General features: G+C 40.7%; 3 protein-coding genes across 4 annotated transcripts; all 3 read right to left on the bottom strand.

Annotated features, from left to right (window-relative positions):
• Positions 1 to 1,905: 1,905 nt before the first annotated feature.
• On the bottom strand, positions 1,906 to 7,284 carry LOC128745608 (uncharacterized). The gene has a single exon (XM_053842686.1). The coding sequence runs from the start codon at positions 7,282 to 7,284 to the stop codon at positions 1,906 to 1,908; it is 5,379 nt and encodes a 1,792-aa protein (XP_053698661.1).
• A 4,459-nt stretch (positions 7,285 to 11,743) lies between these two features.
• On the bottom strand, positions 11,744 to 34,997 carry LOC128733942 (facilitated trehalose transporter Tret1). The gene is made up of 5 exons (XM_053827831.1): positions 34,916 to 34,997; positions 15,344 to 15,475; positions 13,255 to 13,416; positions 12,939 to 13,190; positions 11,744 to 12,873 (listed from the first exon to the last, which is right to left on the bottom strand). The coding sequence occupies exons 2-5, from the start codon at positions 15,456 to 15,458 to the stop codon at positions 11,960 to 11,962; spliced, it is 1,443 nt and encodes a 480-aa protein (XP_053683806.1). The 5' UTR covers positions 15,459 to 15,475; positions 34,916 to 34,997; the 3' UTR covers positions 11,744 to 11,959.
• An 8,225-nt stretch (positions 34,998 to 43,222) lies between these two features.
• LOC128734556 (facilitated trehalose transporter Tret1) lies at positions 43,223 to 65,529 on the bottom strand. Of its 2 annotated transcripts, none has more exons than XM_053828852.1 (6): positions 65,280 to 65,529; positions 55,702 to 55,817; positions 55,494 to 55,637; positions 45,864 to 46,049; positions 45,555 to 45,799; positions 43,223 to 45,489 (listed from the first exon to the last, which is right to left on the bottom strand). In XM_053828852.1, exons 2-6 carry the CDS (start codon positions 55,802 to 55,804, stop codon positions 44,716 to 44,718), a joined length of 1,452 nt encoding a protein of 483 aa, XP_053684827.1. In that variant the 5' UTR covers positions 55,805 to 55,817; positions 65,280 to 65,529; the 3' UTR covers positions 43,223 to 44,715. The 2 variants fall into 2 exon arrangements, with proteins under 2 accessions (XP_053684827.1, XP_053684907.1); XM_053828932.1 differs by lacking the exon at positions 65,280 to 65,529 and adding an exon at positions 55,886 to 55,998.
• Between the last annotated feature and the right edge of the window lie 6,560 nt (positions 65,530 to 72,089).

Raw genomic sequence — 72,089 nt, 5'->3', positions numbered from 1 at the left:
GAAAGCGTCGGAATTCCAGAAGCAGTTTTTGGGCCCAAAAGCGAGATTCTGTTTACAAAAATGTAAATCCTGCGTTCTTTTTGCCAATCTGCACACCGAATATATTGAACAGAACAGAACAAAACACATGAACAGATTTTTTGTTTCAAACAAAAATACTGCTTTTGAAATTGGCAGAATCGATGACGACTAATTCCGCCTTAAACAAAACTACGCAAGCGCAACACTTCAGTCCAGAGATGTAGAAATACTCTTTTTATAACGACTGTTTTTCATAACGGTAGTTTTTTTTTACAATAGATGGAGGGGACGGTAGAAGAAAGTAATAAAACAAACGTGTTTATAGTGTCTCCAGAACGAAAAAACAGGTAAGGGATGGCCCTTGCAGCAACGTTTACGGGTCCATGGAACAAAACAAGTTATAATGGGAGTCAATTATAACAGAATTCGAACCCAACTTTTCCCCAGGCCCTGCGGATCGTAGATATTGGTGAACCGTTGGACCACCGCGGGCTGAATATGGAAAAATACTCACTTTTCAAATGCGTTTTTCTCAGAACAGGAGAAGTGTGGAAAAATGTCTGTTGCGGGGATCACGTTTCGGACCTTGGGAATCAGTGCTTTTGATATGGAGATTGAAACGATAAAACTTTATTCTCCATCGAGTATATAAATAACGATATTCGGTGTGACGAGTAATGTGGTTTATTCGAAGTTCTGATCGATACTAAGCTTGATTTGACCTACTCCTATCGGCTTTTATCGTAAAGCGGGAAGATGAGTGGATAAGAGAAATCAATTGATTCGATGTGCACTGATAACGTTCGGCAGAACGTTATCGGGTGCTGCGATAGCTTGATAATTACTATAAGATGGAAAGAGTACACTATTCTAAATTATTCGAGCAGTTCGGTCCGTCCACAACCGACGTGGTGCGTGAACATGCCGGCCACCGTTAAAAAGGCGTCTTTTTAACTGAAAATACTAGACTATCCTCGGCGGCAACTGCCGATCTATCAATGAACTATTAATAGTATCCTACGACTAATTTAACTAATTCTATTGGAATTTTGAAATTGTTAATTAAATTCACTTGAGATATAAATTTTCACGTCACTTCTGGAATGCTCTGTAACTCCTCCGATGTACGGCATGATGATGCTGCGTTCAACTATCTTTTCCAGGCGGCTTTGTTTTTGTTGGGTTGTTTACTACTACTTCGTGTCTGATCGTCCTCTCAGACCATGTGCGTTTTCGAAAGCACGTGTTTGCCTTGGATGATAGCTCGCGTTGGATTGGATACACATCGAGATCGTCGTCATCACTTCGTCTTCCCTTCGTCACGTCGCTGTCCTCGGCCGCATCCTCAATGGGTGGTCATTCACTGGAATAGAACATAGGCGGCTTTTTCAAAAGTAATTGAAAAAAAAACAACACTTAACTGGGTTGGAGGCTACCGGCCTCCGCGGGTCCGAATATCGGACGATGATCGTTGGCACTAAGATACTGAGCGTACTTATGCTTCGTTGAATAACAATTCCATTGGGTGCAAGCTTAACGGGGACTGATTCTAGTGATGAGACATCCTTCTACGTAGCGTTGATTCCGGGGTCAGTTTGAGTTGCTTCTTTTAGATTTTGCTTCTCCCGTTGCAGAGCCACAAGTCTATCCGACATGCAGTGGTTGCGGTAGGATTGGCATTCATCTGTTAGAAAGCGTTTACTCAATAACGGCTCGGATCTGAGGCTCACAGCAGCGTCGACGTCATCGAAGGCGATTATGGAGAACGAAAAATTCCATTAGTTTTTTTTGAATTTCAATAAAAATTAAAGACTTACATGGATGGGAGGTCGGTTGACCTCCCAATGTTGCGCAGTGAAATACACTGCGATCGTTGGAAGGATCCTAGATTCCTTCTTGCTCATCAGCGGACGATGCCGGATCTCCGCTTGGTTGTTGGATGGGTAATACGCAGATTTTCGTGATGGCACGCCGGAATTCGCCTTCTTTCGTCCGGACTGTGACTACACGAATGTTGTTGTCATCGCCCCTGAATACTTGCGTCACGCGTCCCAGTCTCCACTTGAGCGGTGGAAGATTTTCGTCCTTCAGCAGAACCATCGTGTCCAGGTTGACATTGTCCCGTTGCTGGGTCCAGCGTGTCCGAGGTTGCAGCCCAGAGAGGTAATCAGTCTGCCATTGTTTCCAAATACGACGGACGTACTCATGTGTCTGCTGCCATCTGTCGAGGCGATTCATTGGTGTGCCTTCCAAACTAGGCTCGGGAACAGCGATAAGCGCACGGTGAACCAGAAAATGCCCAGGAGTGAGCACCTCCAGGTCGTTGGGGTCAGCTGTAAGCTGTGTGAGTGGGCGAGAATTGAGACAGGCTTCAATTTGCGTGATTAGAGTTAAGAAATTGTCCAGATATAGGATAACGTTGCCAAGAGTGCTCCGGAGATGCTTCTTGAGAGACTTTACGGCGGCCTCCCAGAGCCCGCCAAAGTTTGGAGACCTCGGTGGTATGAACTTGAACGTGATGCCATCGTCGGCACAGCTGCTAGCTATGAGGTGTTGATGATGCTGAGATCCGAACAACCGAACGAGCTCATCTAGCTCGCGCTTGGCACCTCTGAAGTTTAGAGCATTGTCGCACTCGATCAGGTCTGGTTTGCCCCGTCGGGCTACGAAGCGTTTTAAAGCGGCAATGAATGCCTGGCTCGATAGATCTGCAACACATTCAACGTGCGCAGCCTTGGTTACCAGACATACGAAGATAGCAATATAGCATTTCACTGGAGGTCCTCGTTGTAATGCGCGGTAGAAAAAAGGTCCACAGTAGTCGACTCCCGTTCGAAGGAATGGAAAGGCTGGCGTTACACGTTCTGGTGGTAGTTCTCCCATGAGCTGTTCCATAACTTCTGGTTTGCAACGGAAACATTTTACACAGGAATGCACTACCTGCCGAGCGAGATCGCGAACACGAAGTGGCCAGAATCGTTCCCGAACTACTGCTGTCATTAGCTGAGGTCCAGCATGGAAATTGTTGAGATGATAAAACTTCAGGATCAGGTCAGTAAGCGGATGTCTATTTGGCAGGATCATCGGATGACGTTGGTTGTATGTTACTGGAGCGTTTCTCAGCCGGCCACCGACGCGCAATATGCCATTGGATAACAGCGGAGATAAAGCCTTCAGCCTTGAATTCTTTTTGACCTGTCCATCGCGAGCTATGTCTGCGAAGTCTTGAGTAAACCGCTCTACCTGTGCGATTCTAACGAGATTTTCCGTTGCTTCACGGAGTTCAGCCGTGGTGACGAGTCCATTACGACGTACTTCTCGATTCTGTGGGTTTGAGTTGTGAATAAATCTGCGAATCAGCGTAGTGATACGTAGGAGCCTTGTAAACGATGAATATAACGAAAATAATTCATTGGGAGGTAAAACTTGAACCGGTAGCGCTATAGATTTTTCTTCTAACTGGTCCGGTGGACACTCTGGTTGTACTGGGGCACTAAGTGAAGGCCAAAATCTAGGTGGTTGACGAAGCCAGTCAGGACCATTCCACCATGCAGCGAAATCCTTCAACTCGTTGGGAGACATTCCACGGGATATGACGTCAGCGGGATTTTCCAAGCCAGGTACGTGTCCCCAGATTCCTTTGGCCGTTAATTGCTGGATCTCCGAAACCCGGTTCGCTACAAAGGTTTTCCAACGCGAGGGGCTCGATGACAGCCAGTGGTATACTATTGTCGAGTCTGTCCAAAAGAAACCTTTTGCTTGAAGATTCACACTGGATTCAACCTTTTCGAAAAGGTGGCTAAGAAGCAGAGCCGCAGAAAGCTCGAGTCGAGGCAGGCAGACCGTGGGATTTCGTTTAGAGTTTCCAAGTGGGGCCACTTTAGACTTGGCAGTGAGCAGGTTGGCAAAGATGTCTCCGTTCGACAAGACTGCTCGGACGTAGATGCATGCACCATAGGCACGCGTAGAGGCATCGCAGAAGCCGTGCAACTGCAATGATACGGCAGACGGGGTGGCTATTACCCATCGTGGAACACTAAGCTGCCCAAGACCTTCGAGGTTGTCACGTAGTTCTATCCATTGACGTTGAGCGGAGTCGCTGAGTTCTTCATCCCAGGCTTTTCCCTCTCTCCAGAGTTCTTGCATGAACAATTTCGCTTGTACTACCACTGGGCCGACGAGTCCCAGCGGGTCAAAAAGCCGCGCAATGTCCGATAGGACGATTCGCTTGGTGATCGGAAGACTTTTACTGTGCTGCGGTACCTCGAAACGAAATTCATCAGCACGAGTGTCCCATTGTAGTCCGAGGGTTTTTACTGGCGAAGATGGCTCAATATCTAATAATGTACGCTCATCCCTTAGGGTTTCTGGAACGACTTGGAGAATGCTTGGGCTATTGGAAGCCCATTTACGAAGCGGAAGTCCAGCCGATTGCATCAGTTGGAGAAGTTGTTGAATTAACTCTTGACCTTCTTCGACAGTGTGGTTGCCTGTGAGTAAGTCGTCCATATAAAAATCCTTGCCCACTACAGCAGCAGCAACAGAATGGCTCTTGGATCCGATTTCCGCAAGTTTTTGTAAGCATTTGGTCGCAAGGTAAGGAGCCGATGAAGTACCGTATGTTACGGTAGTTAGCTGGTAAGTCCTGATGGGTTCCGACGGCGAATCTCTCCAAAGAATGAGTAAGAGTTGTTGATCGGGAGGAGACATGAGAATTTGTCTGTACATCTTCTCGATGTCGGAGATGATCGCGTACTGAGGAAACCGAAATCGAAGGAGTATGACTACCAGGTCGTCCTGTACTTGCGGGCCAACCATGAGGACATCGTTAAGAGATACTCCAGTATCCGTTGGACAGGATGCATCGAACACTACTCTTAACTTCGTGGTGATGCTGTCTGGTCGCACGACACAATGGTGGGGTAAATAGTAGGTTTGTAGTGCAGGATCAGGGTTGGTTATCAGCTTCATGTGTCCGAGCTCGGCATACTCGTGAATGAATGCTGCGTAGGATTCTTTTAGAGTCTGGTTAGCGAGAAGTCGACGTTCTAAAGCTAAGAAGCGACGAGTAGCAATTTCTTTCGAACTGCCGAGTTTAGCAAATGCTGCTTCCCGTTTCGGAAGTGTGACGACGAAGCGACCGGTGGGATCTCGCGTGGTGGTTTTGGCAAAATGCTCCTCGCATGCAGCTTCCTCCAAGGAAAGGGTACTGGTAGTGTGGCAAGATTCGATTTCCCAAAATCGAGCCAACTGTTCCTCGATTGTACCAGTCGAAAAAGCGAAATTAGCGACTGATGACTGTATTTTTCCAGATCTGACTTTCCCAGATACCACCCATCCCAGTGCAGTGTTTTGGAGAATAGGTGTTTCGGGACCATTCTTCAGTTGGCCATCTTTCAGCAGGTCGTAAAAGTTTTCTACTCCGAAGATCAGATCTATAGGACCAGGTTGACTAAACGAGGGATCCGCTAGCAGGATGTCTGATGGAATCTTTAGGCTGGAGACGTCGATCACTTGATTTGGTAACTCCATCGTAATCTTGGAAAGAACGTGAAATTTCCAACTGGTATCAAAATCAGCGCGATGGGACTGGATTCGAACGGTAGTAGAATATTTAGACAACGTAGACGAAAGTCCAACACCACTGATTGGGATGAATTCCTTGTTACGCCTCAGCCTCAATTTTTGAACAAGCTGCTCCGATATAAAATTAAGCTGCGACCCCGAATCCAGAAGAGCACGGGCCCAAAGGGACTGTCCGGTAGGATTGAAGACCTTCACGAGAGCTGTTGATAGTAACACCGTGGTAGGGACGACATGCTGCTGCTCGTTGGGTGCTGACGAAAAGTGGCTTGCCGAAAGGGCAGTGACTGTGGGGGCTGGGTTCTCTGGAGACGTAGATGGTTTGTTTGCTTGAGCAGACTGTGAGTGATTTGCTGGAGTGAAGGACGAAGAGGATGACTGCGAACCAGATGACGAAGGCTTCGATGCTTGAGGCTGGTTTGTTTGACTATTAGACGAATTGGTTCGTTGATGCAGCATCGTATGATGTTTATGGTTACACACGCGGCAGGCTCCACTCGCACAGTTCTTGACGAGATGTGAAGGCGAAAGGCAATTAATGCAGAGTGCATTTTTCTTAGTGGCTTCGAACCGCTCTGTAGCGGTCATTTTGCGAAAGATTTCACACTGGAACGGTGAATGCGATGACTGTTTGCAGAAGGGGCAAGTTTTCTGCGGTGTCGACATGGCTGAATGCGCTGAGGTTAGCTTGGTAGTGTTAGAACGAGATGAGAGAGACGTGCGAGGAGTATCTGACGGTCGAGGCTTAGCTGCAGCAACAGATTGAAGGATTAAACTATGACTCCGCAAAAACTCGATGAGTTCCTTGTACGTAGGGACGTTAGTTGATCTCCGATGCGTCTCCCAATTACGCATGGTGGCGGAATCAAGCCGCGAACTGAGCATGAATACGAGGATGGTACTCCAGTCGTCCGGATGCTCACCCACCTTCTCGAGCATCTTTAGATTACGTTCGTATTCATCAATCAATTTATTAAGAGACTCGTGGCACTCTTTTCTCATGGATTCTACGGCAAAAAGGGCTTCCACGTACGATTTTACTAAGAGATATTTGTTCTCGTATCTCTTTTCTAATAAGTCCCACGCGACAGAGTAGTTGGCCGCTGTGACCTCGATCACTTCGATTACCCGCTTAGCATCTTTCGATAAGGATGATACTAAATATGAAAATTTATCAACATTGCTTAGCTGAGGTGTGGAACCTATCAGCGACTGGAAGGTATCTCTAAACGTGGGCCATTCCCTAATGGATCCATCGAAATGCAGAAGTTTTATTTCCGGAAGTTTCACTCGAGACTGTACGGTATGGGTAATTGGCTGCACGGCTATGGCAGTGGATGTTGATGGTTTTTGCATTTTCGAACCGAGAAATCCTTTAATTTTTAGGTACAGAAGCTCAAATTCAGCACGCGTGGATTGATTAATATCCTCGATGGATTCACTACGACCTTCCTCGCCCTTGATTGATTGTTCTAGTGCCTCTTGAAATTCATCTAATAATTCTAACTCTAACCTAACGCTCCTGAATTCACAATTAATTTCTTCTAAATATTCCTTCCAAGTTTCGAGCATATTTTTATCCGTCTCCTCATTATACCTTCCGATCGACCTTTCCAGATTTTTTAGGGAATCCATGCAAAAACGCTCCTGCTTAGAAAGCTTCTTGAGTTCAGTAGCCATCTTGATCGACAAACAGCACTAGAACAATCAATATGAACCGCGTGTCACACACGTGCTTGCCAATTTTCCAACTAGCTAACAAAATGTATTAAAAACTGCTCACGTTCGAACCACTCAAGTCATGCAATATTGATCACAATTTAGTAAGCCAGCGAACTGAAACTTACTGCTAGTATTTCGATCCTCGTGGATCGCATGCACATGCACATCTACTTACAGTCTCCGTAGGAGTACAAAGAGAATCCCAAGCCACGCCACGTTGCAATATAAAAGCCACCGTCTTCTATTCAATCCCGCGCAAAATAGATGATAATGGGATCAATCGATGAATAGCACACACTTCACAATGCTCCGACGCTAATGGCTACTCAGCAAGCGTCGGTTTGATATCAGTCTGCTGGCACTTTTGTTCGGTGGTTAATTAGCACTAATCTTCAGTAGGATTAACTATCACTTGCCCAGAGTACAGTTTCGTGACATTTGAGTCACGGTTTTGTGAATAGTTTCACTTATGCCCACGAGTCAAAGTGTTAGTCACTTGGGCTTGGGCCGAATTTTCACCGTCACCGATACGGCACGGTTTATAGCACGACAGTTTTATTTTTCACTTGGGCCACTTGGTATGCGAAATTCACTCCGAACCGACGCGAATCGCAAGCACTGATCCCAAGGGTCCGAGATCCGGTTCCGAAGGACCAATTTTTATGTTGCGGGGATCACGTTTCGGACCTTGGGAATCAGTGCTTTTGATATGGAGATTGAAATGATAAAACTTTATTCTCCATCGAGTATATAAATAACGATATTCGGTGTGACGAGTAATGTGGTTTATTCGAAGTTCTGATCGATACTAAGCTTGATTTGACCTACTCCTATCGGCTTTTATCGTAAAGCGGGAAGATGAGTGGATAAGAGAAATCAATTGATTCGATGTGCACTGATAACGTTCGGCAGAACGTTATCGGGTGCTGCGATAGCTTGATAATTACTATAAGATGGAAAGAGTACACTATTCTAAATTATTCGAGCAGTTCGGTCCGTCCACAACCGACGTGGTGCGTGAACAATGTCATTACATGAATTTTGTAGATCCAGGTACGTACTTTTAGACCATTCATTCCGTTTCGAAAATATGTGCCAACGGAAGTGTGAGACGCCGTGGAAAACTATAATATTTTGAATCGAAAACTTCTATATCTTCCTTCAGACAATAGATAGCAACTATCTAGAAGTTTTAGAAAATGCATCATTTTACGTTCTAAAAGTTATCCGAACAAAGTTTTCAAATTGGTTTTCAAATAAAAAAGTTAGAGCAAAAAAACTGCTTTTTCAAGATCCACCCTGACTTAATCTAGAAAATTCGTTGTATAGTGATACACAGATGAGATAAAAATTTGGTTTCTTCAGCAAAGTTTCTGCAAAATAAATTATTTACGACTTTGTAGAAGAAAGCATTGCTCTATACCGCAAGACAAAAAAGTTAAAAATTTTATAACGAGTAAAAGTGAACCACCCTAATGACTAATTATACCAAAAGATGGGTCTTTTTTTAAACAAAATCTTCTGAATACATGAAATATGTAGAGCCAATGGTTTTCGAGATATTGATTTTTGTCTGGAATTTTGAATTCTCGAGTTATGAGGAAATTTGTAATTCATTTGTATGGGAGCCCCCCTCCTAAAAACGTAAGGGGTCCTAGTTCATCATAGAAAAAATTCAGGCCTCCAAAAACACCCACATGCCAAATATGGTTCCATTTCATTAATTAATTCTCGAGTTATGAGGAAATTTGTATTTAATTTGTATAGGAGCCCCCGCTCCTAAAGTAGGGAGAGGTTTCAATTCACCATAGAAAAAATTCTTGTCTCCAAAAACACCCACATGTCAAATTTGGTTCCATTTGCTTGATTAGTTCACGAGTTATGAGGAAATTTGTATTTCATTTGTATGGAAGCCCCCCCTCTTAAAAAGGAGAGGGGTCATTATTCCCCTCCTAAAGAGGGGAGGGGTCTCAAACCATCATAGAAAAAAAAAATTACTTACAAAAACACCCACATGCTAAATTTGGTTCCATTTGCGTGATTAGTTCTGGAGTTATGAGGAAATTTGTATTTCATTTGTATGAGAGCCCCCCTCCTAAACAGGTAAGGGGTCCTAATTCATCTTAGAAAAAATTTATGCCTCCAAAAACACCCACATGCCAAATATGGTTCCATTTGATTAATTAGTTCTCGAGTTATGCAGAAATTTGCGTTTCATTTGTATGGGAGCCCCCCCCCCCTCTTAGTGGGGGGAGGGGGTTCTAACCATCATAAGAACTTTCCCTGGCCCCAAAAACCCCTATATGTAAATTTTCATGCCGATTGGTTTAGTAGTTTTCGATTGCATGGGGTACATTCGGGCAGACAGTCAGAAATCCATTTTTATAGGTATAGATTTGTATGGGAGCCCCCCCTCTTAGTGGGGGGAGGGATCTCTAACTATCATAAGAACCTTTCCTGGCACCAAAAACCGCTACATGCAAATTTTCACTCCGATCGGTTCAGTAGTTTTCGATTCTATAAGGAATATAGGGACAGACAGACGGACAGACAGACAGAAATCCTTTTTTATAGGTATAGATTGTTCAGCTAATACCCGTGGAACAAATGCCTGATAAGCTATTATACAACAAAAATGTTACTTGGGTCCTTCTAATTTTATAGCATACCTGTATTTCTTGCCCTATAGGGTTATAACCCTTGTTTTTCTGCATCGCGCATTAGACAGTTCAGTTCTCTGCGGTGATACTTTTTGTTTATCAACGCAAGCGGTGGGAATTTTCCGTTCAAATTTTCTCGTTTTTCACCGTTTATTGCGAGGTCTCCAGGTCCATAATGGATGCTAAGGTAATACAAAAGTATTTCTTTTTTCTAACGACGTATAACAGTCGACTTAACTTTTTTGTTGGGGAAGAATAAATGCTTAATGCGAAAAATGCTAAGTCTGTATTTTTGGCCTAATATCAAGAATTTTTCAGATTGCCTGAAACTGCAGTTTTCACAATAAGCACTTATTCTTCCCCAACATATAAAAGTATGTAAATATGTATATGTAAGTGGCTTTGTCAACAAGTAAAATAACTTGGCAATAATGCTAATGTAATAATGAGGAAAAATCAAAACAAAAGCTGTGCAACGATTGGACATGAGGAGTGCAATAATAAGGTGCAGAGTTGCTATGCAAAAAACGTATTTTACACGGAATTTTACACAGATGGCTATAGGAACCTACTCTATATTAGTTTATCTGAGTAAGCGGTTTTGCCAAAAAAATCTGCAATCATTTGTTCAAAATCATCAAATTGTTGTAGACGAGTGCTTAGCTGTGCAAGAATTGGCAATTTACCCTAATAACTATCATAGAGGCAATGACAGAAGGCGCACACATTTGGGGCCCAGAACCTCCAGCCGTAGAAAATATGCCGACTGTACTTGCATTTTTTGTAATCGAAAGGGCCACATCCAAAAAAATTGCAGCTGTTTCAAAAACCAACGGGAGAGTTCCGTAAGGAAAATGTTCACGATTATTTTAAAAACTGAGGGTCGACTATAACAGCGGTGATTCTTTAGGATTATCCATGTCTTATGATTAGATCCGTAAATAGGATTGCTGAACCTTGTTTCCTAGAAGCCAATATTGAGGTATATTTAAGTATTAATGAAAATGAAAATGGACGGAATAAGGCTTTAGAAATTATTGATGGTTGCTTAGAATTCCAGAATCGAGTAGTAAGTTGATTCAAATGTTTGTCGTTCCGGATGGCGAGCTGCAAACGACATAGGACATAGGTTGTTGTCACAGACGGCATAACCAGCCAGTATCGAATGGTGCTATGGTATGGTATGCCATTCGCGTTTTCTAAGGCATTATTAAACAGTAGGTTAGATAGCGTTTCCGCTTGCTTCAGTTATTTAGTATTCAGCAACGCCTGTGCGGATGTGCGCTTTCTCGCAGCTCTGGCGCATGATTTTGGTTCTTCTAGGTCGAATCAGTTGAATCAGTTGAACCAGTTTCGTCAGTTCATGACGAATCATGGTCATGAATCAGTTTAACCAGTTTCGTCGGAAAATCATGTTCTAGCATTGTTTGCCACAGCTCAGTTCGTTTGACTGAGAGCGAAAAATTAGGTAGTGAGGGTCATTGAAACAACGCTTAGAAAGTTGTATACCGTTCCTCTTTATCCAGGCTGGGGGATCCGCGGATCGAAACAAGCTATAATCGAAGTTGATTATAACCGGATTCAAACCATACATAACCGGATGTTATGACACACATGTTTTGACATTTTATTGCACGAGAAAGCCCAACTTTAATTTATAATTTTACCGAAGACAGGGCATTCAAATTCGTCTAGTAACACGTAACATCTTCGTAACTTCTTTCAACAAAGAATTAACTAAAATATTTTTTCTGTATTTTATTGGCACTTACGGCGATTTTGGGACAAGTCATTTGTATCACTTGACATTGGTGTGAGCTGTGTGTAAAATTAGTACTTTAAACAAGAAACATACATACAATACCTACACATTAATAACACACTTGATATTAACAAACATTACGAACAGTGACTAAGTGTCTTGTTCATACAATTCGCAAATTTTAAATACTTAACATCTAGATAACGAGGACCTACGAATTGAGTTTGTCCTGAATTTGCTGCAAACTCATGCCCTTGGTCTCCATCACGGTCGTTAGCGTGAACGCAAACGCCACTCCGCACATAATTCCGAATATCCAGAACGACCAGTGAGAACCGACGGCCTGGTCCAGCGTCGAGAAAAACTGCAGCACTAAGAAACCCAGCACCCAACAGGTGGACGCTACAATCGAGGATGCGATAGACTTAACATTAGCAGGAAACATCTCGCCAAGAACGGCCCACGGCAGGGGTCCGAAACCGACACAATAAACCGTAACGAAAAAGATCAGCGAGAAAATCGGCAGCCAGCTAATGCTCTCCACTGCATCCGATTTAATATAGTCCATATAGAAATACAGTCCCATGGTTCCATGGGCTATGCACATGCCACCAGCAGAGGCTAGTAGGATTGGTTTACGTCCTAACCGATCCACAATTAGTGGTGTTGCACCGCTGGCAAGCACTTGAACAACACCAACCAAAATCGTTGAAACAGCGGGTTCCAAGCTGCTACCCGTTTTAGCGAAGATCATCTGACTGTAAAACAAGATCACGTTGATCCCGGATAGCTGCTGAAAGCTGATTAATCCAGCACAAATAATCAACGCCTTAACATTGCCTTTACTTTTAAATAGGTCCATTACGCTGGCTTTACTATTCATTGCTTCCTCTACCGACTGTGTCGTTTCCTTTAACTCATCCTGAACCCCATCCGAAGACTTGCCTCGTAGAAAACGAAGCGAAGCTACTGCATCCTCTGATCGACCCTTGGTAATATAAAACGTCGGAGTCTCCGGCATAAAGAAAAAGGCTACAGCAAAAATGATTGGCAAAGCCATGCAAGCCCACTGCAGTGCTTGATAGCTTACGTATGGTCCGACTGAGTAAACGTAGAGAATACCGGCTAGAATGATGAAAACAATTCAGTTATTGAATCTCCCTACAATCCTATCAACCAGTGATACTCACTAACGATGCACAGCTGCATCAGTGAACCCAACGCTCCTCGGTACTCGTTGCTGGCAATCTCTCCGATGTACATCGTCTGCACGGTCATCACGAAGCCTACACCGAAACCTTGAATTAGTCGAGCTGCCAGGATTTGACCGACCGTGCTTGCTGTGAGCAATAGGATCCAGCTGACGATAAAAAAGGCAGAACTACCGAGCAGGGTTAGCTTGCGGCCGAACTTCTCAGCCAGCGGTCCCGCAATAAAAGGAGCTGTATTGAACAAATTAATCAATTAAGCGTCTGTGATTCGAAAAAGAAAGTGGTTTACGGTTACCTATTAGTGCCCCAAGCGCAACCAGAGATCCGATCCAGGATTCTTCCGCCTCCGTCGGAGGAGTATCCAGCGGGTTTATGTTGGTGTCGTTAGATTTGTACACCGGGCCCATCGGGGAGGTCCATCCGAGGCAGGTCCCGAGTGCCACCGAAGCGAGGTTAACTGGTTAACAGAAAAATTGAAATAAAATGAAGTTGTACATCTTTTATTTAAAATTGCAATTGAATAAAACTATCAACTTTTAACTTTTGTTTTATAAGAGCCCAGCCTAGGTTCTACATTTCGATTTCATAACTTTACTTTCTGTTTTTATACGACATAGGGTGTATTGCTGCTTCGTCGTAATTGCCTATTTCCGTCCTATCCGATACAAATTATTAAAAATATTAGCGTTTTTTATGACGCACAATGTAAAATAAGTTATTCCCTAAAATTGTTTGTTTGTTGACCATCCTGTGCGATCAATAAAAGTGAGCTGAGATCTATTCAAATGATTTCTTCCATTAAAGAATTCCTAGCAGCCAAATTTCCTAACTTTTTTCGTGCAATAAAGAAAAAACTGTCGACTAATCGTTTTAATTATCGTCATTGAAGAAATGAAAATAAATCATGCAATATATCCTTGCTATTCTGCAACCGAGTAAACTGGCAGGATTAGCAAAAAATTTTGCAGAGTGACATTTGTCATGCCGTCCTATATAAATACATGCGCGCTAATTTCGTAAACATTGTTGTGATTTTGGGTTCCGACGATGGAAAAATTTGATAGACGAATTTTAAAACGGTAGGACGAATAGAAATAAAGTCAGTTACGTAATCTCAATCGCTTTTTAAGGAAATTAAAGTGCACGGATCAGATGGTAAGCGTGTTTGAGTCAAATCAGCACAAGAATTTTGGGACTATTAACTCTTTCAGAGTCTCCCAGTCGAGGTGAGGAGCGCCGACTGGCTTGTTACACCAGTGTCGTACCTCGAGACCATTTGGGGAGAGATTATATTAAAATTAAATTTATATTATATTATTAAATATATTATTAAATTTTTAAATATATATATTATTAAATATATATTATTAAATAAAATAGACTGAATGGAAATATATAGCACAGCAGGCTGTGAAAAATAATGCGGGCAAAATTATACTTTAAAAACAGAAGTTTAACTCTCTCTCTTTATAAGTTGAATACAAACTGAATCATGCGTATTCCCAAAACAACTAACAATAGAAGCAGACTATAAATGTTTTCCCAATTTGAAATCGTCTATTGATACTTGCTATTCGCAACTTAATTATTCGAGAAGGAAGGCCATTGGAGATAATAGGCATCCGTAGCTCAAAATTTATGGGCGTTAGCTGCGAACTTAAAGATGGACTGCAAAAAATGAACTGGAGTAAGTAGAATAAGTAATTGAGCACTTATTTATAGGAGACTAGACCACTGCGACCAGCATTTAGATCTATTGTGGTATTGAGCACTTTATAAGTAACCAAATTAAATGATGTTTCAATCTACCAGCTGCGCCACATTTTGGAGGATGTTGGGAAAGACTCATCCGGTTAATTAAAAAAACCTGAATTACGTTAAATTCTCACAAAATGCTTCGTAACATGCTTCAGCTAGTAGAAACAATCATCAACCATTAAACGAAATACCGGTAAAACCGGAGCAACGACTATGTCGATGAACAAAATTTTAAAATTCTTCTAAAATTAGTGGTGTGCCAAAATATAAAGGTCAAGACCTTGCCTGGTCGTTGCAGTCGGAGTCGATTTACTAATTTTTCTTTGATTTTGCGTATTTGGCAACACCGCATCAAAATTTCAATATCGCATTGATAATTTATGTGATCATAGAATTTCACTCAACACTTTTTCCAAAATTACTTCATAAGTAGTTGGATTACAATTAGGAACACTATGAAGAAATTTGAGTTTTGTTTGACACAACTTCGATTTTTATCACCTGCATTCCATCAAAAACTAAAAGATTTCCATATCGATGGACAATGTACCGAAGTCCCCCAAATAAGAGGGCGGATGGTGCTGCGTGCCCACAGTAATTTCAGTTTATCCTATCAAGCTACTTACCGGTCACACCCGCCAAAAACTGCCACATAGGATTTCCTTTTTCCATTTTATGGTTTTCCTTCTCGTATTTCTCGAACGTCGCCACTGGTTGGTAGTTGAGCTCAGCTGGATTCATTTAATATCACCAATTCCCTGCGAAAGAAAACACACTGCGTTCAGAACACTTGCACGGTTTTTTCAAAGTAAATTTTTGCACTTTTCCATACTTTCTAATGCTCCTGAAACAAAATATGGTGTCCACTAGCGTTTTGTAGGTTTAAAATAAAGCAACTATTAACTCTCAACGGTAATAAGTGTCAGAAACCGCATCTCATCAATTCGATCGATCAATAACTACTATCGATAACACACACGGCGGGATCTTTTAAATAGCCTCTGCTGGTACAGCCTACCTTTCGCTTATCTGTCCTTCCATTAGTCCATCCTCCTTTTACCTTTAAGTCTCCATTCGAAGAGTCCTTATCTACTTCGGGTAGACTACAACCCTGCCCCGATATCGAAACTAAACATTCACATTGTTGAAACAAATAAAGAGAAATAAATTGCAACGATACCCGACAACAACTGCAGTAGCTATCCTATCAAATCTTTCGCTGGGAAGTCAATGAAAACCACTTGAGCGAAATCAGCTGCGAATATCTGCTAGTATACAAATCCAACATTCGCGTGGAAATGCTATACACACCATAGTTCATATTCGCGCATCTGTTTCGATCTCAAATGTGAGTCTCCACGTAGTTTACAATTCGAGAACGAGCAGTTTCAGAATACCTATTCACGTTAAATCGACAGGGGAAGATTATTCCAAACATTTATCTATAAAATCCTCGAGGGATAATTTAGCTGAGGTAGAACCCAACCATTTAACTAGATAGTTCAAAGGTTTTTAGAAAAAAAACGCTCCCTAGTAACAGTTTTGGTTTTATTGGTTACTATGAACGGTTGTAGCAACTAAAATTGGCCAAAATGGTTCGAGTTCGAGTTGGTGTAGAATTCATCTAAAACAGTGATGGCCAAACTGCGGCCCGCGGGCTATTCATGTGGTTATTCCTAAAAATCGACTTTTGCTGCCGCTTATTTTACATTTTGGTATGCGCAAGAATGGTCAGAGGTCATTGCGCCCCGCGGACTCATGGGGTGATCTGATTTGGCCCGCACCTAGCCTATGTCTGGGCACCACTGATCTAAAACATATTTAAAATTATTCCAAAATTTTAAAGAAGATAATAAAAGGGATTTCCATTTCCCTGTGGCTAGGTATTGAGAATTATACAGTGATGTTGCACGTCACTGCATATAGCTTTGGTTTGGAAATGACTAATTTTGTTTCTACGGCTGTAAACAACAGGAAATGCACTATCGATTGTGGACATTGCGATAGAGCCTAGATAATTCTGGAAAAACCCAATCTGTCGACGAAAGAATCAAATTGTAAATTCAGTCCTGTTTTTGAAAGAAGAGACACACAGTTCTGTAACAAGTGAGTCAAAAGAAGGTTAGAAGATAGAAACTATGTAAATAAAAGTTAATGGATTCGCATGAAATAGTCAATTGATTATCCATGTGAGGTGAATCATCGTTTAAAATGGTGCAATAAACGTGGCTCTTTTCAGTTAATTGATGCTTCCTGAGCAGTATGAATGATATGTGATTATTGAAATATGAAGAGATTTGAGTTTTGTTTGACTAATTTAAAGATTTCATGAAATTCCACTATAAGCTCAATACCCACTTTCTTAACTGACTTATTTCATTGAAAGTTTAACACTTTATTGTTCATTATTACAACTTGGGCAACACAAACTGTGTCTCTTACAGAGCAGAAAGAAATTGAGTGTAATCAATAAAATAATTCAATTGCCTGTTAATCGTAGCTTGATATCCAAGTTTGTCTGCTGCCCATCAATGGGGTACATGCAGAAAAGGGCTATTGCGTAAGGTAAAGGGTGTCACACATCAAATTGCATCACGGATAAAACGCTGGAGAAAATTACCTAGTTGATCGATCCTTTTCGAACTTTCAGACAATAAAATATTACCCATTAGTAAGCTTTTGGCATTTCTATTTTATTCAACTTCAATACCATAACCAAAAAAATCATACGCACGCACTTTACGCTTAACTCCACTCATAAGGCTCATAAGAACATCTGACTGCAGTTTTTTCTATACGGAAACCCACTTTTTCTCCACGTCTTCCGCAGATTTGACCTCCTTGGGATGCTCTTCCGTAGTGCCTGCTTCAAAATAGCCCAATATTTTTTCAATTGGCCTTAGTTCTGGTGCGTTAGGGGGGGGGGGGGTTCCTGTCCTTGGGTACGAAGATAACCCTGTTGGTTTCGTACCACTCCAAGACATCCACTTCACTAAGATCCGGCCAGAAGAAGGCAGGGCCCTCGTGAAGAAGCAGACGCTTCTGTAGACGCTCCTTGAGGAAGATCTGCCCGTTTACAGTTCCGGTAGTCACGAACGGCGCATTCCGAAAACCACATGAGCAGATTGCTAGCCAAATCATGTATTTCTTGGCAAAGTTTAAAAGTTTCGGCTTCCTTACTTTCGCCGGAACATCAAGCTTATGCTGGGCGATGACGAACAGTAGCCCCGGAAGCTGCCGGAAGTTTGCCTTCACGTAAGTCTCATACTCCAAAATGAAACAATGAGGCTTCGTAAGCATCTGGGAGTACAGTTTCCGTGACTTTTCTACCGTTTTATGCCATTCATCACGATTTGAAGCCATCTGCACTTTGTACGTATGCGGTCCCTTCCGGTTCTAGGCTTTCTGAACGAAAGACGCTTAAACTCTTGCACGACACGCTTGTGATCCTGATCATTAATGGAGCATCCATTCTGACCGCATTTCTCCTTCCGTTCCATGCTCAGAGTTTCGTAGTAACGTTTAATCACACGTTTCACCATTGGTTGCACAATTCCGAGTTGTTTTCCGATGTCCCGATCCCCGATGAGAGAGTTGAGGATGCTTGCGCAAAACCAATTCGCAACGTTGCTTTTCGTTGCAAGTTTTCAAGAGAAAGACCCAATGGGTAATTTTCTGCAGTGTTTTTTCCGTGATGTAATTTGATAAGAGACACCATTTAGGCTTTGCAGATGATTTAGGTATCATAGCCGGGAACGGGAGACGGCGGAGGCAATCTACGCAATACTGAAAGCGGAGTCAAGGAGGATTTGGCTAAAAATAAATGCGTCGAAGACCAAATACATGCAAACAAGAGACGCAAAGGAAACAAACGCGTGCTTTCTACGGACGATAACTATTGACGGCTGCGAATTAGAAGTGGTAGATGACTTCGTGTATTTAGGATCACTGGTGACCGCGGACCAAAGCGCTAGTAAGGATATCCGTTGGCGCATTCAAGCGGCAAATCGGGCCTACATTGTCGATCAAGACGCAGTCGCCACCGTGCAAAGCTGATGATATACAAAACTCTTATTAGACCAGTAGTTTGCCGTGTTCGAGCGGAAGGTACTATCGGACGATATTTGGCGGAGTACAAACAGAACGTGGAGAGTGACGAAGGCGTATGAGTCACGAGCTACATGCACTGCTTGGAGAGAATCTCATCGTACATCTGGAGAAAGTCGGCAGGCTACGGTGGACCGGACAAGTCGTGAGGATGCCGAACGACAGCCAGTGCAACGGAAACAGTTCTTTTCAACAACTTCACCGGTACGGGGGATCTTCCAAGCAAATTTAAATTTATTTTTGCCGATAAATTTGCACGAAAATTGATGATTTGGCATTTGCAGCTGTGGCAGAAAAACGAAAGTTTTCGTTACAAATAAAACAATAACGTCGGAACTGTACCAAAGGGGGTGTTTCCAAAAACGAATTTTGCCGTTTATTCGATCCCACCACCATCCCGTGATGTTTTGGCCCGATTCGGCAAGCTGTCATTGCAGTAAAGTCGTTCAAGAATGGTTATGCAGAGAAAGGGGCCCAGTTTGTTCCGAAAGACCTTAACCCACCGAATTGCGCCCAGTTCCGCCCTATTGACAAATACTTGGCAATCATGAAGAGGAGACTCAAGGCAAAGGGAAAAGTTGTCAAAGACATCAATCAGATGATGACCTGGTGGAATAGGATAGCCAAAACGATAGACGAAGAAAGTGTGCCCCACCTATTGAGGCATATTACAGGAAAAGTTCGAGAATTCCTTCGAAACCGTAATGAATAATTTTATCCGTATTTTTTCTTAAAAGTATGAAGAAAATACTACATTTTCTGTGAGAAAAGAACCTGACTTCAATAATAAATAACTGAAATACAAGCAATTGTTTTTGTTCCAATACTCTCTGAAGCAAGCCTTATAACATTTCAATATCTTCCTCCTCATACACATTCCAGCGTTACGGGACACAATTAGTACCCATTATTACCCTGTGAATCGCCTCCTGTTTCTCCAATTTTTTGGCAAATACCTTGTAAAATAGTTGTACAAAGAGTACTTCATTTTCCACTAGAATGTCAGGGATTTGATGAAACAGGAACCGATTTGCATAGTAGAGATAGTGTCCCGTAACACTGGAATGTGTCCTCAGCTCTCGGTCCCTATACAGGGGTTAGACAAAATGATCGGAACACCCAAAATTTTGATGAATTTCAAACGGCCATAACTTCTACAAAATAAGACATTTTAAGATAAAACCAATTGGGAACCTGGGATATGGTTTGCGTCATGTCCTAAAATGGTCAGAGTAATAGATATTACTGGTACTAATTTCATGGAAATGGCCGTAACTTGGTAGTTTCTCGACGAATCTCCGTCTTCACCAATCGACTGGAAAAGAAGTCTAGTTTTGGAATAAAATATGAATACCATTAGATTTTTATGACAGAAAAAGATACAATCGATGAAAAATATCAGTTTTTGACATACCTCCGGACAACCCGGACTATCTCCGGTGTCCACCGACTGCTGCAAAATCTGAATTATTTAAGAAAAACTAAAAAAACACGTCGAATGCAATTGGTTATATCTAAAAATGGGTTATTTTGTAGAAGTTATGCAAGTAGAAGTTTCTACACCCAAATTCTCTTTATAATCCTTCAGAACATTACACACTGCTAATTCTGGCATCTTTAGCACTTTAGCCAACTTTGATTCGGATTTTCCAGGTGTTCGTGCAAGATTTTTATGATTCCAGTTCCTACCACAAAAGGCATGCCGAAAACGCATGAGGGACGTCCAGTTTTACTTTTAGCCAGACCTTAAAACATTTTCAAATTTTGCTTGGCTGAGCCGGTACTGTCTAATGAATCTATGAGTTGTACCAGCAGCAAGATATGGATAAAGCAAATCAAACACGGCAGGCTATCATGACCGGCCGCGTAGCGAGAATGCCAGCTGAACGACCAGCGAAGACAATAATTAGTGGGTCACCCGTTGAATGGTTGCGCTGTCGATGAGGATACTCGAGTAACGGGTGTTCGATGCGTGAAGAGAATGGAAGCCAACGACCGATCAACGTATCAACGATCTGTAAATCTCGTCCAGCAACTCGACTCGGCTCAGTCACTGCCGAATGTGGAGTGCGGAGAGAACGGGCAGCATAGCGGCTCGATGAATAACCAAAACAAAGCAAACTCAGGCGCCACTTGCTGACAGTTGAGTTACTAGCTTTTTAGCGATCGACTCAATCGAGTTACTCGATAAAATCGTGTCGCGTGTGACTTACATAAGTGGACTAGTCCAGCAAAGTGACAGTCGACGTGACTTTCAGAATTTCTCAACAGTTTTCGCTTTCTTTATCTTCCTATTAGTTGGCCAGCGCCAATGGCTTTGGGTTTAACTTGATGTTTTCTGTGCATAAAGTTACATCAAATGCCATCGTTATGGTATATTGTTGAAAATAATACTTGGCCTACTACATACTAAACTGGTGTCGAATAATATGAGTTATGTTTTAAACGCGGAATATCGTTACGATCACCATTTTTTCCAAATTTCATCTTTCATTTTTTATGATTTGCTTCTTAATTAGTATTCAATAAGACAACTGATTGAATTGGTTTCCTTTTTCATATAGGCAGAACAACTTCAATGTCTTAATGGTACTAATGTTATTGAAGTTTGTTACTACTTTTGTTCAGTGATGCCCAACACTAAACAAATCGAAAGATGATTTGAAGCGTACTATTATGCAGCAAGCATCGACAGATAGATCTAATTTTGTTCATCAATAATGTCACGATTTGTTTCACCAAATTTAGTACCACGTACCACTGCTCTAGACGATGATGCACAACACAAAAAAAACTGCAATACCGTCTCTATATAAGAAACAAGCTATTCCTATCCATCTATTCCTATCGGAAACCCTTCAATACAGCAAATAGATTTTGTCAAAAGTTTTCGAACAGTAACTCACTAACTCGAATTACACTCTTACCTTTAGAATAATCGGCCTCCAGGGCCCACGATCTCGCTGTACTCGAAAAAGTAAACCAACGCTGTCACCGTACAAAAGAAGACTGATGCCATTACCATAGTGCCAAAGTTTCGATCGATGATCGCTGCCGCAGTATCCGCAGAACCAAGCAGAGTAAACAAACAACAACCGAAATGCAATCTTGTAAATATTTAACACTAATCACTCTCCCCCGCCGCCATCACCACCACCGTCATCTCTGACAGCGCGCAACTGCTGCAGCATGTACCGACTTCCCGAACGTGAGCTGAACCTCTCTTCCGGACAGGTTGTCGATGTGAAAAAAGCTCATCAGTTGCAGGATATCGAGTCTAGAACAGAATGCTATAAACAGCTACCGGCAATTTGTTTGTAAATGACCAGGCTTCCACATTAAAGATCGCATACGTGAGCTGAGTGCTTGATTAAATATACAAATTTATTAGTATTTGCTCATGCTTGTCATGTACCCTGTACGCCACAGGGCGGCCGTAGTTCCAAAAGAACGAAATACAGTTACTTCGTGCGCGGGCCTTTGTTAAACCGGCTCGGGTGGCCTTGAAATGGAGAAATTCCGCCAGTTTAATGCAATTGAAAGTGCATTCAGTGCAGTGAAAATAAGACGGAAGAAACTCGTTGACCATTTCGAAGCCGACCAGCGACAAATGCAACACGTAGAACATTCATCTGGTCAGTTAGAATGAGCGTATGTAAATTGCATGGAAACACAGTTTGTTGTGTGTTGGCGTGGTAAAATTATGACAGATTAAAATGGTTCTTTATAAAGAACTATACACTTTCGCTTGACAGGTGGCCACGTGAGCTCGCCGTCGCGTCGGTCGATGAGTAACGATGGTGTTGCCTATCATAGATTCAGTGTACAAATCGTCACCCATCGATATGTGCATAGCCAAGTGCAGCACCAATAAAGGTGCACGCTTAAGCAAACAGCGGCCGGCTTCCGACTTGGCGACGGTGGCGGCAACGGTTACGGTGTTTGACGGCGCCAAAAGTAAAAAGGCTGCTTGTTATTCGACATTTCATCAACCAAATTGACTGAATGAAATTGGCTAGTAGTTTTTTCCTATTTGCCACTGATAACAATTGATGAAGAATGAGTGAAGGAACGATTCGATTTTTCAGTATGGGTGAGTGATTCAAACGGTAATAACAATTATTAAAGCTATCGTTGAGGATTATCAGCGAACAATTTGAATAACATAGTCTGACAGTCTGACCCCAGTAAATATATCGCCTGCCGTGAAAACCCACAAAAACCGAATACTCATACTGTTTTGTTTGGAGTGTAAACTGTGTTGAACGCTCGAATAGCCGATTCCGCACTATCAAACGAGTCACTTTATGGTTGGTTCAATGGGAGGAAATAACTGGTGATAAAAAATAGATATCACGCATTATTCATTCTTTCGAAGTAGCAACTCATCCAAGAATGGTGATCGTAGCCGGTTAACTGTGCAATCAGAGAGCCGCTAGTACGACAGCTGACTTTTACACAAAGTCATTTGGATTCCGCGTAAACACGTGACGGTTAATATATATTAATATACTGATTTGCACCTGACATGAATATATATTATCCTCTAGCCAGAAAATTAAAGAACATTGTCTTAAAATCCTGTGGTACTACTAGAAAACATTACAAGAAGTTTAACTGAAGGATAAGAGAAATCGCCGTCACTCCACCACGGAGGTGAGATTGTGCCAAAAACCAACAATGTTTCGATTTTTTATAACGTTAATTTTTTACAACGGACGGAGGGGACGGTAGAAGAAAGTAATGAAACAAAGGTGTTGATAGTATCTAAACAGAATGGGACTAGGCGTGAAGGGGACCAAGCGGAAAATTAGGTAAAGGAGGTTCATTGAGGTGACGCTTTAAGAAGTTGTGTACCGTTTTTCTTTACACAAGTTGGGGGACCCCCCAGCTTTCTCCCAATCACACGTTTAATGAAGGGGTTGTGGAGTCTTCTTTTATCCAGCCCGCTGTGGTTAGAAGGTTAACCAATACATGTACCAATACCTATTAACTTTTAACGCATTCCGCCTGAAATAGGCAATGTACATAATATCGCTTAATGTAGAAGAATTTAACATATAACCTATCCCATCATATTGTGTATTGGCAAACGTGAAAATAAAAAATAATCCATAGAATAGACAGTTACTAAAAATCATCTAATATTATAAGCGCCTTATTTCGTCTGTAACCAAAAGCAGACCCCTAACAGGCCATCATGTTTTCGCAGCAAGAATCTCGTCTTGCTCGCTAACTGCTTTACACAAAACTGAAATTATTACACGTGCACCTAAACTACAGCTAGTGCGAGCACTAAGCGAACACTCTCTTATCCGGGGCATTTGCTGATTTGCTGTGACTCAAACCAATTATACCAGATTGCAGTCAAGACAAGCATTAGTAACAATGTTCAAAATAGAATATGCGTAACGCCTGCCCAAAATAGATAAATTTTACTTACTTTTCCTATTACAGCAAGAAACTGTTTTTCAGCCCAAGGTATAGAAAATTTGGTTGAGTACAACCGATTCGCTCTCAATTAAATGCGAGGCGACACACACGTGGGCTACTATCTAGTGTTTCAGTCTATCATGAGCTACTGTCGAAGTTTACTGAAGACAAATGTCTGCTATATTTACTGGAAGAGTGTCGAAATAGAGATGACTGGGCAGCAGCACCCGGCGCCTTATTCAGGGAAATTCAATTTTTGTTTTAATGAATATATGAATATATGGTACTACCACCTGCCTTTGCAGAACATCCGTTCATAGCAATGAGCCTATCATGTCAAAAAGAGTTGAAGATATTCAACGATTGGTGATGCTTCCCACCCCTTGTATGTAGGTCCAAAAGGGAATTGGTCGATAAGCAACATCACTTACACGTACCAGGGATTTAGAGAATCTCCTTCCAAGAGCTAAGTCACCTGAGTCAATCGTTGAATAAACCGTCTTAATGCAGAATGACTCCAGCAGGTGGGGAGAAGAGCCCGCTCATTATCCACGATGTGTTGTTAATCGGGCCAAGATTAACCCTAGAAAGTTAACTGTTTCACTCTCCCTAGGCCCACCGCTTCAACAAGTGCTCTGATGGTCCCTCCCTCTTCCCCATTCTAGTTTATTTATGAAATGTGGTATATATGGATAACAATAGAACAATCTCACCAGCAGTCCTTCGAATGGAATAGAGTTGCGTCCTTTTAGTTTCCATAAGTGCTTCTAATAATCAGTTTAATTTTTTCTTCTGGTATCCAATATCCATGTGCAGTATTAACACTCGTATTGACCAAAGTTTTATATAGCAGGAGGTGCTTCATAAGCTAAAACGAAACAAATAATTAAAACAACTTATTTTATGCCTATTAACAAGGTCGTGTGGCTCCGCCGTCTGCCCAAAACCTCGATTTTGAGATCAGGCAGCCGGGAACCACGCAGCATCGCACCTCCTAGCTTGGCTACTCAAAAGAGCCTTACCAGGTATGGCCACGTGGAGGCGCTAGGTAGGGGCTTGGGATGGCTAGAGCTATATTGGACGCTCCTCATTTGCCTTCCCCATTTCATACCCACAGGGAAATTCAGTTTTTGTTTTAAATATATAAAATAAGAGTATTTTTGGTCTACACTCAACGAAAACACGTAAAAATGAGCATTTTCAAGATGTTTGCGATTGTAAAAAATATTACGCCTTAGTCCTATATTTGATAAAACATGGATAACAATATTTTTGGTTATTTTTGCGTAAAAATTGTTAAAATACTCAATTATTCATTCGAAAATGATTAAATCCAACTTTGTATTTAAAAATAAATGACTCAGGTGAAAATAATCATTAGTATCGATTCAATTTCACAGAGTGCTGCAACCAGTGAAAGTGTATTTTATCTGATTGCTAGCTGTAAAAATATAGGCAGAGAGGGAAAGAAAACCCGTAAGCAGAAATTACATACTTACTACCATTAGTGGAACTTTTCCATTGAAACGTTCCATATGAAAGTTCGTAAGTTCGTAAAAATATCGCCGAAAGAATTCATGCCCATTCCAATGTAAATAACGAATTGTAGTTGTTTATTTTTATATATTAAGATGCGTTGAGATTGGACAATTTGTTGGCTACATGTAAAATGCAAGTTGTTACTCAATGTTGCTTCTGTGGTCAACTTAAGCAAACAGTAAATCTGATATTTCATTTGATTCTAGCATAACGCACAATCATTTTCATACATATGAATCAAACTTATGTTAAAAATAGATGTCCACTTTATAAAACGAGCAGTCGCTAGTTATTTGGAGACTTCGAGCAACAGTTAGGAACTAGAAGAGGCTGTAAGAGTCAATAGTATCCTAGCACTAGTCCATCAATTGCCATGTACCCTAACAGCTAGTTGTGGAGTCTGTTGAATAAAAACAGAACTCTGCTTTGCTGGTAGGTGTAAAAAGTTATGTTAACTCAGAATTAGATTTAAAAGCCGCAAGCACGTAAAGCCCCTACGCTACAAAGCGAAAGTCCAACCATGAGGCGGAACAAGTTTCGCTCGGCTTGCTTGAGTCAGTTTTTTGCTGGCAAAAAAAGAACTGTCAAATGAGAAGGTTTGGAAAAAGTCTCTTCTCGTTAACGCGATACAACACGGGCATACATTATCTTTCATCGCTGTGAGGAGATGACGTCCAGCAAAATAGCGTAAATGTCATGATTTGGTACAATGATCTCATACGAAACGCTGTGCGTGTGGCGTTAACTCACAGATTTGATAAAAATTACTAATCTTCCATCCTTGGAAGCATACTTACTTTTCTTCGGCGACAATCCGCTTATCGAATCCATGCCGAATTCAGGTGTCGTCTCCACATTTCTCGGTCTTGAACTGCCGCTCTCCAGTCGCCCCTAACACCCGTTGCTCTAGCATCCTCGTCAACAGCGCTCATACAACGGGTACACGGAAAGAAATCCGATCCCGCTACCATGAATAAAATCATGAAATCATAAAGTTTGAATTGCTGTCAAATCATGACTGAACTTCCATATCAGGCAGCACAAAATCATGAATAATAGTTCATGATTTTGCGTTGTGTTGTACTGCAAGAAGTTCGTAATATCATGATTATTATTCATGGTGTATTTTCATAAAACATAAGCTGGAAACCTGAAATCATGAGTCATTTTGCGCATTTTGGAAATTAAATTTCTGCTCCAGTACGGGATTTGCCTCGAAGTCGTCAGCCTCTGTCGGGTTCTCTACCAAATATTGTTTTCACTGGTCTCTAATCCAGCATCCTTGCTACGTGGCCAGCCCATTGAAGCCTGCCGTATTTTATTCGCTTCACAACATCCGCATTTTTGTATACTTGGTATATTTCCTGATTTATGCGCCTGCGCCACAATACTTCGTCTAATATGCCACCAGGAACTGATCGCAGGAACTTACGCTGAAAAACGCCAAGACCTCGTCGGTTGTCGCTCTCGTTCAACGTCCACGCTTCGCGGCCGTAGTGTACCACCGGCAGATTTAGCGTCTTATAGAGCGCGAGTTTTGTACGGAGTTGTGGCTACGGGAGCTCAGCTGGCTACGTAATCCGTAGAAGGCCATGTAGGCAGCCGCTATCCGCCTTTTTACTTCACGGCTCACATTGTTGTCACATGTCACTAACTTACCAAGGTAAACAAATTCGTCTACCACTTCAAAAGTACCTCCATCTATCACCACCGCAGTTCCAACGCCCGAAGGGCTACCACGCTCTCTATCAGCTACCATATACTTTGTTTTGGTAGAATTTATGATAAGCCCTATCCTCGCAGCTTCCTTCTAAAGATGCGTGTACGCTTCTTCCACAGCTTTACGGTTAACACCGATGATAGCGATGTCGTTCGCGAACTCTAGGAGAATATGAGATTTCGTGATGATGGTACCGCTTCTCTGCCCCCGGTCCCCTATCCGATAGCACCTTCCAATGCAATGTTGAACATGAACATCGATAGTCCGTCCCCTTGCTTCAAACCATCTAGCGTCACAAACGAGTCCGATGTCTCACCCGCTATCCTGACGCTTGATTTTGAACCATCAAGGATGGTACGAATCAGCCTAATCAGTTTTCTTGGAAAACCATGCTCAAGCATAATCTGGCACATCTCATTTCGTTTAACTGAATCGTACGCCGCCTTGAAGTCTATAAACAAATGGTGAGTCTGCAAGTTGAATTCCCGGAATTTATCGAGGATCTGTCGAGGTGAACATTTGGTCCGTCGTGGAGCGTCCCTCTCGAAAACCGCACTGGTATTCGCCAACAAAGGTTTCCTTGCAACGGCCTCAGTCTGAGAAACAGGATTCGAGAGTGAACTTTGCATGCAGAATTAAGGAGAGTAATGCCTCGATAATTGCTGCATTCGAGTCGATGGCCCTAAATAGGGTATATGAGACCTTCTAACCAGTCCGTAGGTAATTCCTCCTCAGTCCAGTACGCTCCCAACTTTCAAAAGTTCGGCGGGAACGCCGTCCTTTCCAGCTGCTTTGCCATTTTTCAGCTCTCTCGAAGCTTTTCTAACCTCATCCAAAGTTGGATCCAAAGGATCCACAGCTTGCCCATCATCCTCAATCGTTATCCTGTTTCTGTTGACCGCTCCATCTTGTTCACCATTCAACAATGCATCGAAATGTTGTTTCCAACGCCTAGCCACCTCCGATCTTTGGGTAATCAGGTTCCCCTCCTTGTCGTTTCACATAACAGGAGTTGGCACGATCCGGTTCCTGATTCTGTTTATAGCGTTAAAGAAGCTTTTTTGTATCGTGCATCTCGAAGCAATTCTCCGCCTCCGCAAGAACGCGATCCCAGTGTTGGCGTTTCTTGCGACGGTGAAGTCTGTTTTCGGCAGCTCTAGCATCGCGGTATCTCTCTCCTCTGGCGTGTCACAGTTGCAGCCAATATGTGACTTCTGGCTCGATTCTTCTCATCAGTTACTTGCTGGCACTCTGCATCAAACCACTCACTGGAAGTGGTTGCAGCAGTAGCACCCAATACTTCCCGCGCTGTAGTACTGATCGCGTCGTGGATGTACCTCCACTGTTCGTTCAGGTTCTCTCCGAATTGTTCACCGATCCGCTCATCAGTCTTCCGAGAGTACTCTGCAGCAACTCCTTCCGTTAATAACCGCCGAATGTTCAGTCGTATCTTCCTCGTTGGTTTCGATTTGAATACGTTGGATAACCGGGCACGGATCTTGCTTACTTCGAGATAGTGGTCCGAGTCGACGTTTGGTCCTCGAAAGTATCGCACATCTGCGACATCAGGAGAGTGCCGGCCATCAACCAGAACGTGGTCGATTCGAGAGCAGGCCTCTCCGTTTGGGTGTTTCCAGGGTTGCTTCCGAATGTTCCATCGTGCAACATGGATACTACAGATAACCATTCCTCTGGCTGCAGCGAAGTTGATTAACCTCAGACCATTGTTGTTTGTGGTAGAATGGAGGCTTTCTCTCCCAATAACGGGACGAAAGAACTCTTCACGTATGACTTGTGCATTTGTATTCCCGATGATGTCAAGTCTTGGGCACACTCCATATGTCCTGTCGAGAAGATCATAGAACGCCTCTTTTACGTCAATCTTCCACATGATTGTGTGGAACGTGCTGCTCGAGTCAAAGATGCTGATACTGAGGACCAGAGCTAAGGGTCCAAGCCGCTAAGAGGAGGATGGTTTAATAGCTGTTGTCCATGGCTAGTGCGTAAAGATCTGAATGGATAAATCCCTAATCCAAGATGCGACGCGACCCGTGCCGAGGGATGAATGGTGGAGGGGGCTCTATAAATGTTCAACCGCAACGTAGCCTGTGGAGTACTAGGGCGCCCTCCACAGTAATTTGCCCTTGCTGTATTAAACCGGTCACTGATGCAGTGGACCGTTTCTTACCGAGCAGGAAAACAAAGAAACGAAGGGGGCGGAGATGAGAATAGGGGAGAAACAGGACCTGAATGATGCGCTAGCAGAAGTTCAGTCCTGTTCCTCGTCTATCCTCAACACGCCGACTCGTTGAGAGTTGACAGACGAGGATGTGAGTCTTACTCTCCATTCACGGGTCCTGCCGAATCTCTGACTGTGTGCTGGAAGGTGAGCTGAAACACTGGGAGAGCTGAACAGTCATGGCCAATTGGATGGCCGTACAATCGCTCATACAATAAAAAAAATATATAACGCCGAGTATTAAAGTTACTCAAGAGTTGCTGAGTCTCAATAAAAGAGATCTCAGCACGCTAACCGGTCCTGTGACAGGACATTGTCCGAATAAATATCATCTTCGGAATCTTGGTTTCATACAAGATGCTATTTGTCGCCTGTGTAATGCCGAGAGCAAAACCTCGGAGCGCTTGCTCCGCAATTGTGGAGCACTAAGAGGACGCGGACTGCAGCATCTTAAAAAGGGCTACTAGCGCCTAGGGAGATCTGGTTTGCGTCACCGATCAGGGTAGCAAGGTTCATCAACCAAGTCATCCCTGATTAGCACCTGTCTCGCTTCAGCTACAAGTCTATCACTTCCTCAGTAAGTGATAGGTAAGCTTGAAGCGTACAGTAAAAGAAATAGACGGGGCAGACCACAATAGTTCAAAATACTTGACGCAGTGGTAAGAGTACCCAACAGAAGAGGAGGAAGCGTATAAAGTGCTCTCCGTATCCTGATCTTTGGAATCAGAAACTTGCTGGAAACCTTTGTCGGTGAATACTAAACTAGCGTCCGAGAAAACAGTTCCACGACAAATTTGAGATAAGTTCCAAAAGAACAACTTGCCAACTCAGCATCTGTTTGTGGATTTCAAGACGACGTACGATTCAGTTAAGTGAAATGAGCCATGGTAGATATAGTTAGAAAGTGATTTTCTGACAAAACCTGTTGAGCTGTTGTGAACGACGTGCGCCAGACTGATGGCTGACCTCAGCCACTTTCTTCGCGTTAATGAACGACATAAACGACGAATTACAACTGCAAGCAAGAATTTCTACGGATTACGCAACCAATTGAACTACCGCAGTTTGAAAACTCGCACAGAACTAACGCTTAGCAGAATGTTAATTTTCGCGCTACTCCAGCCACCAATGCTGATGTCTGAGCCCTTTACGGGCATGAAACATGAGTGCTGCAGGACGCACGTCAAAGAGTGACTCCAATAGGGCGGTGCATATTAGCGTTAATTCTGAACAGATTGCTGTATATCAACAAAGATAATGGAATAACACAAAAACTAGTAATATAGGAATTGCTCGTTTTATGAAGTTAATTATTTTATAGAAATGAGCTTTCTCTTTGCTAGCAGAATTAAAAGGAATGGTTCCGTTTTTTATGATAGCAAGCACAAACATTTCACAACCTATCTTGAACGTAGTAACTTAAAGTTTTAAAAACCGTGCTCCTGTACCCTACCCAAGGCAACCACTAGCTGTCAACAACGTCTGTGAAAATGATCACTGCTTTAATTAAATCATCGACTATCTTTGGTTTGAAGCAATCAAAAATATCCCACCGAAAGTGATTATTTATATCGCACCGTATGTATGAAATCAAACAATCTGAACGATCCAATTCTTAGATGCATCAGCTATGCAAAACGTCATCGACGACGATTGAATGTTTTCGGCAACCCTATGACAAACATTTTTCAGCTGACACATCCTAGAACGAACAATTTAAAAACATTTATCAAATTCCTAAGGTATACCAGGTACACGCAAATACCTTAAATAGAATCCGCGGACCGCGATTACGAAATTGCTGATATTTGCTTAGTTTTTGTGCGAGAAAAAAGGGAAGGAAGTATTTTTGTTTTTGTTTTCACGCAAGTTTTATCAATTCGGTACGGGATCCCGAGTAAGTGCAAACAAGTTTAAAAATTACTTTTAGTTTCGCAGTTGCGATTTTTTTTTCCTATTTTCTCACCATTTCGCATATCCTACTGAAAGATTTGCGGTATGAAATTGTATAGTTGCTTAAAATACCAAGAGTAAAGCAAGCGTGCCAATCACTCGAACGTCGAATTACCTGAATTGCTCCATCATGCTGCTGTTTACTGCAAAACGATTATCACAAAAAAAGTAAAGTGTGTTCTTTCTTCACTGCGTTCAATAATCGTTCTTGTACAGCTGACTTATAAAATTCCAATGCACTTCAATCACTTTAAAGAATATTTAAAATTCTGGAAAGAAATTCTCAGTAAACAACTCCGCAAAGCGTCCTATCCACCCAGCCGATCGGTTAGAATTGCAACCGCGGCTTCTAAGGCTGAGAACGAAACTTGGCAGTGTAAACAACGAAATCGCTCTTACACCTGTGTTGCCTATGGAACTTTCACAGAGTGATTGCTATCGCGTGTAATGACTTCCTACTGCTACCGACTTAGCCCTCCCCGGACGGCGGGCGGTCATTCGACGTGGCAGCAACCGCTTAACTGAGTGATCATCTAAATCGACTAGCCGCCAGCGATGCATAGGCAAGTCAGTGTGGACAATAAAAAAATCATAAATTTTCTCACGAACTTCATTCAGATCCACATAACGTTTTTCCTCAGCAGCAAATTGTTCAGTTCTTATCAACAATGTATAGAAGTTTGTTGGTGCAAGGATGCAGTTATGGAAAATCATGAAACAAAGCCACTTTATGTAGGGTGATTTATCTATTTTAGACAAGCCTTACGCTCACTCTATTTCAGTCCTTTTCCATTTAATTTTGCCGTATACAAATTTTATTGCTTAGTCAACAGGTAAAAAATCACCCCAATGACAGATTGTGCTATAGAGTAGGGCGGGGCATAAGTGCGATGTTTGAAGTTGTCATCAATTTTCGTGACATATAAAGAAGGACAACAACATAATATATTTTATAGTGATGCAGTAACTCAATGTCTTCACATTTAATTATAAATCATCTACGGTAATAGTGTTTTGCAAAATAAATTCTTCTTTCTTCGGATCAAGTGCAGATTCGCACTTTTACCCCACTAGCGGGGCAAAAGTGCGAATACCGCGGGGCAAAAGCTCGAAGCTAGAATCCATGAAATTAGCCCAGCAGTAGCTAACAAACCCATATTATCTTCAATCTGCGTTATGTTTCGGTAAGGAATATTCTCAATTTGCACCTTTTCTATTTTGCGCTGGTGTATTGCAGCCTCCGTTAGATCGAAACTTTTCCAAACGTTTGTTTTTTGTTTCATCAGCACATTGTTTTTTTTTCGGCCAACATCTGTAGAGCACACAGTTTTCTGCAGATCGTTCATTTCTAGTATCTGTGATATAGTGCCTAAAGCTGTATATAATTAGCTATACATTTTTGCCTCGTCCATGAATCGCACTTTTGCCCCGTCCGTGAATCGAACTTTTACCCCGCTAGGCGCTTGACGGGGTTAGATTAAATTACGGAAAAACGAAATATATTTTGTAAATTATTTACATCGTATTTTCAAAACAGATATGTGAGTGATGTAAAACTCTGCTACAAATTTTCAACAAGTAATATCCTTCTGTTGATATCGTATTTGGCGTATAAAGAAAAATTATTTCAAAACCGCCCTAAAATTCGGGCCCATAAATCAAATGATGGTGCTATACAACCAACATTGTAATTTTATTGACTTCACAATTAAAAAAACCAAATTGAAGCAATATTTTAGGACAATAAGTAATTCAAGTCAATAACAACAGAAAACTAGCAGAAACGAGCAAACATAAATAGAATATGTAATCGATTGATAACATTAGGTTAAGCTTGTATCACGGTCTACACACGATTGACTGCAAATAAATAAAATAAATAAATAAATAATAAAATAACATTTGCACATAACTCAGCAACTATGCTTCGTAAGCAACCAAAGTTTACGTTAGATTCAAGCTGTCAAAGTAGTCACCCATCCATGCCAATGTAGAAAATTTACTCGGAATCTGCACCGATAAATCATTGAATCGCACTTTTACCCGCATCGCACCTTTACCCCTCCTTACTCTGTAACTATAGATGCATAAAGGTACACACGCATAGACAACATAACTTAACATAATACACGCTTAAAACTACACTTATTAGTTTGTCGAGATACATTAAAATTAAATACGTTATAACATTTGTTGAATACACAAGACATGCTACGCATTGGTTCGTGATGTCCATAATTTGTTCTCGCAGGACCAATGCTGAGGAACGAATGGGACCGAAGATTGCGGCGACGTATGCTGATATCCAAGGTACTGAGCAGCGCAGAAGAATCGATGTGTCCTTGCAAGAGATCACCAATAAAGCACGATTTTGCTACATTTCGTCTCTCCTCTAGTAGTTCCAAATTAATAAGCATGCATCTGCTTTTATAGCTAGTAGATTTAATGGAGCCGTCCACCTGAGATGACGTAGAGCGAAGCGAATGAATTTTCGCTGAATAGCCTCAATGCGTTGAGTTTCGTTCTGGTAGTAAGGAGACCAGACGATGGACGCATATTTTAGGACAGGTCGCACAATCGAGCAATATAGAGTTTTCAAGCAGTAGACATCCTTAAACTTCTTCGCAAAGCGAAATAAAAAGCCCAGCTGCGAATAGGCTTTTAACACGATGTAAGCGATGTGATCCTTAAAGGTTAGTTTAGTGTCGATTAGGATTCCCAAATCCTTGACTGTTGATTCGTGCTGTAACTGCACACCCTCTAAGGCATAGTTAAAGTGGAAAAGTGGTTGTCTTCGACCAAAAGAGATTATCGAGCATTTGGATACGTTAAGCGACATGCGGTCCAAAATAGAGTACGCGTACGCCTGTCCAAAATATATAAATCACCCTACTGCTGTTCCAGCCAGCAGTAAAAAAATTAAATTAGAGATATTCATTGTCCGGTTTTCACAAATGTATTGTTAGAAAAGATTCTCGTTAATAGCCTGAAACAAATGAATCCTAATGGTAAAATCACGTCAGAGATAGCGTCTTCACTTCTACATTTAAGCACTGTTTAAAATTTCGAAAAAGCTCAAGTATAAAACGTGAAACGTCACGGATGTGGTAATGAGCATGTGTCTTTTACAGTCACCGACAAATTATGCTTATTGCCAGTAACCGGCTGACTGAACCATAGAAAAAATGCTTTATTAAAACCACTTACCTCGCTGGGGTTCCTTCACAACAAGAAAATAGTTAGCAAGATAAAATTTTAAAAACCTGTCGGAACAACCTTCCTAGTTCGAACTATTGCGATTAACTGACGATGGAATACGAATAGTTAGAATCTCGGTTTGGATCGATCTTCTAGGACATTTTTGTCTTATCAATATTGTGATTATAATATTATGATGCACTGCTGTACTCATGATAGTTGAGTTGAGCAGTTTAAAAATGTTTAATTACGCTTTTTAACACTGATAAGCGGTCTTACCGACAAGATGAGGCGTCAAGTTTCGTTCATTAAATACGTACATAGAGATCGTCAAACCGAATTATGTACGGAAAGTAGTATTGCTGATGTTCCCGATCAGAGTGGGCTAACAAAAATGTGAAAAAAATCTCAATTACATGTTTATGTTAACGTTTGCTTTAAATGTGACTTCAACAAGTCCCCCATGATGCCCCTTATTGAGTTGGGGTAATTCTAAAAGTCGTTATTTTTGCCAATCTTTCTTTCATTAAAAATTCATGACTTATAATCGCAGTCATCAGCTCCGAAATTGTCCTGCCCATTAACAGTTTACTGCGAAATTTGTCGAAATATCTGAAGGTCAAATCCAAAATAACAGAAGGTCAAAATAAATAAGTAAAAACATATGAATGCATTTACAAATGCATGATATCAATTTGAAGTTAATGGCCAATAAAAAAACGATTTACAGTGATTTAATAATTTCGTTCTCAACTTGAAATACTCGTCAACTCAACTTGAATATCTTTAACGCGTGTGCTGCTTCTATCGAGTGGGTTTACCCGATTGATAGGATTTCCTTGTTCCATTGAGTAGTCGTTATCACCCAACTTCACCGGTAGCTCTAGGTTCAATTGCTTGTTTTTGTTTATAGACTAACTTTATGCAATGTTTTCTTTCCATATTGATACATGGTTGAAATAGCGGAAACGGTAGCAAACGTAAAAAAATTTAAAAGAAAAACTACACATGAACTGAAGTCACCCATTCGTAGGAAAGTAACAATTCAATGGCCCAAAAACTCACAATTTAGCTGACGTTGTGCTTTCAGAAGTTGAAACTTTTGGTTTTTATTCGACAGGCTTCGCAGCCAGCTTTTAGAGTACAAGACAATTGCAGGGACGATTCTATTAACTCTAATAGTCTCTCCAAATCGAGATTCTTACATGCGATTACTATTTTGTTACATCAATGGTGTACCTCGAGACCAACTGCGAAGCGAAACTTTTTTTCTACTTTTACGAAAATAGGCCGATTATCGATCCAACATACGACTCCAGTTTGCCGCCATCGACTCTGTCGGGGCTTCTGCTAAACAAACTGCTTTTGCTGGTCACTTATCCGGTATTCTTACTACATGTCCAGCCCACTGCAGCTTTCCGTGTTCTATTCATCTGACTATAATTGCAAACTTGTACCTTGTACGCCAGATTCCTCTAACATCAATACTTGTGATGTGCGATTTTTGAGCACTTTCCTTTTCGATGTTTAATAGTAATCTTGACATACCGCCTCCCGCCTCAAATTTCACGAACACATCTAATGTCATGAACGACTCAGCTATTTCTCCTACTACCCTGACGCTCGGTATAGAATCATCAACGGTGAGACGTATCATGGTCGTGGCCCACGCAGTTTTGTTGTGAACCCACGTTCATTAATAATTTTTCATAGCTCGTTTAGCATGACTCAATCATACGCTGCTTTGAAACAAGGTCATTCAATCAATAAGACTGAGAACACCACCCAACGTCGAGACACAGTAAAAGCGCAACTATTGAATTTTCGTATCTGTATATTAGAATATGGGTGCACGCAAAGTTGTTCGAAACACGTAACCGCGCTGGTTTACAACATCATTTTGAATTTTCTTTTGCTTGAAGTCTATAAAACTATGCCTCTGCAAGTTAAATTCACTATCTGTCCCTCTCGAAAAGCGCACTGATTTCGCCAACAATGCAATGGTTTCCTGCTACTTCCTCAGCCAGTAAAACTATATGCCAGAGGAAATGTTTTTTGCAAAGTTGAGAATAGCTGCACCTAGATAATCAATAGACGGAGTTGGCTACACTTGATGAAGATCGTACCTCTCGTTTCGATGCCCGCTTTCCGGATCACACCTTCAATAGCGATATTGAATAACATACAGTACAGTCCATCATCCTCTTGCCGCAACCCTCTGCGCGATTCGAAAGGACTCGAGAGTGTCCCCGAAACTAGCACGTAACATGTCACTCGCACCAGGGTAGCTTAGATCGGCCGCGTCTGTTTGTCCAGAAAGTCATACTCTTGCATTGTCTGCCAGAACTTTTCGCGTTCAACTGTATCGTATGCTGCTCGGAAATCTTCAAAAATATGACGTGTGAGCACGTTGTACTCTCGACATTTCTGGAGGATTTGTCTAAAAGTAAAAATTTGATCCGTAGTAGCACGGGCTCCCATAAAGCCCACCTGATACTGCCCTACGAACTCTCTTGCTATTGAGGATAGACGATGTAGACGATGGCGTTGACCAGCATAATGCCGCGGTAGTTACAACAATGCATCCGATCGCCCTTTTTGTATATGGGACAAACTACAACTTCCATCCACTCCTCCGGTAGTTTCTTCTTCTCCCAAATCCTTGAAATTATCCAGTGCCGATGCTAGCGGGTTTCGGCCGAAAAACGCACAAAGTTCGAAAAAGTCCCATTAGCTGTAAATGTACAACAAAATATAAAAATTTCCGAGGAATCACGAGATGCTCAACCCTTTCCAGTTTGTCTTCGGAAAGTTTTCCATTTTGCTCATTTTCCTATAATTTTTAACTGCAAAGGGCGAACAGCGCTGATATCGCATCCGACCATCATCTTGTTATCGCTGGAATACGTTTGCGCGTCGCACGTTGCCACCTGGTGAAACCGTCGAAAAGCAATGGAACGGCATCAAGAACGCCTTCATCACGACCAGTGACGAAACCCTCTACAAAGCGCGTAGCGGGCGTAGGGAGTGGATTTCGGATGAAACTTGAAGGAAGATCTACGAGGTGAGAGTGGCGAAAGCCGGCATTGAACGTGCGCGACCCAGATCGTCTAAAACAGCTGCCTGTCAACGATACGCCGAACTGGAGAGGGCTGTTAAAAGTGCTTGTAGGCGGGACAAGAGAGTCTGGACTAACTCCGTAGCCGACCAAGGAGAAACCGCCGCCGCCAATGGTGATATCCGTTTGTTGTACGATATATCTCGCTGCCTTTGTGGTGCCAGGAGGAATACAAAGCAGCCGCTAGAGGACAAAGCTGGTCAGCTGTGTAGATCATATCACAACGCTCTGCATCGTATTGGAGCAGATCAACGAAGTCCAGGACTCTCTTCTATTGGTGTTCGTTGACTTCGAAAATGTGTTCGACCGACTCAACCACGAAAACATCTGGGGCGCACTTAGGCGCAGAGGAGTTCCTGATAAACTAGTCCATCTCAACGAGGCTCAGTACAGTACGAGGCGTTCTCGTGCAAGGTTTTGCACGACGGCGTTTTGTCCGACCCCATAAGAGTTCTCATCGTTATGGATAAGATATTAGTGGGAGCAATTGACAGACCAAATCGAGGATTGCCTTGGAATCCTCTAACGATGGAGCAGCTAAATGACCTCGACCTAGCCGACGACATTGTCTTGCTCGCACAACACCGAAACGATATGCAGAGCAAGTTAGATGACCTCTCCGAGAGCTCCCAGGCAGCAGGTCTCACAGTCAATGTAGCAAAAACTAAGTCTATGATAGTGTACACTGACAATTCCACCAACTTCACAATAGCGGGACAACAAGTTGAGCAGGTAGACGCCGTTCAATATCTTGGTAGCCAGACAACGCACGATGGTAGTACCAAGACTTATAGAGTCACATGGATCAGGAAGGCCAGGGGTGCCTTTGCAGGTCTGCGAAACATTTGGCGCTCAAACCAGATCACTCTTCGTACGAAAACCCGGATCTTTAATTCAAATGTTAAATCCGTACTGCTGTATGCCTGCGAAACGTGGTGCGTCTCAGCGGAGACCACACAAAAACTGCAGGTATTCATTAACCGGTGCCTGCGATATATCATTTGTGCTTGGTCGCCTGATAACTGGATATCCAATGAGGATATCATCAACGGCCGATAGCCACAGAAATTCGTGAACGTAGGTGGAAGGAAGTGGATCGGACACACCTGGAGGAAAGGAGCGAACGAGGTCTGCAGAGAAGCACTCGACTAGAATCCACAAGGATAGCGTAGAAGAGCAAGAGGCAGACCCAGAGGCTCATGGCGACGCAGCTAGACGAGAACCTGTCATGTCGACAGGTAAAAGTCATGACGGGTAGCCGTTAGCCGTCGCGATCTCTGATTTCATCCCTTTGTTCTGCCGGACCGACGGACATGGACACATAGGTAAGTAAGTAAAGGGCGAACCCGAAATTATTGCAAAATAGTAAAAATTTGTAAGTCAGCTTTTTACATGTACTAGCCGATTGCCCGATCTTACTCGGAGCCCCTTTTATTTCTCAACCCTTTGTACAGCTGTTGTTGTAACGAAAATGCTCATAATGCAAGAAACTAAACCTTTTTTCTTCATTTGAAAGTGTTTACTTCCTTTGTAGGGGTCAGTCCCGGTGTACACGCCGTGGATCCGGGTTCAAATCCCAACCCCGTAGAAGTCACGAATGACCCTAGCTGTTAAAGTGACTATAATTTAACAAAAAAAAAATACTCCCTTTGTAACTTTCCTACTGTTGTCCCACAGCCACTTGTAAATCTGTCTTCTTTTCGGTAATCCCTCTAAAGCTCCATCCTTCTTGTTAATGGTTACCCTCTTCCCTCTTCAGAAATTTCCTCTTGTCATCCAGCCACTTGTACAATTGCTATCGTTCCAAGCGGAAGAGAAACGCACTCCTTTACACATTTCAACCTTCCTCTTGCCTTGTAAGATTGGATTCTGCCTCTGTTATGTAAACAAGGGTGCCAATATCTGCCAAATGACGTCACCTTGATTTGGTCTATTACGAAAACCAAAGGGAAGAGAATGTAAACAATACACTTTAAAGAGAAATTGCACCAAATTTGGTTAATTTCTACGTAGTGGAAAACAGTTATGGCCAATTGTATGTGATGCAATAAACTCGTGTTTGCCTTTTATTTGAACTAGTTGGATTATACCAAGTAAAAATTTGAAGAAAAAAACCACGAAATTGACCAACCTTTCTCCTAATTATTTTATACAAAGAAATTCGTTGAAAAGAATAGGGTTCATCGCATATAGTTAAGACCACTTAGTGCTCTTCAACATTCCCTTTAAATTAAACCTATTTGAATGTTTTGCTCGGATTTTCGGAAAATTATTTAAAAATCAAGCTGTCTTATGTGAAAAAAACATTGTAGACTTTTTCAAAAAGCCAAAATCTTTATATTTTCCTCAATTTATCACGAATCTGATTATACCAAACAGGAACTCTGCAAAAAACTACAAGATATACAGCCCTAAGGGTTGTACGAAAGGGTGACGTAGGATTATATCAGATTATCAAATCAAAGACTAATGTAAACTGAATTTCTGGCATATGTATATTTATAAGAATCTGTGAGTGCCATTGGTTAAGTGAATGTTTAAAAGAGAAGAGCACCAAATTCAGATTCAATTCTTCATTGAATGCAATGGAGGGCTTGAAATACGTGGACGGGGGGTTCATAAGTACAACGCCAGCAACCATTGAGACATAGAGATTTGTTTTAAAAATCACTTGTGTGCATCATAAAGGTTGAAATGGTAATGAATGACCAAGTTCTGTTTTATTTGTATGAGAGTCCTTATCTTCCTGCCACAGGGGTGAGGGGTCTCAAACCATCATAAAATAAATAAATTCAATATAAATTCATGTCTCCAAAAAGCCCTACATGCCAAATTTGGTTCCATTTGCTTGATTAGTTCTCGAGTTATGAAGAAATTTGTATTTCATTTGTATGGGAACCCATCCTACTTAGAAGGAGAAGGGGTCTCAATACACCATAGAAAAGATTCTTACCTCCAAAAACCCCCACATGCCAAATTTGGTTCCATTTGCTTGATTAGTACTCGAGTTATGAGGAAATTTGAATATTATTTGTATGGGAGCCCCCCCTCCTAAAGAGGGGAGGGGTCTCACCATAGAAAAAATTCTTACCTTCTGAAAGCCCTACATTCCCAATTTGGTTCCATTTGCTTGATTTGTTCTAGAGTTATGGGTAAATTTGAATTTCATTTGTATGCGAGCCCCCCTCTTAGAAGGGGAAGAGGTTTCAGTACACCGTAGAAAAAAATCCTGCGTTCTGAAACCCCCACATGTCAAATTTGGTTCCATTTGCTTGATTAGTTCTCAAGTTTTGAGGAAATTTGTGTTTCATTTGTATAGAAGCCCCCCCTGTTACGCCCTCCTTAAAGTTGCTCTCTTACCCCCTATAAAATTGCTGGTCATTTTATCTATCCAACGACACATGAATTGTTCAGTTTCGTTCAGTAGTTTAGTGGTTATTAGCATTTGAAATCTTTCATTCAAACGTTACACTTCCATTTTCGTTTTCACAAAGTGCTACCCAGTCCCAGTATAGTAAACAAAGACGTAGTCCTACGTCAAAAAATTATTTAAATTGCACGGAATAATCCCCATTCGTTTCTGTGTAAAAGAATACAAAAAATAATTAGGTTTTAAACTGAAGTTTTTGGAGCGTCTTAGTAGAATACGAAACCTAGAAATTAAATAAAAAGAAAACTTATCCGATTTAATTCTACTATGTATATTTTATTCTTGACAGATACGTATTTCGCCTACGACTTGCAGGCTTCTGTTCGAAAACAGTCACTGAGGAACCCTGCAAGTCGTAGGCGAAATACGTATCTATCAAGAATAAAATATACCTAGTAGAATTAAATTGTTAAAGTTTTCTTTTTATTTAATTTACAGGTTTCTAGGGTTTAAACTTTTTTATTTCTCAAAACCTGCACAAAATGTGGAAATCCCTGATGACAAACGGGAAAGGGGTTGATATATTTTATCAGCTAGCCGGCCACTTCTGAATTGAGTCCGTTTTTTAGTTTATTTTTCTCCACTGTGCACTGTCTTACGACGCTCTTAACATGGAGTATAGACGCGCACACTCAAAATAATCTGACGTGAAAATTATTTTGAGTGCACTTGTTGATAAATCCCCGGATCACAAAATTTTAGAGTCTGCCTACTGAAGTGAGTTCCTATCTTTCATTTGCTGGATAAGATCTGGAGTGACTGAATAGAATAAATATAGACATTTCGTTATGTTATGTTACATGTTATGTTACTAAGTATCTTTCACTCTTTAATGAATTTGCGTGTACATAGATTCGATTGAGCTAGAGCTTAGTTAAAACTACACAAAATGGTCTTAAATTGTACGAACAGATCTTGGGTAGGTTTTTTTTGACCAAAATGATGGTAGTAGGAACACAAAATTGTGTTATTTGTCACAGCGAATAATTCAATTAGGGTGATTTATATATTTTGGACAGGCGTTACGTGTACTCTATTTTGGACTTTTACGGCAAAATCAAATGAAAAATGTCCAAAATAGAGGAGTCGTAACGCTTGTCCAAAATACATAAATCACCCTATTGGTAGCAAGTACAAAAATGTGATAAAATGTCCTATTCAAAATCTGAGTTTGTACACAGGCATTTTGAGCCGTTTTAACCAAGTTTCAGCTAAATCCAACCTATTCACAAGTAAACTCATTTAATAGTCCATAATATTTTCACACTTTTTATGCCTTTACTAAAATATTCAAATCACATAACTCCTGATAGTGTTTTGTAACCAGTAGCTAGAGGTAACGTCACCGTTATCATTACCATCAGGAAACCAAAAACATAAACAAGATTTCCTCTGAACTGTACCAAGTATAACGAACAATGGCCCTTTAAATAACTACATTGATCACTTTTGGCCTGTAGTTGGGCAAACATGATCGCGTGTTTTTTCAATAGCAAAAACGTGATTAGAAAATTCAATGTTTATAAACACGCGGAAACAAAATAACCAGCACTGGATGCCCGGTACTTGGATAAAAATTATTTTGAGTTATGGTTGTGCTTTCATTGTTTTGGCCGAAAATGTTTCAACTTGTTTTGTTTTGATATTTTAACGAAAAGAGTTATTTTACAGACAAACACAACAAATTATACTAGACAAATGAACTGCACAAAAAACGTAGGTAACGACATTCTCAACAAAAAATAAACTCCAAACCAATTAAGTCTTCCAAATTCATTTATTTCAAGTCAATGTTTTCCATTTCATTTTCCACGGTCAACTGGCATGCAAATATCTTACTGTACATAGTATGGCGGGTATAGGTCTGCAATAATGTATGTGTGTAGTGTATATCCAATAACAACCTAAATAACAATGATTTTCTCTTTTACTGAAATCCTCTTGCTTGGCTCTCGGTTTTTTTCAATGCTCGTTTCATGGATTCATAATTCATATTTTGACTAAGTCTCCCCAAATTTCGAATCGACATTCTATTGGCGTTAAAACAGTGATTAATTAACAGATATACTAGCCAATAATTGCACCTTAAGGCGATTCTTACCTTCAATAACATTGAGATATTTAATGCATATATATTGCTGTAAATATTTGTAAATACATTCACTTCCATTTTCGTTATCGAAGCATTTTTAGCGCCATATAATTCCACACTCGAAAGGCGCAGGTTGTATTCTTCTACGTAGTTATATACTCAACCGTAACAAGCTTGAGCCGTCCTTACTTATCCAATGCCAATCGAATTACTAATTGCAGCCGGAACTGTCACTCCTGATGTCATTCTTCAGCATTTTAGGAATTAATTGTTACAAACACTCTTCCCCTTTTCGGTAATGAATAAAATAAAACTACTGTAATGGATGGTTGGTCCGAATATTTTCTTCTGTAGAAAACTGCAGCCGTATTGCCTCGATGTGATATGGCACGTGAACAATTTTATGTTTCTAGGTAGTTGAAAACCGTTGCAATCTGCTAAACAGGAGGCAAAATTCGGAACCTAAATCTCGAATTTCGTTTTGGAGGTATTTTTTATTTCTTGAGTAGAGACAAAATGATTGTTTTTATTTTATTACTATGGCTGTGTATCTGTGCTATTTTTGATATGACCAAATCTCTGGATTTATCCATCATACCAACTTAGAAGCAAGCTGCCCTGTTTTTTGTGGACTTTCTTACATAATTGTACTATTTCCCATTAAGCTAGTTACCAGTTTACTATTACTTGCATATGATTTAAATTATTTTGCATCTGCCTAAACTTGTAAACTCTAAACATAACTATTAAAAATAATTTTGCTTTTCAACTGGACTGATTAGTTGTACAGGATTATTCGCTTTTGCTTTCAGAAGTATTTGCGAAAATACTTCACTGACCTTATGGTCATTGCATGCACATAACACTAAAGACACAAAACAAGCACAAATATTGTGTTTGGCCTTAAAATTGACAAGTGTCAAATGACAATGAAACATTAAAAACAATAAATAAATTTTGCGATTGTTATCCTCCGCTCTGGAAGCCGCAGCAAACAGCTTCCGATATGATTTTCCACTTACGAACGTAAAATTTAAATATATACACAATCTGTTTTTAAAATTCATAAACTAAAAACTAACATTACAAATAAAGCGCGCTCACATTGAAAATCCCTATCGGTTGTTTTTTTGTTTTCAGTTACCAGTCTCTGCTCTGCATTTCGTGCTTTAGTTCTTGCCACTTAGGATGGCTTGAATCTCGGCGTTGGTTTTACCCTTTGTTTCGGGCACCTTGATGAATACGTACAACGTGCAAATAAGCATCCAAAAGCCGAAGAACCAGAACGTCCAATCGGAACCTAAATACTCCTGCATCGTGCCGAAAGTCTTAGTTACCAAAAAGACCAGAGACCAGTTAAACATCACGGTCAGTGCCGAAGCAAGTCCTTTCACATCCGGAGCACACAGTTCACCCATCATCATCCACGGGATAGGGCCGAATCCGAGCGAAAAACTAACAATGAACAGTACAACCGAAGCTAACGGAAGCCATCCGATTCCGGATACATCCGCCTTGTCATTTTGCAACTTGAAGTACACTCCAAGAACAATCAAGCAAGATCCCATAATAAAGCTGCTCTGCAGCAGTAAAATTCGTCGACCAGCTTTGTCAATCAGGACAGAAGAGACAAAGGTCATCAACACCTGAACGACTCCAACGACAATGCCACAAATTGCTGGATCCATCGTACTACCGGCTGACTGGAAGATCGGTACGGTGTAGAAAATGACCGCATTAATACCGGAAAACTGTTGGAAGAACATCAACAACAAAGCGATGAACAGCGCATTTCTATTAGTGACCTTGGTGAATAAGTCGGACACTTTTGCTTCGCCCTTCACTGCATCCAGATCGGACTGTATTGCTTCCACCGCATTTTGAGTATTGCAATTCGGTCCCCAGAACCACTTGAGTGCAACGGCGGCATCGCTACGCCGACCCTGAAATCAACAACCATAACAATTATCAATAAATAAGAGTATCACGTGTAACGATAACAACTCACTTGTTTCACAAGATATGTGGGACTCTCCGGTACGATAAGCATTGCAACAATCAATAGCACTGGGAAGATGGCGCAGAGAACGCTCAACGTAGTCCATGACACATACGGACCGATAGCGTACACAAACAGGATGCCAACGGTGAGAAACAGCTGAAAGAAGGCTCCCAAAGCTCCGCGGATAGACGTTTCGGCGATCTCCGAGATGAACATCGGAGCAACCACGCAGCTGGCTCCGGTTGCAATACCTGTAAGTACAGTCAAATCGTTAATATTTTGCAAATATTCTAGAACTACATCTAGGCTGCATACCAATGAGGAACCTTCCGGCGTACAACATTTCTGCACTGCTGGCAAAAATTATGAGTGCCCAACTGGCCAGATATGGTAAAGCTAGTGACATCGTAGTATACTTGCGGCCAATTTTCTCCGCCAGGAAACCGGTTGGCAAAGCTCCGAAGAAGGCACCCACCGCCAGAAAGGAACCAACCCATGATCCTAAAGAAAACAAAAGCAAAACAACGGTTGATTGTCAGAAAAATATTTGATAAAGCGATTAGATAAAAGCTTTGTGTCAACTTTGCAAAGAAATGAAAAACACTTAAAGGTAAAGTAACGATTGCTTTAATGCAAACAGTAGCAATTGCGCCATAAATCTCGTTTTACTACACTCGTCTACACTATACTCGAGTGGATTGGCAATCGGAACGTGGCATCGAAACCGAAGTTCGTTATACCTTGATTGAGTTGAATGCAAGCTGATGTGCAGTTGACACAAAGAATTAGCGAATGACAGTATCATATTTCAATCATGTTCTTTTATTGAGCTGACACAGCCTACAGCCTAACAGTGTTCGCCTATTTTTAAAATACTAAATCTTTATATATAATTGTTTTTAAAAGTAAACAGATCTGTATAATTAATTCTCATCCGTTGTAGTTTTTCTGTATCGCTTAAGTGAATTCCTAATAGTTCACATTCATACGAGATACAAACAGGTTTACATGCAATCCCAGTAAAAACGGTTTGACGATTTTTAAGAGTGCATGCTCTTTTAGAAGTGGTCTAAGTGAGTTACAAGCGAGTAGAATCTACATAAGTTTAGCACAAAGATAGCAGATGCAGTAAACCATTACCATTTTTTAGATCTCCGGCAGTCGACGGTCGACAGTCAACCAGACGCAAAAGGAAAACATCGTTTATAAGAAACGAGAAAAGAAGCGGACCCGGGTTACTACCTTGCGGAACTCCAGATTGGTTAGAGAAGCAGTTGCATATGTCAGATCCTGCTTTAACCCATAAACTTCGGATGGTCAGGTAAGGTCTAAACCAGCATAGGAGGTCAATAAGAAAAGTCGATTGAGCTTGTGGTTGAACAAATTGTGATGAATATGCTTTGAATAACATTCTACTGAAAAATTGCGGATTAGACTTCTGATTTAAGGCCAGGACACGTTATTAAACTTTCTCAAGCGACTAGGAAGTACGATCATGTTATACTATTTTCTTTTATTGGACTATATATCGTCTGATTTGACAGCATATTAGATATGGATCCCCGTTCGTTTGACCATTTTTAATCTGAACATTTTTTAATTTACACCCCGCTGGTTTGCACGACGTGTAAATTAAAAATGGTTCAAATGTCATTCTCAACATGACATCATTTGCTTATGCAGACAATGCACATAAACACGATTTGTTTGTACTGATCTAGCGTGTTTATTCTGTTTCACATTGCGTTTTCCCAACGATTATGATAGAAATCCGATCGATAAATGAAATATTCGCTGCTTACAACTGCCAACTGAATCAAACCACCAAAACAATAACAAAGAGCAGGGCGGCCAGTTCACACAAGTTCCAGCATATTTAGGGTTGCCACTTGTTCAAATTAAAAACTAGCCCCGTTAGTTTAAATGAGGAATCGTTCAAACGAACGGGGGTCCACTGTACATTCACTACCAGGTGGATTGAAATATAATTGCCTTCCATTAATTCCATCAGTCGCACATCCCTCACAGACTTTTGCCAAAAGTCAATTAAAATTATGTTCAACATGTCGACTGCATGATTGCTAGCTTTTCCGGTTTTCTAATTATTTTCAATTAACGACCATTCGTGCTGGCCATTATACTGATACAATACACCCAGAAACTACAAGTCTAAAAATGCAGCCAATCTACAGTAATGCGCCACATAATTTCGGACTTCGACGCTCAAGTAGGAAAGTTGTGCAGTGTTAGTACATTATGACAAAAATATTTGAGCCACGACGCAGTTCCTTTCCAAGCGCAGTTGTAGTTTATAACACAAAATTGCACTTATTCTATTACTGTCAGTGCCAGTAGTACAGATCGATCTATATTTAGCATCGGCTACACGATTTTCTGTATGTATTTGTATGTATGTATGGACTAATCCGCGACTGATCTTCTCTTCAAAATGAAATGTGACATGTTGACAAAACGGCATGGAACCGGTCACTCAATCTTGTTCGCAAAGGCTGTCCAATTAAACCATAACATTGCTTGTTGCTAGAAAAAAACTAGGATGTCAATAGGGCCCAAGTGCATCATATAAACAAACCGAGTGAGTTTTTTTGTATCCTGGCCCAGCGTGAAACTCTCACTAGGTTTGTTTACATGTTGGGTTTGGGCTCCATTGGAATTTTGGTTGTATTATGCATAACACATATTACTGCACTCTCAAATGTATTTAACTGCAAATAATTTCACCTACCTAGCTAAATTTTGGTTAAAACTACTAAATATGCCCTTAAAGTGTACAAACTCAAATTTTAAGTACAAAATTTAGCTAATTTTGACTTTTTGCTACTAACAATTACATCATTCCCCGTGACAAATATCTCACTTTTAAGATTTTAACTTTTAATTGTTAATTTTTTGGTTGGTAAACTACTCATAATTTGATACTGTATACTTTAATAGCATCTTGAGTAGTTTTTACCAAGTTCAAGTTACCTATTTACAGGTAAACTCTTTTAAGGGTGTTGGCAACTATAAACCAAAAGATGAAAAGAGAAGATGTTATCGCCAAAAACCAAATAAAAATGGAAACAAAAAACCGCTAATTGTACTATTTAGGTCTACAAACACCAATTTTTATGATTAATTTTGGTGATCAAATTTCGTGGACAATCTTCGTCGACAGATGCGGCGACGCGCCGGTCGGCCAAAGTAGTATAAGTACATCGACTTCTCACAGCAGTAAGGGCTTTTATTTCCGTTCCAACCCATTTATTCATCCCGCAGGCGGCCGTCCGTACATAAATTTAATCGCCTGCCTGCTGCTCGCTGGGAGCGGCTCAATTTGATATTTCCTTATAGCATCAACGTAATGGACGTTGTAAACAAATATTAAAACTTTCATGTAAACCATCCTCCTACGCGCAATGGAGTGAAAATAAACGGCCTTGCTTCTAGTATCATTCTCATCGCGGAAAAGTACATTATTTGCTTCAAAATTAAGCTTGCCAGCATCTTAATTCGCCATTTCATATGGGTTACCTTTGTAATCTCTTTTCTTAAAATAAATTTAAGGAAATTCTGACCATTGCACCAAATTCTTTGTGACTGATTTTAAAAATTAATAACTAATTATGATTAAGATAGAAGAGTAAACATAGTAATACCTGCCAAACTGTCCGGAACTATAGCTCATTGAAAATACACTTCGCTATGATCAAAAGGCATCTAAAGAAGAATGGTAGACCAGTCAGTTCCATTGAAAGTTTCAAGAAAATGTGGTTTGCAGCAGTGCGAATAGTTTTTCGTGCAAGTTTTGTACAGCTGTACAATACCTGACACGCTTGGTACACTCCTTTAAAAAAGTTGTGTAAGGGGCATTTGTAGAATTACTTATTATCTACAATATTGCTGAAGTAAGCATTAGCGCTTTAAGGCTGCTACCCCGTTGGTAGCAAAAAGATCGTTCACTCCACTATCTATAGCAATGATTCAACAGCGAGATCCAACTGACTTGTTTATAAACTTGTGATTTTATTTGTTTTGTTCGACTTTGAGATTCATAGACAATTTTTTTTATGCTCTTTAGCACTTTTTCGGAATAATTATTGTATATAAACAAACTCAGTGATATAAATACACAATATGGAAAAAAAAACAATATAAAAGGGTAACCTTATGAGAAAAGCCCCAGAATTACTGATAGGTAGATGAAAACACATTTAATTATTATTATTGAGGATCTCGTATTACGCACTACAGGAGCACGTACCGTGATGTCTGTTACGTTTATATCTGGAATGAGATTCAATGTGTTTGAATATCCAGTATGTAGTATAAGCTGTCGTTCTAATAATATCATTGGACTTGAATGGAATAAACGGAAAAATTATAACATCCAGTCGAGTTGTGCATATTCTAGTATTGAACACGGATCCCCGGAATAAGAAAATAACCTGTGGACCTGTGCTATTAAATGTTTGCGAGGTACGATGTTTAAAAAAGTATGTTGACGTCATAAAAGTCTGGAAAGCAGACATTATTTAATTAATCAATCCTTTGCTGTATCTTCGCTGTCGATATGCTGCGTCAATATGTCCAGCAAATTCATTAGCTTAAACTCGTAATCTCTACCGTTTATCAACCAAAGAGACAAAAACTAGATCCAACTGGTTCTATATATTTTATTAACAACTTCGCGTGTGCTTATATATCTTCCATGGACAGCGAAAAGAAATATTTAACACACTCGCCGACAACCAGAAGTCAACAACCCAACTATCAGATCGCTGCAGCATAGCAGCTTTCACACGCAGAATTCTAGCGCCCAAGTGACTAATTAAGATTCATTAAACCTCAGTCGGCACAAATCGATTAACGCCGATGCAACACGATCTCCAGAGGTCAATGGAACTGTACCTCAATTGAAGTTTTCTGTTGGTCGCATTTGAATGTTTGACCCCCATTTCGGAATGTGACAAGCTGAATTTGTCGAAACTGGAACTTTCTGGTTTCATTCAGTGAGACAATGGAAATTCTCTCATAAGGATTCTTGCTCCGATGACCCTGAATAAGACATGACAGCATGTAAACAACTCTGTTTCGGTTTCTGACCCACTCGCTGTTTGGCTGACGCTTAATTTTCCATAGAAAGGGTTGGCACGCTTGCAAAACTTAATTTAACCTTAATTGACATGGTTTTTGGATGGAAAAATAAATAAGTAAATAACAGACGTTTTCTTACAGAAGTAAATGCTATGAAGATATTATTAAAAATAATATTACATGATAGATGAACTAAGCATATTTTTCCCATATTTTACCATAAACTTCAAACTAGGTAGAATGCACCGTTAATTGTACAGTTGAACAAAATTAAAAGAATCCGGCTTTTTACGATCTGTAATGGCGGAAGGCTTTAATGGTGAAAGGCTTTAAAGGGTGTCCCTACAGAGACTGTAGATTACAGAGACGACTAAACGGAGAGTTACATTATTTGTGATGGTACTCTCCGTTTTGATTCAAAATTTAGCGGTTTTTGAGTGCCTAATTGCTCATTCCAACCCCACATTCAATTTTTCAAAGTTTTGTATGGATTGATCAATCCCCAGTGCAGTGCAGTGATGCAGTGCAGTGATATGCAGTGGAAAATGAGTTTTTTTTGAAAATCTGAGAAAAATGGTGAAGTGGCACTGCAAGGGGGGTTGATTGATCCTCTCAAAACTTTGAGAAATTGAATGTGGGGTCGGAATGAGCAATTATACCAAATGTTGTTGAAATCGGAGGTGGTCGATTACAACGGGTAAGATCACTTGAGAGGAAATGACCCCTATATAAACCTAAAAATTGAATTTTTTTAAAAACGCAAGATAGAATACTAAGACCATTTATAAATTAATCGTTTTGACCAATACTAACAACCTGTGAAGAGAAACCTGAGGTGCATGAATGTTAAATAATAAGTACCTTCGGACATAGCGTGCGCTGTAATTTGCAAAACTAAAGAAATTCCGAAAATGGCGTAAATTCGAAAATCGCATAAAAAACCGCGTAAATTCCGAAATTCGCGTAAAAAAACCGCGTAAAAAGCGACTTCAGTGTATTTATTTTGTTTAAACAACCAGTTTTCGAAAATTGCAAAATTTCAGTGGCGCATTGATTTATCCTACTGTCATATCAATATTTTTTATTTTTATTTAACACCGCCTTCGATAAAAAATCGTACAGACTGAATATGCTTATAAACTATGTTTTACTGTGTAATTTCGCTGGTTCGTTTTTTAAAAACTGACTTTGGCATGTCGAAGTCAAAAATTTCACCAACAGCTTCGAAGGCTTGAAGACATGAGTTTAATGCATTGTTCTGGCCAAAGTGCGTCCGGTGGAAAGGTATTGCAAGTAACTGCGTATCGCGAAACCGGCGAGGAGGTACGTTGATTGGCACCTGTTCTAATAATGCTGGGCAGTCAATGTTTCCCTGCATAAGGTCAAAAACGAACATTCTTTGTTGATTGGTACGCCTACCCGACTGTAGATCGAATTTGATCAGCTGACACCGTGTTTTATAATGAGGAAGATTGATCGGATCGTTCCAGGGCAAACTGCGCAGAGCAAAAATATATCCACGATAAAATTTAATGCGCACATGCTGCAAACGAACTAAGACTGCTCAAAACTCATTATTTATTCTATGGGATATTTTATTATAACCCAAACCGTTCAGAATGACCTGACAGTAAACCTTTAGCTTTTCTGCTCACGGATGTATTTTCAAGTTTACAAAGCTAACGAACTAATTTAGCTTTTACCAGAGTGAAAAGCGAAAAGCTTTATTAAATTATGGCGGTAGCTATCAAGCAGCAAAAGCTTAATCGGTTTTATTACCGCTTTCAGCAGGGCGTGATACGACTACTTGTTGAGCTAATAACCTGATTCTTATAGAGGTTATGAAAACATTCTGAGGAGTAGGCCACTTGGTCAAAAAGCAGTTTTATAGCGGTCATCAGAAACTTCTGGTGGAGCTCATAGTTTTACTAGCGGTTTTATGAAATTGGTCATGAAAACCACTATACGAACGTAAAAAAACTTGGAATTGTTACATGGGCGTGCGTTTGCCGTATTTGAACGGAAGGTGTTGCGGACTATTTTTGTCGGAATAAAAACGGATAGCGGAGAGTGTATCACCTCGTAGCACCTGGCGAAAGTTGGGAGACTACGGAGGGTCGGCCACGTCGCAAGGATGCCAGACGACTGTACAGTGAAATCCGTTCTCTTTAAGAACCCTACCGACTTCAATTATAGAGGGGCACAACGTGCTAGAAGGTTCGACCGGGTTGAAGCCGAGTTGCGTGTATCGAGACGTCCAGGACCGAATACAATGGAGAGGAATTCTTGATACGGTAAGAGCCACCCCGGTTCTCTGCTGATAGAAGTAAGAAGTAAGTATACGATAAACAAAGAATCAATTGTTGTTTGGCCTGACAGTCGTGTTGCATGTATGAACGTGAATACTAATACCACCATCCCATCGGGGTGGCTTCAGCGATAACAACTTTAACAGAGATTTCATCCATACTATTCAACATAGCAAGAGGGATCTGTAGCCGCAAGGTTACCGAGTCTTCCTTGACAAGCGAGTGGTCGTAGGTTCGAATCTTAGTAGAATCAGGTCATTCGATGTTAAGTGACTCTGGCATGGGTTTATTTTCAGGCCCACATCCTTCCTACTGAATTCAACATTTACTAACAATTAAATCTCTTGCCAAGGTAAGTTATAAGAGTGGTACTTACTTGAGGTGCGAATGCAGCCTCTTGTTCAAGGACAAGTTATAACTTGTTCCGCTACCTAGTTCTAGGAACGATATTGGTAATGCAAAAGTAGTAAAGAACACATACACATATACACACACCCTCACTTTGTGCTGAACTCTGCTTTACCGACCATGAAGCCTCTAGCCGGGGCGATAATACGAATGATACTTGCTCGAGGTACGAATGAAGCCTCTTGTTTAAGGGTAAATTGTAACTAGTCTCCGCACTTCCTGGCTCTCGAACTAGATTGGTTGAAAAGTAGTAAGAAGCGTAGAAGGAAAAAGGAGTGAAAACATCGACACTTAAGGTGAAATTAGTCGTCATCGATTCTGCTGTTTTCAAAAGCAATTTTTTTGTTTGAAACCAAAATTCTGTCCATGAAAATATATTCGCTGTATTCAGGTTGACAAGAAGAATGCAGTGGATATATTTATAAAAATATAACCCCGCTTTTGGGCCCAAAAACTGCTTCCGAAATTGGGCTCTCCGACGAAAAGTTAATGACTGCTAATTTCCCGTTAAGCATGAATAATAAGAAGTTCGCTGACTCCATAGCGATACTGTAAAAATAACGAAGTGCGGAATAACACCTAGCTGATATCATAATATATCAAAATGCTGGTCGTAGTGATAATATTCATACAAAAGGAAAAAAAATCAACGTAGTCAGTGGGTATTCAAGTCCTAGACTTTCCTAATGACTTTGACAGCATAGTAGGGTACTTTACAACAGTGATTGACACCTGCTTCAGAGTAAAAGTGGAAGCTAGATGAATTGGCCTGCGGACTAATGCTTCGAAAGCAAAATACATGAGGTCCGGAGTATCACTTAACTTTTATTATCATAGATACTCTCAACGACTGCATACTGCATAATGTAATCTGTAACTTATTCCATATCTTCAAGGGAAGTGTTTGGTACGGGAGGTCCACGCTTTCTTCCTCTTGATTTCAATGAGTTGAATGGAATTAAGTATCATTTCTAATTCCACTTGGTTCTTTGGAATTCTCTCTGCGGTACATGCTGCGCTGTTGGCCTGGCCGTTGATAAGAAAAATGATCGATTCAAACTATTGTCATTTTCCAGGATGCCTTCAAGTATTGGCTGCGTAAGTTTGAGATAAGATAAGATAAGGAAGCAAAATACATGAGGACAAGACGCTCCAAAGGGGAAAACATCTGTCTCCCATCACAGCCTATCGTAGATCAGCTAGGAACAGCTTGAGGTGATCGAAGAGCTTGTGTATTTGGGATCATTGGTGACCACCGATAACAACAATCATGCCTACTTTTCACATAAAAACTTTGACATCAACACTGGTAAATACTGATTAGACTGACTGTCCTGTAGGGGTTCTAGAAGATCACACTACTTGGTGAAAATAGTAAGAGTTAAAATGACTTGGACTTGTCACAAAGACGTCGGAAGATAATCCGATTAAAAATGCAGACTAATATTCGCAGTTTTTGATGTAAGACCAGGACCAACTCATTGTAAGCTGCTGAAATCAAGTCAGACGATGAAGAGAATGTGGTCCCGAAGTGAACTTTGATAGCAAATCGATCGGAATATGCAATTAGCCATGAATTTATAGTTTTCCATCATGTAAACGTTTGACTATACTGATCAAAATATTGCTTAGAGAATGGTGACTAGCTAGTTTTATTCCACCCAACATACTCACTACCCGGCTCTTAATTTTCAATTCTCAGCATCTCCTGACTCTGCAGGAGATTTTTACTCTCAAATTTTCTCTCGGTGCACATGGTACTTCAACGTAATCTTATGAAGATTAAAAATACCATCAAAGTAAACCGGACCGCGGTGAGCTTATCAATGATCATCGAAATCAATAGCTAATCGTTTACGTAAGTTATCTCCGCCAATATAAATCACAAATTTCGGTAGATTTAGCAATAATTGCACATGTCGGTCATTGCTGTTGATCACATACCAAAGGCATGGACAGTTATCAGTCCCGTTTTTGTTCCCACGAGTTAAAAATCCAAAACTTAACAATGAATATCAACGCCTCAGTGATAGCCACAAATGCGGGTGGTTGCGCGATATGATTGATTCGTTTCATAGTACGGTTACGAGAGGACCAAGATAACATTATTGTTACGGCCACTTATACCTACCTTGATCCGATGTTAGATAAAAGCCCGAATCGGTAGAGGTGTCGTTGCCATCGCCGCCTGCGGTAGTGTTGCTTAATGCTAACTGCGGTAGCACTGGAGAGGTCCACCCGAGAGCAGTGCCCGCACTGATGGCCGCTATTGAAACTGGAAGGAAATAAAATTATTCGTACCATTTCACTTGGCCGTGGAAAAGTGACATTAAACGTACCTCCCACTCCGGCTACGAACTGCATCAGCTTACTGTTGGATGCTTGACCCTCCGGGGGATCGTACAGCATAGGGTTGGTAACCCCTGGGCCATTGTTGCTCATCGTTCAGTGTTGCCTGTAAAACAATAAAAAATAGGTATAATATCCATTTATGTATTTTACATGTCGATTCAATGGTTTCACCAGTTTCTAAAATCATAAAATTATGTTCGAAAAAGTGAAACTTTTGTCACAATTTAGTTCTGATCAAAGCTGTTCTATCGGAACTCAAAGTAACAATCGAAACGTAGAAAAAATGCGACCGATGCATTCGATCACCCCTCTATAGTTTAAGACATAATTCTCTTTGCCTATAGTAGTAGTACAGTAAATACGCGCAATTGCACCGGTTGTTTATTTGGTTACCTTGAGTTTCCATTAGTGCATTCTTTGTACTTAACGTAACGTCAGAGTAAACAAACTAGCGCAAGAGCGGTGCTGGCTGACAGTAAGACATGGTACACACCCACCGTAAGTGCTGTATACGTCATTTATTCACACAAAAAGAAAACCTACATGCGTTGCACATTTTTGTCACGCCAGCATAAGGTTTTTCACGTGCTCTACATACACGCTAGTTAAAGAAATTCTACACAGTCATTGGCCGGTTAGTCGATTGTCTACCGTCTGACATTGTGAGAAATTTTTGGCACCACCGCGCGCGTCATACAAGCCAAACAAAAGAAATGCTTGTCGAATGCAAACAAGCAGACTATTTTTAAAGTTAATTGAATTCAAATTTAGGAATTCGTTGCACTACTAGCTTCCTGTCCGGATGGCGACTGCCACCGGTTAGCTTTTATTGCCTGCGAGCGCGACAGCAACGGTGCGACCGTTTTATAATAAATCGCCAAACGAGTTGACGCCAGCCACGAACAAAAAAAATAGTCAACAACACGATGCAAGCAAATTATGTAAATCAACTTTGTATTAGGGAATTTCACCCGTTTTTGTCAGTCGCACATGTGCGGGTTTCGAAAGTTTGGTGATTGATTGTGTACGCGAACTGGAACGAGTTTGACTTTACGATTATTGGCGACGAATTAAAATATATCGGTTGGGTAAGTTTTGCACTTCTCATAAGTATTTGACAAAATCTTTGAACGTCTGATAATAAAGTAAACAATTCTTTGCTGTTATAAACTTCACAGATGAAATCAAATTAATATTTACAACCGCGTCAATCTATATGAAGATCAAAGCGTTGTAATTGTCAACAAAATCGACGCTTTGATCAAAATGTTCACTTTGAATAAATTGATTAAGATGACAACCTTTTCGCGAGAATAATCAATAATTGTGAATCTATCTGGTGCAATGATAACCTACTTGCAACGGTAGCCATCTGGGTTATCAATGTCAGTACTTACAAATTAAGGATTTGTTTGAAAATTCAATAGTATAAATATTTCTAACTAGTCTTCGGTTTATTGTAGCTATTCGATAGAGCTATGATAATCATACAGGCGCCTTAGTTTCAAAACATTTCACTGAAAGCAAATTATCAGTAAAACTATAAAACTTTAAGCTAAAGTGCTTCAAACCTCAAGGAGCTTATCATCAGAGCAAATACAAACTGAAAGGCATAACCGCTTATCGCACGATGCTATAGTTTTCCAATCAAACGGGGTATCGTTCGAGTTGCATGAGAACCTAATACAACCTGTTGCAACTCACGTGCTACAATCTTTTACTAAAACCATCAGCCAGCACACGGAGAGTTTCAACTTCCAAACTTGGAAGCATAAGCCAAATAATCTCATGTGACGTCATTCCCCCAACCGGTCGGCGAATGAGCTCCCCTTTACTCCACTCTTGCCAACCAAAAGCGAGCAAATGTGCAAGAGTATGTGTGTGAGAGAAAAATAGAATTGAGAGCTTAACAAAAAACAACGCGGCACATAAACAGAAACCGAATGTTCTGTCTGTTTTCCGTCGTTTCGTCAGAGCTCTATGAATTTTCCGCCCGCCTGTCTGATTTTCAGTACAAGGTAGAGGTCACCCGGAGGACACCGCTGCCGTCGTCAGCGCGATGATGACTAGGAATTCATATCATTTAGCACATGTCTTCGTTCAAGAGGATTTTCAACTATGCAATTGAAACGGCACGTTCATCTATCATGGCGAAACTTACGGATACAGTGAATTTCAGACAGTGTTAAACCAATCAATTAATAATTGACTAAGAAATAATGTCAGATTTAGGGAACAATACCACAAACCAGTTTGAAATTCAAACGTGATGCCAACGCATCAAATACCAGATATCGACCACAAATTGTTAAACTTCTAGACGGACGTGAAAAACTAGTCGATGCTGTCTCGCGTGAAAGATGATCCTTGCCATCTGTGCAATATCTGGAAACTATCATCTTTGTAGGTAAGCAGCATCAACAGCATTAAACCGCAGCGCAGTCAACCTAATTTTAGCTTCCTAGCTTGGCGTAGATACAGTTTAGAGGAAAAACCGACTTGACAGTCGGGTTGAGCTATTGATTTGCATTCAAATAGGACGACGTTGTTCAATAAATCCACTGACTGAGCTAGCACACAGTCGAGACTTGGAGAATTATAAAATTGCTACCATCATAGAATAGCTGCTTGTGATAAAAGATGCTCTATAATCTCAACATCTGTGTATTCCTTTCGCTCGCTTGTTTATACGTTTACTAAGCAAACAGTAGCAGATATTACAATGGATTTGTTTACAAAATCTTGCTTTTCTCAGATGCGAATAGATTTATACGATTTGATAGATACAGAAAACAATAAAATCAATATTGGTCGGTCTTCCTGAAAAAGCTGAAATCTGTAATCTGGAGTAAATCGATTTAGATTAAACTTGGTCTATGTTTTTACTTGGAGGAGTCATCACTCAACAATATTTTGGGTCAAGAATCATTTTTCCCGGGAAATATTTTTTAAAAATCATATCTCGGAAACTATTGGAAGCTTCGCAGTGTTACTATACACGATTTAAGAACAGTTGTGATCATTAGCATGTTTGGTATCTTTATTTTCACTAACAACGCAACCAGAATTTTCGTTCGAGAAACGTCACGTTTCTCCAGATTTACCAGATTCCCATTACATAATAGCATTGACCTAATAGAAATTCTCAACTGAGGAGTGCGTTCCGTCCATCAACCAAAGCAAGAATAAAATTTCGACCTCAAAATAACCGGTTGCAGGGCAAGACAATGTGTACCTAATATCTATTGCAGGCAAACCAATCAAAGTGCAGTACCTCGGAGGCTATTCGGCTAAATTACATGTAAATTGGTTGATTAGCCATACTAGGGCGACAGCTTGATTGATATTGGCGAACGGTGCCACTGTGTGCTTGGAGCACAACGAACTTAACTACGGCAAATACTTCATATTATGATCTTCACCCGGTCGGATGTCCCACGTGATGGAAAATTGAACAGCTATCCCAGCGGGGTAACGGCCATTGAAAATAAATAGAATGACCGATTGACTGGCACAATTGGGTAGTACTTTTCATCTGGTAGATCGTGCAGACAATCGAGGGCACTTTAATGTTTAATTGATGTTCATACGGAGTGTGATGCATTTCAATCAATTGGCGATGTGGCCATCGAGAAAAGTGACAGTGTGCTTACTGCTCGATGATAAAAAAAAAGCCAATTGTTCCGTTGGTACGCAAAACATACACTTTCCGCCACCTTAATTTACTCGTTCAAGGCTATGTTGTTATCGCACTTGAAGCGTTATTGAAGCGTTCGGAATGACTGTCAGCCGATATGACCGAAATATTTAAATAGCATCCTTCTAATTATTAGTTACATAAGCTCAGCATTGATAAAGCAGGCACTCTAAGGGGTCACAGTCATTCTTATCAAAATCGATGGTTGCTGACTTTTCAGTTTTAAACCTTTTGGTAGATGCCACTTGACGTATGCAGTGGACAGCAGACAGCAGCAGGCATGCATAGAATGAAAGCATGAACGCACGATAATGTATTCTATCTTGGTTTGAAATATCTCTCCAACTCCGATGATGGAAGGAATGTTGAGATAACAAGCAATATTGAATTTCAGCTGTACAATTCAATTCCAGATTGCCATGAACCTCAAAACAAGCATTACGTAGTTTGGCGCGGTGGTATACTGCCTCTACTCGAATAACATTTTCTATGGAGCTTCCTGTATTAATGGGACTGTTATGCGAGTAGCGGCAGTTTTCTGTGGTATAAAATGAACTTTTTGTTTTTCGCAGGTAGATATAACAAAATGTTAAAAAACCAATTCATCTAACAGTGAATGAAACCTTTGGTATACTTTCAAATATTAGAAGTTGCTCTATCGTAGTCGCAATCTAACAAGATGTTACATTTATTCATGTTCTGAATGAGATGTGTAAATAAATCAAACACGATTTAGATCAAACTCCCTAGTTTAAAATTATTCTGTCTTGAAATTTCATAATTAGACATTCCTACACGCAAATTCACAGAAGCTTGCTTTATCGACTGAAACACATAAGAAGAGAGTCAGCTATGTTGCAAGATATGCTTTGCTTATGTTTAATGCGGAACAAACCTTGTGTTTTCTATTCGGTCAAACAGCTTTTGTCCTAAAAAGGCTTATCAAATACATATCCGGAAGTGTTTTACGAGTTGCAATTCACTTGAAATGATGCGGATGTAGGACATTGTTACTGATTTCCAGATGTTTTCATATTTTTAGGAATTTTATCATTAGTGGAGACTTATTGAAACATCGTAGCAGTATTGCTGTCTGTTTTTTGGCCCGGCTTTTAATTGGTCCGAAGATTTAGAAACAAACAAATGAATACCGTGGACCGCCGTCCGTTTGACCGTTTCTAATCTGAACACTTTTTAATTTGAACCGCGCTGATTTGCACGACGTGCAAATTGGAAATGGTTTAAATGTCATTCTCAACATGACGTCATTTGTTTATGCAGCAAACAATGCACATAAACATGACTTGTTTGTGCTGATCTAGCGTGTTTAAGCTATTTCACATTTCGTTTTCCCAAAGATTATGATAGAAATCCGATCGGAGTATGAAATATTCGGTGCTTACAACTGCCAACTAAACTGCCTGCCTAAACTAAACTAAAATGCCAACTTTTTTTGTTAGATTATAGTCACTTTAACAGCTTATGTCATTCGAGACCTCTGCGGGGTTGGGATTTGAACCCGAGTCCTCGGCATGAGAGCCGTGAATCCTAACCACTACTCCGGGACTGACCCCAATATTTCTATATAATAAAATGTTTGGCTGAATTTGCAAATGGTGAACATGTGCAATTCTATCACCTCTTTTCACCAACTCCTAAAGGGTGTCCCACATCAAATTGCATCTCGGAAAAAACGCTGTAGAAAATTACCCATAGGGTATTTTCTCTTGAAAATTTTGGTAGAAATAGTTTAGAGTGCATTGTTTACACTGTATTTTTGTCGCTGTGAGTTTTTCGAAAATTGGAAAAAAATGGTGTTCGCGACAGCGAAAAATACGCTAAAATCCGCCAACCGTATGAAACACGTGCTTTCGAAAATTCGAGAAGCATCTCCAAGCTGCCTGCATCTGCTAGCAACGTACATCGAACATTCTAGGCACTTCTTTCCTATGTCAGCAATGTATTTCGTCGAACCTTCCCGAAGTTGCCCGAGATGACCAGAATGTCGCTCCGTGTAGTATAAATACGAGCGTTTAACAGAATACAAAGAATATAAGTATTTCAACCATCTTAGAGATAACATCGATTTAACCACCGTGATAGTAACAACAAGTGATAAGAACTAAGTGAAAGTGCCACATTGTGCAAAAGTATAGTTAAATAAAAGTAGTGTTAAGTAAAAGTGATCTTTTCCCGACATCCGAAAGAATTCCGGTTTGGCGTCGTCCCCAGTCGGTAAACCGTTCCGGCTAGGATTCAGTGTTTTGCGTGACCCTTCCACCCTCTCCGGCGTCGCCTCTGGACTCTACCCTTCGCAGTGGTGTGGCACAAATCCATCCAGCTCTTGTTATCGTGGCTATTGTTCCAACGGTGGTAAGAAGGCACCGCTCACCCACCCGCCTTCACATGTTGGCATTGGTGCCAACAAATGGCATCACCCGAAAAGCAACATCCCGAATTGATTTTGCGCAAGCACCTGGAAAATCCTCAACTCTCATCGCCATCCCTTGGCCATCGGAAAACAACTCGGAATCGTACAGTCAACAGTGAGTCGTATATGACTCGAAACTGTGTGAGTCGAAACTCTGAGCATCGAACGAAAAAAGATATGCGGTTAGAATGGATGTTCTATTAGTGATCAAGATCACAAGCGTGTCATGAAAGCGATTAAGCGGAATCCCAATGTTTCGGTCAAGGATTTCGTCAAAAGTTTAATCTGTTCAAGTCTTTCGTTTAGAAAACCAAGGACCGGGAGGGACTGCATACGTACAAAGTGCAGAAGGCTCCAAATCGCGACGAACGGTAAAATACGGTGGGAAAGCCATGGGCCCGAAAACTCTACATCCAGATGTTGACGTCGCCTCATCATGAATGATGAGACCTGGTCAAATCGAACTTTCGGCAACTTCCGGGGCTACTGTTCTTCACTGCCCAGCATAAGTTTATTGTTCCGGAGGAAGTAAGGAAGCAGAAACTTTCAAACGGTGGCTAACGGAGTTCGCCGTTCGTACTCTACCGGAACTGTAAACGGACAGATCTACCTCAAGGAGTGTCTACAGAAGCGCCTACACGCCTACGATCTTCTGACCGGATTTATCTTCGTGTCACTATTTAAAGGATGACATGGAAACTACGGAGGTATTTTCGTACCCAAGGACATGAAAAATACTGAACTATTATGTAGCAGGCACTACGGAGGCATCCTAAGGAGGTCAAATCTGAGGAAGACACGAAGAAAAAGTGGGTTACCGTACAGAAGAAGCTGCAGCCAGATGTTGTACATAACCTTATGAGTGGAGTTAAGCGTAAGGTGCAAGCATACTCTGCACATAGGTGCTGAAGTTGAATGAAATAAATGTGCCAAAAGCTTACTACTAGGTTATATTTTATTGTCTGAAAGTTTGAAAAGGATCGGTCAATTAGGTAATTTTCAACAGCGTTTTTTGCGTTTGATGCAATTTGATGTGGTACACCCTTTATCCCTACCGGTACCGGCTGGGGTACGCCACTTCGGTTGTATTACGCAAACAGGGAAGGGGGCAAAGTGTCTCCCGCTCACTTTAAAATGGCAGCCCCGTCAGTGAGATAAGGTTCCTTAGCCAAACAACCTGCTGTACCCGAAAACTCTACGTTACAGAAAATGAAAGATAAAATCGATCTAGATTTGGGCAACGGCCTTAAGCATAAAAGCACGGACACGAATCGGAACATGGAATATACTGACCCTTGCCCAGCAGGGCAAGCTGCCTCAACTTACAAGGAAAGCTGGCCGCCTGAAGCTGAAATTATGGGACTGAGCGAGGTCCGCTGGCCGGGTTCTGGCAAAGATATCATCCGGGCAAATCTTGCTCTACTCCGACATACCTGGTGAAAATGCTACTCGAGAAAGAGGATTCTTACTGAGGCCAGGGGCACATACGGCCCTGATGAAGTGAGAACCGATAAACGAAAGAATAATCCATACCAGATTCAGAACACAGGTTAGAAACCTTACAGCAATTCAGTGTTATGCGCCAACAGATGCTGCCGACTTGAAGGAGAAAGAGAGTTTGAACAATATGGTAGAAATAATCCTGAATTAAACAATGCGAACCTTAAACGCGTATTGGGTTGAGTACTGAATTGAGAGACTGGCCATAACTGGCACTCACATCATTAAACCAACGACACTCACTGATTACGTGAAACGTGTGTCGCTGGTTTAATGATGACAAGTTCTCGCGAGCTACTGAGTTGCCATGGCCAGCCTCTCAATTCAGAACTCTAGTATTGGGACTACAGAGACTATAGATTACAGAGGCCCCGAGACACTCAAAATCCGCTAAATTTTTAAACAAAACGGAGAGTACCATCACAAATAAAGATAACTCTCCGCTTTCGTTCAAAATTTAGCGGTTTTTGAGTGTCTCGGTGCCTCTGTAATCTGCATCAGCCGAAAATGGCGACCAAGCATTCTTGATGTGCGCAACAATCGCAGCGCTAATATTGCATCCGATCATTACTTTGGTATCGTCGAGATACAGTGCAGAACAGGCGGACCCAGAGGCTTATAGCAACGCAGCTTAGCCAACGACATCCAGACTGTAGACGAGATCTGATCCTACGAACAGGCTAAAGCAATTGTTCTACTGGACCGGCGGACATGGACACACAAGTAGGTAAATAAGTAAGATGGTATGAACCAGACACCTTCTAAGTTCCTCGATTTTTTTATTTCAAAATCAAATTGGTTAAATCAGTTTTCTATGACGCAGCAAGCTTTCGTTTTCATTAAAATAAAAGGAGGACTCGAAGCTCGTGATCCACAAACTATTTTTATACTGTAAAGGTTATATGTAGAACAATCTATGTTTAGAGAAGAAGTGATTTTTATGAACTATAAAATTATAACAATTATTTTTAGAAATTGAATTCAAAATATTTAACCACTGAGAAAATTGTGGATTCGAGTATGTATGTTTCCAATCGTTATCTTGCATAAATTGCTACTAAATACAAGGCATTTCGTATTCTGCGTAATCTATCATAGTGAGACTGGATTATTTTTTCCCTGATCTTTAAAATATGGTCAGCTCTGTACTAAAAAACCAAACACTATCTTTCCTCCTAGAGATTTAAATGTTTTTATGACAAATTGTAGTTTATAGGCAACAGTTTCCGGACGTTGATTTCACTATATTGTATATTAAAAGTGACATATGACTTATTTCAATAAACTTTTAGTTAGTATTTAAGTTGTTTATAATTGTTTTTCCATTATTTTAAATATTTTGAACTGTAACACGGATGTTTAATATATTATACGTTTTCAAACAAGACTCATACAAACAGTTTGATCAAAATATCCACCTTGATCAGTTAACTACTCCATTCGGATTTCCGGTTTTACATCGATTATTGAACGATTCGATCAGAACGATCAGAAGCTCAAATATTTACTTAAGCACTTCGCACACTTTTGTAATAAAAAAGATCCTCTAGTCTAGAGGCTAGACCAAGAACGCATGTTTTTTTTCTGTCACATATTGTCGAACGCTGTTCTCATCAGTATTCTCTTGCAGGCCTACGGGCTTCTTATCACTAACGGGTATCTCCCACTAATTTCGTGTTCTCCTCTTCGGACCAACGATTTGCTTCACAGTTGCTTGACAAGAAGAACACACCCGCGTGGAATATTTTGTGTGCTGTCCCAATATTTCTTTTTCGAAAGAGTAAACACACTTTTATCACCATTTTTGGAATACATGACTGACAGTTTATAGATTAATTCCCAATTTCGCTGCGGGTACTATTTATTTATAATATTTTCTATTCTCAGCAAATTTTATGCACCAAAAAAATTAACTTGATAACCAAAATTCAACTCACCTTCAGCTGTCGACTTAACAATCAAACTTTCTAACCAACTAAAACTCCAATATCGCACCCACTCTATAAAATCACTCTTTCAAGGTCCAGTTTTACTGGGCCGATTAGGACAGAACGGTTTTCGTTTCTAGCTCAGCTTATGGTTTGGCACTTTACACTTTTCCACCGAGCACCAAGCTGCACTACGGAGTAAAAAATCAGAGACCGGAAAACTCCAACTCAAACTCGTCCGCTCGAAAGTCAACCGCCGACTGAAGCTGAACTGAACTCGATTTGGTCGAGACCGTGTCGTTGTTGTATCACTACCATCCTATACCATACAGCGACCGATCGAACTCTCCTGCTGGCTCTTGTTTGTTGGTGCGATTTGGCTATTGTCGATGCTTCGTTCATGGTGTCCGTGAAAAAGTGAGTAAAAGTCGTTTGTGTATATAGAGTATTGTGGACGGTAAATACACACATTGGAATGGGAATCCTGAAGTGCGACGTGCCGAACCGGCAGAGCCGGCCGGGCCAGGTTGAGCCCGGGACGCAAAAGGAAAGACAAAATCAAGCAACGATATGCAGCAGCAGCTTACCCAGCAGAGGTAAAAGGAAGAAACGAAGCAAGTTAATAAATCTGTGTAATTTAATCCATGTATCTATGCGGGGGATCAAATTTCGACCAACCGATTGAATGTCGTAAAAACCTTCGTCAATTTAATTGCAATACAGCGGTACGGGGGTTTTCTAGGTTTAGTTGTTATCAGCCAAATATTCGATTAGTGACCTGCCCCGTAATTGGCCTCTGCATATACCTAGACAGTTTCAATGTTTTCTGTTAAGGTAGCGATGCGTAACGTGTGGGCGATGACCGTGAATATTTGTGGAAACAATGTTTAGACAATCGTAACGAATGAACACAAACAATTCACATTTTTACTGGCCAGGTTGCTTATAACTAGCACCAATGTTTTGAATACGGCCCTATTACAATAAATACACCACCCACGCAGAAGGTCGATTGCGTTTGAGTTACAATTGCAATATTGCAGAGACATGCGCTCTAAGGATGTGCTTCCATGCTGTATACATTACCACATCACATGTACCAAACCCTTACAATACATATAAAGGAAAGTGCCGTTCACTACGGTGGGCGGCTAATGGTTTTTCACTTTCCATTTCTCTCTCATGTTTACCTTTTCCACGCGGCAGCATAAACGTTACGCTAGCGGCGCTGATATCTCGGCATACCGTTTCTGCATTTCCATCGCTAATGACCAAGCGTCCGCTTCGGTCTTTCTTATCTATTTTTAGTATGCATTGTACAATGGAATATTCATTCATCGAAAAAAACTTCATTGCCGATATATGTAAGCCTTGCTTATTTGTGTAAATTAACATGTACATTTTTAAAAAATATGTATTAGGAGTGTTTTTATCATTGAAAGTTTATTTAAAAATTTGTTTACTTCTCGTAGTAGATACACACTTAAAAAAAGCACCGAGCTCGGCAAAATTTTGCCGAAATCTCAACAGCCGACCGTTCGGCAAAATTTTTTATATTAGCAAACGTTACTAAAGATCCGAATCGACGTTTAATTTGCACCATCGACTTTTTTGCCGAACGTTCGGCTGTTGAAATTTCGGCAAAATTTGGCCGAATTCGGTACTTTTTTTTAGTGTGTATGGCTAAAATGCTCAACAATGAAAAGAACAGTTTTTGTAAACATTTTGCAATAATAATCAATCCTCAACCGTTGTTTAACCAAATACTTTAAACATCTCTTAGAGACTTCACAATTCTTTATAGACACGAAATGTAGCTGTTTGTAACCCCAGCAATATAAGTTTTTTATAAAAACTTGTAAGACGAGTGCAAACTGCAAGTATTGCCTTAAAAACCCTCTAAATAGACTTGCTCTTTCCTATGAAAACAGCTACAATTTTTACAACAAAATCTGTGAGGTGAAGCTGTCGATTATCGACATTATTTTTATTCTAGAGAGCGTAGCTAAAGTTGAGAATGACAGACTATAGAGTCATTTTCTAACAGGTCCAAAATCTTCTCCTACTCGGTTTGTTTACTTTTATGCATGAATTGCTTCGATAAATTTAAGCTAGAAATTTTCTCGTCTAATGAAAAATATATTTTCACATCATTTGCACCATCTGCTAACAAATGAGGATATACTGTTATATAACTAACCGTTCCGATAATTTTAGTTTTTCTTCATTTGTTATCTCTATAGTTAATTTTTTTTTAATTGGAAGAAGTCGACTCCTTGTTATCAAACTATTAAATTATAGAGTGTCTTTTACGTATTTTATTGGCAAGCTATTAAAATACTTGACCGTTATCTCCTTGAATCAACAAAAGTTTGTACTATTTGATTTATCAGTCTAGCTTCGACCAGGCATACGTAGACCTTCAGCCTTTAAGCCCAGGCTTAAAGCAAAACCAACAAATCAGATAATATTAATAAACCTAAAGAAGATAATGAACACTCTATGCTTAATTATTGATGTTAATCAATAGTTCTAGCTAAATATCTACGGAGTGAGCAAAATTTCTACAGGGTATGTAATAACGGTCAGTGTTTTTTAGACGTGTTTAATTTAAAATGGGTTAATCGCAGATGTGTCTGCATATTTTTCGTTTAAAGTGTAATCAAATGACAACGCAGTTTGTATGGTACCCTCGTCTCAAAATCCTCGATAGGTTCTCGGTTTACGGTCTTTTCTATAACCATTGACCTGTACGCATAACTCATACTAAAAGTTATAACGCAAATTAAATATTAATGAGCAAAAATACATCGATTTTTGTGCATTTTACCGACCTGCGGGGCAAGATGACCATCCTTTCCAAAAACTGTTAAACCTTCGTTGAATTTCACGTATGATCTAAATAATCATTATTATAAATTCTAGCTGCCCATAAATTATTTTAAGCATGCTTTGAATAATTTGGACTGTTTTGTTTAACCATAAAAAGCTGTTGATTTAAAATTCGAAAGATCGAAAACAAACAAGTTCTGTCAAACATACTTGTCGAACGGCTGTGAACAACTGTCAAACTGCATTTCCAGCTGAACAGCGTGGTTGAGAAAATCCCAAAGGGGGACATCCAAATCCACATGGGCGCCTTCAACGTCAAACAACGCGGACCTTGAATGCGTCTTGGGACTCCATGGCCCAGGAGCGAAACCGGGGAGCTGTTTACAGAATTCTATGGTAATAACAACATGATCATTGGTGGATCGCACTTCCCCCATAGACCAGACCATAAAGTCACGTGGGTTTCCCGCGACGGCCGAACAGAAAACCAAATTGACCACATCTGCATCAGCCGGAAATGGCGAAGGAGCCTTCTTGATGTACGCAACAAACGCAGTGCTGATATTACATCCGACCATCATCTTGTTATCGCTGAGATACGTCTGCGCGTCGCACGTGTCCAACGACGGGAGGAGAAAGTTGGGTGGCGCTACGACGTCAGCCGATTGGAGAATCCTGAGGTGAAAACGGCCTTTGTCAAACAACTTGAATCTCGAGCCTCGGAGTTGCCACCTGCTGGAACTATCGAAGAGCAATGGACCGGCATCAAGAACGCCTTCATCACGACCAGTGCTGAAACCCTCGGCAAAGCGCGCAGCGGGCGGAGGGAGTGAATTTCGGATGAAACTTGGAGGAAGATCGACGAACGGAGAGAGGTGAAAGCCGGCATTAAGCGAGCGCGGACCAGATCGGCTAAGACAGGTGCCTGTCAACGATACGCCGAACTGGAGAAGGTGCCTGCGATACATCACTCGTGCCTGGTGGCCTGATAACTGGATATCCAATGAGGAACTCCATCGTCGGTGACATCAACGGCCGAAAGCCACAGAAATTCGTGAACGTAGGTGGAAGTGGATCGGACACACTTTGAGGAAAGGAGCGAACGAGGTTTGCAGAGAAGCACTCTACTGGAATCCACAAGAACTGTGTAGAAGAGGCAGACCTGGTGACAAGTAAAAGCCGTGGCAGGAAACCGTCAGCAGTGGAGATCTCTGATTTCATCCCTTTGTTCTGCCGGATCGGCGGCCATGGACACATAAGTAAGTAAGTAAGTCATCTTGCCCCGGGTGGCCATCTTGCCCCTGACTACCCTAAGTTTATTTTGAATTTTCATCCCTTTAAGAGTCCTGGTAATCATAGACGCAAAGACAGAACTTGTAATAATTCCGTTTTGAAATAATTTTCGACAGTGTGATATTTTAAAGACGCTAAAGCCACTCGGAATAAACGAAAGATTCGTCTTTTGTACCATCAAGCAATACAAGGAAACCGGTTTTAGGTTAACACTTCACAAACCTCAAACGAGTAAAAGAGCGGATTCGAGATCAGCTTGGTCGTAAGATGGCCAAGGACACAAGGCTACAAAACGAAAATGTTGTTTTAAAAAATGTATAAAATATACAGATTTGCAACATTAATTGATTTTTTTTTTGGCTTAATCGAAAGTTACTCGTATTATAGTGCCATCGGTTGCGTGTTTAGCGTTACCAGTTTAAAATAATTCATGGAAGAAAAGCACTAACAGGTCCGCTAATGGTTAATTTACCCTACTTTACTGACAGTTATTACTACTGTAGGCTTCGTACACAAATTACGTAACGCTTAGTGGGTGGAGGGGGCCGAGTTTGCGTTACTTGTTGTTACATAGGAAAGAGGAGTCATGAGAATAGTTACGTAACAATTTTATAATACCAAAAAGGCAGTTACCAAACGAAGAAAGGACGTGTTGGAGGCAGAAAACAGTGAATCGGTTTATACTGATGAAAATTCTGATACCAAATTATGGTTCGTTGCTGAAGAAGATAATCCTACTAAATTTCCAGTTATTACGATTCAAGACCATTTCAGCTTAATATGGGCTGATGCCTGATTGTTGTTTTAAATATCAAGCTCTTGCTGATTTGGTTGAATTCCTTAAAAATTAAAAAAAAATATAGACTAATCTCAAGTTTTTAGTCTTGACCTTGGAATGAGGTCATACATATATTAATATTTTTTTGAAACGATGGTTCTACAATTGATGAAGGGACGGTACGGAAAAGAAATGAAAATTTTGGTGAAGGAGGGAAAAAGCGGAAAGGAAGGGGAGGGGGTATTGGTAGCTATGCTTGACAAGTAGTCATTTTGACTCCTACCTTTTGTCCAATGCTGGAAGGTGCATGAGTCGAACCAAGCTGTAATCTGAGATTATAACCGGATTCGAACCCACAACACCCGCCAGGGCATGTAGTTCGCTGGTACTTGTACCTTTCCCTTCATCAATTGTAGAACCATCGTTTCAAAAAAATATTAATATATGTATGACCTCATTCCAAGGTCAAGACTAAAAACTTGAGATTAGTCTATTACATAAGAACGGGGCCTTCCCTCGAAAACCCGCGCCGAGAAACGCGGCTAACACACGCTGACAGACGAACAACGCCACGTGCAGTACCTTGCAAGTAGTGATGTCCGTTAATCGCTCGATTAATTCAACTAATCGAATAACTATAAAAATATTCGAATAATTTTTAATCGAATACTGCCAGCACGAGTAGTTGAATTAATCGAATAGTTCAAAGGAAATAATATGAATGCGAATAATCCCCGAATAATGCCCGCTAATCGTTCATAATCGTTCGATTAATCGAATAAATGAAAAAAATATTCGAATATTTCTAATCGAATACCACTAGCACGAATAGTTGAATTAATCGATTAGTGCAGACAACGCTCGCCGATTAATCGGTAATCGAATAATTGAAAATTTCGGACATCACTACTTGCAAGTCGTAAGGGCCGGCATAGTGTCGTCGTCCTGAAAGTAAACAGTAGTTAGATTAAAACTTCTTGCTCGGTGGTAATCTGCAATTGATGCAGGAAGCGGCACAATATGTGTCGATAACCCAACCAAACGCGTCGCTATGCTTGAGGAGTGGATTTTGCGGTCTCCTTTTGTCCAGCGCCTCTATGGTTCAAAGGTACAAGTACCAGCGAACCACATGCCCTGGCGGGTGTTGTGGGTTCGAATCCGGTTATAATCTCAGATTACAGCTTGGTTCGACTCATGCACCTTCCAGCATTGGACAAAAGGTAGGAGTCAAAATGACTACTTGTCAAGCATAGCTACCAATACCCCCCCCCCCCCCCCCCTTTCTTTCCGCTCTTTCCCTCATTCACCAAAATTTTCATTTCTTTCCCGTACCGTCCCTTCATCAATTGTAGAACCATCGTTTCAAAAAAATAAAAAAAAATATGCCATTTTTATTCGATGTTGAGGTACGGTGGAAGATTTGGTTAACGTTACGTAATTTAATGGGGGGTTACGCCAAGCCAAGCGTTACCTAATATTACATAGGGGAAGGAGGGGGTCAAAAAACCAGAATTTTTACGTTACGTAATTTGTGTACCACGTCTAAATTCACAAGTTTTTAAACTGAATAAAAGATTCGACATGTATCTGAAGTAGCACCTTTGTTCAGTGTGTGATTGAAAGATATATTATAAGTACTTCAATTTGCTACTGATTACCAAGGCAATCAGGTAATAACAGTAATAGGACTTTCCATTTGATGCTAAAAATTTTAACATTTTACGATTTTGCTCATAACTTATAGCTGAAATCTCTACTCAAAACGCATTTTATTTAAGATAGTTAGTTAGTTAGCTGATTGAAGCCTCGCGAACCTGTAGACCTTAAATAGGCCCCACCGTGGTTCCTAGAGTCTTACCCTAGGTAAGGACGTGACACATGACTTCTTATTCTTCTTCATTTTGTTTCGGCGATTC

This window comes from Sabethes cyaneus, chromosome 1 (genome assembly GCF_943734655.1).
Source record: "Sabethes cyaneus chromosome 1, idSabCyanKW18_F2, whole genome shotgun sequence".
Classification (NCBI taxonomy): Eukaryota; Metazoa; Arthropoda; class Insecta; order Diptera; family Culicidae; genus Sabethes; species Sabethes cyaneus.
This window is presented reverse-complemented; position numbering and strand designations above follow the sequence as displayed.

What these genes read in the sequence shown, in the direction of transcription:
- LOC128745608 (XM_053842686.1), bottom strand. Translation starts at nt 7,284, where the DNA reads ATGGCTACTGAACTCAAGAAGCTTTCTAAGCAGGAGCGTTTTTGCATG.
- LOC128733942 (XM_053827831.1), bottom strand. Translation starts at nt 15,458, where the DNA reads ATGAATCCAGCTGAGCTCAACTACCAACCAGTGGCGACGTTCGAGAAA. An exon ending in GTTTTTGGCGGGTGTGACCG is followed by an intron (nt 13,417 to 15,343) that starts GTAAGTAGCTTG and finishes TCTGTTAACCAG; the next exon opens with TTAACCTCGCTTCGGTGGCA. An exon ending in TGCGCTTGGGGCACTAATAG is followed by an intron (nt 13,191 to 13,254) that starts GTAACCGTAAAC and finishes TGTTCAATACAG; the next exon opens with CTCCTTTTATTGCGGGACCG.
- LOC128734556 (XM_053828852.1), bottom strand. Translation starts at nt 55,804, where the DNA reads ATGAGCAACAATGGCCCAGGGGTTACCAACCCTATGCTGTACGATCCC. An exon ending in TTATCTAACATCGGATCAAG is followed by an intron (nt 46,050 to 55,493) that starts GTAGGTATAAGT and finishes TGTTTTCTTTAG; the next exon opens with GATCATGGGTTGGTTCCTTT. An exon ending in CGCCGGAAGGTTCCTCATTG is followed by an intron (nt 45,800 to 45,863) that starts GTATGCAGCCTA and finishes CTGTACTTACAG; the next exon opens with GTATTGCAACCGGAGCCAGC.